Source organism: Durio zibethinus, chromosome 28, assembly GCF_047325235.1.
Source record: "Durio zibethinus cultivar Kanyao isolate XHJ-2024 chromosome 28, ASM4732523v1, whole genome shotgun sequence".
Classification (NCBI taxonomy): domain Eukaryota; kingdom Viridiplantae; phylum Streptophyta; class Magnoliopsida; order Malvales; family Malvaceae; genus Durio; species Durio zibethinus.
In genome coordinates, this window is record NC_143189.1 from 7440209 (window position 1) to 7512297 (window position 72089).

General features: G+C 29.1%; 2 protein-coding genes and 3 pseudogenes across 2 annotated transcripts in view; all 5 read right to left on the bottom strand.

Annotated features, from left to right (window-relative positions):
* Positions 1 to 9034: 9034 nt before the first annotated feature.
* On the bottom strand, positions 9035 to 17111 carry LOC111284047 (pleiotropic drug resistance protein 1-like). Its single transcript, XM_089756990.1, has 24 exons — positions 16523 to 17111; positions 15857 to 15977; positions 15675 to 15763; positions 15474 to 15558; positions 15201 to 15360; positions 14964 to 15040; positions 14603 to 14656; positions 14426 to 14516; positions 14036 to 14337; positions 13668 to 13949; positions 13263 to 13579; positions 12988 to 13148; positions 12789 to 12892; positions 12546 to 12702; positions 12335 to 12463; positions 12093 to 12253; positions 11642 to 11974; positions 10941 to 11231; positions 10763 to 10846; positions 10524 to 10657; positions 10154 to 10381; positions 9893 to 10064; positions 9529 to 9783; positions 9035 to 9417 (listed from the first exon to the last, which is right to left on the bottom strand). Exons 1-24 carry the CDS (start codon positions 16858 to 16860, stop codon positions 9151 to 9153), a joined length of 4392 nt encoding a protein of 1463 aa, XP_089613116.1. The 5' UTR covers positions 16861 to 17111; the 3' UTR covers positions 9035 to 9150.
* Positions 17112 to 27561: 10450 nt separating this feature from the next.
* Positions 27562 to 28732, bottom strand: LOC111284048 (large ribosomal subunit protein uL10-like; annotated as a pseudogene).
* A 2387-nt stretch (positions 28733 to 31119) lies between these two features.
* LOC149510705 (uncharacterized) lies at positions 31120 to 35610 on the bottom strand (annotated as a pseudogene).
* A 16868-nt stretch (positions 35611 to 52478) lies between these two features.
* On the bottom strand, positions 52479 to 53649 carry LOC111280601 (putative 2-oxoglutarate-dependent dioxygenase AOP1 pseudogene; annotated as a pseudogene).
* An 18345-nt stretch (positions 53650 to 71994) lies between these two features.
* The window catches only part of LOC111289156 (pleiotropic drug resistance protein 1-like), a 6327-nt gene continuing 6232 nt past the window's right edge, over positions 71995 to 72089 (bottom strand). The window contains exon 20 of the mRNA XM_089756752.1: positions 71995 to 72089. This exon is cut by the window's right edge and continues 288 nt beyond it. The gene's annotated coding sequence lies outside the window, so the exon portion shown is untranslated.

A 72089-nucleotide genomic window follows, 5' to 3' on the forward strand; every position in this document is an offset into this window, starting at 1 on the left:
AAAAATTTAAAGCCATATTACCTCGCACTCAATGAAATTTTAGGCCTAAATTATCTAGCGCCTAATGAAATTTAAGCCTGATTTAGTTAGCTCTTGATGAAATGATAAACCTAGCTTAGCTAGCACCTAATGAAATTTAAGCCCAATTTAATTTAAGCCAGCTTAGTTGGCACTCAATGAAAATTTAAGCTCAACTTAGCTGATATCCAATAAAATTTAAGTCTAGTGTAGTTGACACCAATAAAATTTAAACCTAGTTTAAATAGCACGTAAACTCAGAATTAGCTGTACAAAAGCCCAAATTAGTTAGCATGTAGGCCCAGATTAACAGTCACTTGATTCGACTTTTGGTTTAGTTCCAGTCACTTTATTCAACATGTGGTTTAATCCCAATCATCCTTATCCTTCAACCTACAGTTTAATTCTAGTCATCTTAAGAAAAAAATAAAAAACAAAAAAAAATAACCAAAAAATAACAACCAAAACCAAAAAAAGAAAATTACCTTAGGAAATAATATCCAAATAAAATTGTTGTTTATGTCTTTGCATTATTCATGATTCTCAAAAATATGCTAAAAAGGATAGCTTTAAATACTTAATTTTATTCGGGATATTTTAATTTTTTAAATTGAGTTTGTTTTTGTAATTGTACCTTGATCATCAATTTTTTGGGTTCATTAATAGTCCATGTTTAGATGCTCGAGAAGGAAGCCCAGTGTGGGCACCATAATGAGATCCATTACAGTGGCCTGAATAATACCCGAAACATTCCAATAAAAAGCATGATAAAAAAGTTATTCTTAAAGCCCATCAATGTCTCATTGTTGGCCGTTACATATATAAAAATAATAATAATAAAAAGTAAAATATTAAAAATAAAAAATACGTATGTAATAGATATAAAGAAATATTTAAAACATATTAAAACATATATAATAAAAAATAATATAAATAAAAATAAATATATATAATAAAAAAGTTTAACCTACTCAATTTAAAAACATACATGCATGGGACATGAAAGTACAAAAAAAAACTGATGGAAGCAAGTTTCATGTGAAAAAAACAAAAACAACAAACCAAAAAAAAAATGCATGAAAAGCCATTATGCTTGAAGAAAAATGCATAAGCACGTGCAAGGAAGATGGCAAGGAGGTATGGAGAAACGTGGATTAGGTAGTTTTGCTAATTGTTGAAGCAAAAAGGCAAGTAAAAATGAGAAAAAAGACCCATGGTTTAATGGAAAAAGAAGAGAAAAAGAACCAAAAACTAAACAACAAAAAATAGAATGCAGAAAAGAAAAGGAGTAGAAAACACAAAATATAGGAGAAAATAGGGAATGAAAGCAATGGAAAAAAAATAAAAAAAAAAAGTTGGGTGGTGAAAGGAAGTAAGAGAGTGACCAAAAACGAGTGAACCAGGAATTGAGAAGAAGCAACAAATGAAAGGCAGTTAAAGGAAGGGGCGAAAGGAAAAGTAAAATATAAAGGTGAATGGGTAAAAAAATTTGAAAAGAGAGCGGATGGTAAAGTTGCCAGAAGGTACTAGCAGTAAGTGACTTAGACGAAGAGCTAGAAACTAAAAAAAAATAGAGGCAACAGTGGGAACAAGGGAAAAATGGCAAAAAGGAAAAATTACAGGAAAATTTAAAAAAAATACAAAAAGAATAGGAGAGGAGAAGTTGTAGGACAAGATGCAAAAACCATAAAAATTTGTGATCATGCAATAGTAGCATGAGGAAGAACACGAAAAAGACCAGAATGAAAAATGGAAGACAAAAGAAAAAAGGGTAGAGTTTTTGAAAAGGAGAAGCAGCCAAAAAGAAAAACTATGGTGGGAAAATACAAAACAAAACTGTGGACACAGAGGAGGTACTTTCAGCAAAACAAAAAATGAAAGAACCAATAATAGCATCAAGAAACTTATAGTGAAAACCTTGAAAAGAGTAGCAAAAAAAAATTGTAAAATTAGAAGAAAAAGTATAAAGGCAATAGCTAAAAGGAAACCTGGAAATATTCAACAGAAAAACAACCAAAAAAAAAGGGGGGGTTGAAGCTCGTAGGAAAGGTAATCTCTTTGAACCTTTTCGAGCATGTCATGCTTAAATCTTCTGTGCTTAGCTTTGATATCTTGATCCTTTGCTCATAAAATTTAAAACCTTACTTTTTAGTTTAAGTTTCTTTAGTTGTTAGATCCTTGGGTGTTTAGCTTACTTCTCTTTGTATATATATTTTTTTGTTTTAAATTTCATTTAAACCTTTCTTTAATTGGTTTTAGTAGTTATTTAGCTCAGCAAAATTTCCCTTAAGCAAATTAGCTACTGTTTGAAACTTAATAGTTTGTAGATGTGATTACAATTAGCTACTATTTTATTCTATCTTCATGTAGGTTTTATTTTTCTTTCAACTTGTTAACTTTAATCCTTTACACTTTGAATGCCAAATTCACAACAAAAATTGTAGTGAAAAAATTCCAAGATAAATTCATAAAACTTAAAATATAATAATAATAATAATATTATTATTATTATTATTATTATTTCCACCTAAAATAATAAATAATAAGAATAATAAAATTTTAATAAAAATGGAAAATATATAAAAATTCATTATTTAAAAAATTATAAAATACGAGTTTGTTCTGAAAGTTTATCTAGATGTTAAAAATTTTTAAAGAAGTTTGTAAATTCTTAAAACCTCAAAAGCCTAAATAAAACCCTAAAACAAAGCTTTAAGTAGAACCCTAAACCCTAGATAAAACCCAAGACCCTAAAATACAATCTTGAAACTCTAAGCCTTAATTAAAACTTTAAATAAAACCTTGAAATATTCATCCATTTAAAACCCTGAAACCATCCCAAAAATCAAGGTTTTATATGAAATCCTTTTGTGAAATAATTTGTTTCTAAATACTGCCTAGATGATGAGATATTTCAAAAATTTTATTTCATTAAAAATTTTCATATAACTTTATTTTTTAAAAAATAATAAATAATAAATAATAAATTAAGATTTTAAATATAAATAGTCATATCCAAATTTTAGCTAAAGGTTAAAGAGTTTATGTGGTTTATTTATATTTCAAAATTCAATTTCTAAAGTTCGCATTTTATTGTCACTTGCGTATATCTCATTTTTAGATTAATGTTTACATTTATTATGCATATATACATGTTTATTTTAATTATTGATAATTAATATTAATTATATCATTTTTTCGTTTTTTACTACATGAAAAGTTCTCTAAAAAATTAGTTTAAAAAATAAATAAATAAATAAAATTAAAATAATATTTCAAGAAATATAATTTTTTATACTCTATCTATATATAGGAGAGTTACCAATAATTATTATTGTCATAGAATGTTATTTTATTTTAAAGAAAATATTATGATAAATCTTAGACGAAAAAGATTATCTTCAAATTCTATCTTTATATTGAAGAATTTAAAATTGTTTCTTTAATTTATCGATTTTTACAACATTTCTAAATAAATTTATTTTATTTTATTTCTTAAAAAGAAAGAGAATTATTATTAAATCTTAAAATGAAATCATTTTTATCCAAAACCAATGATAATGCATGATTAATTGATACCAATTTTATGGGTATTGTGGGGTGCTTATCTTTTTCAACGTGTAACCAACTCCTAAATCCAATCCTATTTCATAAACCAAAATTATTTTTTTAATAAACTTTAAATCTGTTTTATTATTTTATTAAAAAGATAAATTTTTTTATGACCAATCACACTTTAAAAATGATTGATGGTTACTTTTTATATCTATATGATTTTAAATTTTTACATCTAACAATTAAATTTTTGGACTGATACATTATAACAATAATCTAAACAAAGTTTTTCTCTCATTAAGGTGGCTCTCATAATCATGCTCCTCTAGGTTTTTTTAAGGGCTAAATACTCATTTAACCTCTTTATTATGTCATTTTTTATTGGTTTGATACTTTAAAAAAAATTAAAATTCACAATTCAATACCTAATTTTGCATTACTTCAAGGGTTAACTTTGTTATAACATGGTTTATTTAACTAATGATAAAATGTTAGCTGTCGCCTTGTCATCGTTATATCATTAATGGATCTGCTATTGTCACGAGCTTTACTCTTAAGCCTAGCAATCGTGCGGCCTTCAATAGGAAACTGTCGTCTAAGTATGCGTAAGTTAGCCTCTAACAAAGTTGAGTAGGTGTACACACTAAAAAAGCACTTGGTGAAAGAATACAAAATCCTTTATTGATGAAAAAATGTGGCTTTATACAATTGTGCTTAAGTAGCTTGAATGGCTTACAAGATCATTAACTCTCATGTGTGTTCCTAAAGGGAGGGGGCACCCTTATTTATACATGAACCCCCATGGCCTATGTATCACTAGAGAGCCACGTGTGTAGCTCTTATATACATTCTAGAGGGTTTCAAAGCCCCTAGCCACATATAAGGTCGATTGGGCAGTCTCTAGAAAGGGGCTAGTTCCAAGCACTCTAGGGTGCACTGGTTCTAAAAGGCTTCGGGTTTCTTTGTTGGGCGTTATAGTACTTCTGCCCTTTTTTTTTCTAGAGAGTGGCCTGGGTGAGGCTTATCTAGAGCCTTCTCATGCCCAATGCCCACACCATTCTTCTAGGGCTTTCTAGAAGCTTCTCTCGCAAGGACTTTAAGCTCATCAAGCAACTCTAGTAAGGACTTGTTCTTGTGGCCTCGTGCTTGGGCGAGGGTTTGGTCTCTTTACACTGGTGCTCAAGCCTTGGCCTTGATAATGTTCACGCGGGATGTGACACTATCTCATTAGAATGAAATAAAAATGTCTTAAAATGAAATTTTCCAAAAAATAAAAAAATTATATATGTTGAAATTTTTTATAAAATTTTCAAAATAAAAACAGAAAAAATCAAATATCAAAATAAAAAAACAAACGTTCAAATATTTAAAAAAATTTCAAAAAAAATATTAATATGATTTTTTAAAATTGGAAATTAAAACTTTTAAAAATTTGAAAAAAATAAAATTTTCAAAACTTTTTTAAAAAATTAAAATTTTATTTAAAAATAAACTAAAAATTAAAATTTTGAATTTGATTTCTAGCCCAAAGAGTTCTTGGTCATGGAGTTCGTGATATTTCTACAATCAGATTCAAGGCTGTCAGATTTCTATCAATACAAAAAACATATAAATTTGACCAAATGGAAAAGAAAGGAAACAGCATGTTAGCAGCCTTTTATTTTAGCAGGTTGCCGCAACTCCCGTAAGCACCATTGCATAAAACACTGAGGATTAGCAATGCAACTATGTTTGAAAATATCAAAGACCTGACTAACACTTTATGGCCCCCAAGGAAACACAAGTTTAAGCTCAAATTTTTAAACCCTAAAACAAAGCTTTAAGTAGAACCCTAAACCCTAGATAAAACCCAAGACCCTAAAATACAATCTTGAAACTCTGAGCCTTAGTTAAAACTCTAAATAAAACCTTGAAATCTTCATCCACTTAAAACCCTGAGACCATCCCAAAATTCAAGGTTTTATATGAAATCATTTTGTGAAATAATTTATTTTTAAATACTACCTAAATGATAAGATATTTAAGAAATTTTATTTCATTAAAAATTTTCATATAATTTTATTTTTTAAAAAATATTAAATAAAGAATAATAAATAATAAATTAAGATTTTAAATATAAATAATCGTATCCAAAATTTAGCTAAATGTTAGAGAGTTCAGGTGGCCTATTTATATTTTAAAATCCAATTTCTAAAGTTCGCATTTTATTGTCACTTGCGTATATCTCATTTTTAGATTAATGTTTACATTTATCATGCATATATGTATGTTTATTTTAATTATTGATAATTAATATTAATTATATCATTTTTTCATTTTTTACTACATGAAAAGTTCTCTAAAAAATTAGTTTAAAAAATGAATAAATAAATAAAATTAAAATAATATTTTAAGAAATATAATTTTTTATACTCTATCTAGATATAGGAGAGTTGCCAATAATTATTATTGTCATAGAATATTATTTTATTTTTAAGAAAATATTGTGATAAATCTTAGACGAAAAAGATTATCTTCAAATTCTATCTTTATGTTGGAAATTTTTAAATTATTTCTTTAATTTATAGATTTTTTCAACATTTCTAAATAAATTTTTTTATTTTATTTCTTAAAAAGAAAGAGAATTATTATTAAATCTTAAAATGAAATCATTTTTATCCAAAACCAATGATAATGCATGATTAATTGATACCAATTTTATGGGCATTGTGGGGTGCTAATCTTTCTCGACGTATAACCAACTCCCAAATCCAATCTTATTTCGTAAATTAAAATTATTTTTTTAATAAACTTTAAACTTGTTTTATTATTTTATTAAAAAGATAAATTTTTTTTATGGCCAATCACACTTTAAAAATGATTGATGGTTACTTTTTATATCTGTATGATTTTAAATTTTTACATCTAACAATCAAGTCTTCGGACTAATAAATTATAACAATAATCTAAACAAAGTTTTTCTCTCATTAAGGTGGCTCTCATAATCATGCTCCTCTAGGTTTTTTTTAATGGCTAAATACTTATTTAACCTTTTTATTATGTCATTTTTTATTGGTTTGATACTTAAAAAAAAAATTAAAAATTCACAATTCAATACCTAAATTTGCATTACTTCAAGGGTTAACTTTGTTATGACGTGGTTTATTTAACTAATGATAAAATATTAGTTGTCGCCTTGTCATTGTTATATCATTAGTGGATCTGTTATTGTCACGAGCTTTACTCTTAAGCCTAGCAATCGTGTGGCCTTCAATAGGAAAATGTCGTTTAAGTATGCGTAAGTTAGCCTCTAACAAAGTTGAGTAGGTATACACACTAAGAAGGCACTTGGCGAAAGAATACAAGATCCTTTATTGATGAAAAACTGTTGCTTTATACAATTGTGCTTGAGTAGCTTAAATGGCTTACAAGATCACTAACTCTTATATGTGTTCCTAAAGAGAGGGGGCACCCCTATTTATACATGAACCCCCATGGCCTATGTATCACTAGAGAGCCAAGTGTGTAGCTCTTATATACATTTTAGAGGGTTTCAAAGCCCTTAGCCATATATAAGGTCGATTGGGCAGTGTCTAGAAGGGGGCTAGTTCCAAGCACTCTGCGGTGCACTGGTTCTAAAAGGCTCCAGGCTTCTTTGCTAGGCGTTACAGTATTTTTGCCCTTTTTTTTTTCCAAATAGTGGCCTGGGTGAGGCTTATCTAAAGCCTTCTCATGCCCAATGCCCGCACCATTCTTCTAGGGCTTTCTAGAAGCTTTTCCCACAAGGTCTTTAAGCTCATCAGGCAACTCTAGTAAGGACTTATTCTTGTGGCTTGCTGCTTAGGCGAGAGTTTGGTCTCTTTGCACTAGTGCTCAAGCCTTGGCCTTGATAATGTTCACACGGGATGTGACACTATCACATTAGAATGAAATAAAAATATCTTAAAATGAAATTTTCCAAAAAATAAAAAAAATTATATATGTTGAAATGTTTTATAAAATTTTCAAAATAAAAACAGAAAAATCAAAGATCAAAATAAAAAAACAAACATTCAAATGTTTAAAAAATTTTCAAAAAAATATTAATATGATTTTTTAAAATTGGAAATTAAAACTTTTAAAAATCTGAAAAAAATTTGAAAAAAATAAAAATTTCAAAACTTTTTTAAAAAATTAAAATTTTATTTAAAAATAAACTAAAAATTAAAATTTTGAATTTGATTTCTAGCCCAAAGAGTTCTTGGTCATGGAGTTCGTGATATTTCTACAATCAGATTCAAGGCTGTTAGATTTCTATCAATACAAAAAATATAAAAATTTGACCAAATGGAAAAGAAAGGAAACGGCATGTTAGCAGCCTTTTATTTTAGCAGGTTGCCGCAACTCCCGCAAGCACCATTGCATGAAACACTGGGGATTAGCGATGCAACTATGTTTGAAAATATCGAAGACCTGACTAACACTTTATGGCCCCCAAGGAAACACAAGTTTCTGGTTCATCGCTTTTGTTCCTCCATAATGAAATTCCTTCTTTAGTCAACCTCCTATTTTACCTTCATTTCATCCCAACCCTAATTTGTACTTAAAAACTATTTATTTACATTTTAACATTTGATTTAATGATTTATCGTGTTTTCTTCGATTAAAAAACTATATTGGAATCCCCTTAATTTCCCCATTTACAAAAAAAAAAAAAAAAAAGCCTCCCATTTGTTTGATTTTAAATGAAATAACTATAAATCTCTTGAAAAATTATTTTTGAAAGCAAAACAGTACAAACTTTCACAGATCAAGTATCTGGATTAGATCAAACGATTAGGAGGATGATTTTGGAGAGTTTTTAATTATATATTTTTAGATTAAAATTATTTTTATTTATATAATAAAATCTTGAGTTGGGACGTGCCTTAAAAAATTCTATCAAAGATCCAAGTGATGAACAATAGACTCAGGCCTCAGGACCGATATTTTGTCGCTGGATTTTGCTACCATAGCATGTAAATAAAAACTAAAAACTAGTAATTGCTGGGCTTTGTCACAAGAACATAAATATTTTTTTATACAACGGAGATTGCATCGTGAAAGAATTATAAATATTCGATTTAAATTTTAAATTTATTGAAATGTAATTTTAAAGAGATTACATGAATAAAATGAAATTTTAAAAGAATCATATTTTTGAAAAATGCCCCAAACTATCAACATTTCACCATGCACTATATTTAATTAGTTTGGCTTTTCATTTCCCTTTCGCCAAATCATTTGATTTTGTATCCAAGAATTTATACGTGCAAAGCATTCCAATTTCAAGTGTATGTGTTCAGATTTTCAAATACAGAATTGAAGAAAAAATGGACTTTGGTACCGGAAATTGTAGATTTTTGTAAATATGAAAGAAGAGTTTTATTCATTGATTCATAGTTACTTTACATACAACAAAATCTTCAATTACAATGAAAGAATTTGTATCTTGAAATAAATGTATAAGAATTCAAATGTCATAGATTTAATATGGTAATAAAAAAACATAAAGGAACATTTTGACATTACAAAGATGGATCCTTTTAACCCTCTACATTAAGTATCAAACCAAACATTCTAGCGTCTTTGGAAATTGAACGCCTTTATGGACACTGTAAAGATTGCTCCAAAGAGTACAGCGAAACCAAGAATTACAGCTGCAACTACTCCCAGAAAATCATGTTTGAAGTCATAATAATTTCTCAAGAATTGTTCAACTGTCTCTTCGCTGTCGCCATCCAGAAGGGGGGTTTGTATGTCTCCGAATTGTGAAACAACCAATCCATAAAAGGTCCAAGCTACTGGACAAATCCAATAGTACCATCTCCACCATATAGGAATACTCTGCAATTCAACAAGTTGGAAAGCGAGAAGAATGTCAGTCCTCAGGAAGTGTATGCTAAAGATATATATCAAGAACTTGAAAAGAAAAAGTTATGTGAAAGCAGTGCTTACAGGTCGTGGGATGATGAATCCTGAAAAGGCATTCCATAATGCATAGAATGCTGAGGAAACTATGGATGCAATGTGGTAGTTTGGTGTGACAGCCACAGCCATCATGCCATAGAAGGTGAAGTAGAGTAAGGAGAAGAACATAAAGAAGAGATACCAGAAGAACTTAGCAGCAGTCCATTCAAACCCGATCATCGCATATACTATAATGCTATACACAGTAGATTGAATAAAAACGTAAGGTATCTCGATCACAACCTGCAGTTGCAAAAGTGGAAATCAACTATAATGTACTAAAATTTTGTACAACTTTCTCTACATTTTGGACTCTTCAATATGTGGAAGAAAAAAAAAAGAAAAAACTTGCCTGGGCAATGGCATATGGCATGGCAGAATACATGCCAGCAGCTTTTTCTCTATAAAAGACTGTCCTTTCAACCGCCACAACAGGCTGCACAGATGAGGCGTTTTGGAAGCCAAGGAAAAGAACAGCAGCATACATTGAACCCATTGCATTGATCAGATCTTGCCTCCTGTTCCTGTAATTTCACAATGTGACAATTAGATATATGAAGCTGATAAATACCAACATTGAAGCTTGAACCATTGTACTTGAGTTGTAGCTTACGTTTTAGAGCCAAGGTCCCAGAACAGTGTCCCAAACATCAATGCTATAACGGTTGTAAAAAGAAATCTGACGGCAGTATATGGTGGGTTGCGCCAATATGACCAGTGCTGCTTCCATAAGCAAGCTGTACACTGAGTCAAGAATGACTGAGAGTACTGAGTTGGAAAATAGAGTTCCCTTGAACCAGGAGCAGGTTTGCTTAAATCTTCAATAAGAGCTTTATTTCTCCTGAACAAATGAAACATATAAGTAGCAAATTCAAGGTATCTAAGATAGCTAGGCCATGTATAGATCTTATGATGAATTAAAGTGATTAGTTTGAATCAGTTTACACTTTTTGTTGCAATGTTGAATCTGAGTAGCCTATTACCTGTACAGTTCTGAGTTTTTGTAAATATTAGCAAAATCAACACCTAAAGCTAATTCTTGTGCTGTTGTGGTAACTTCCAACATCCAAGTTGCAGGATTGTAGCCATCCTTGATTTTGCTAACTCCTTCAATTCCCTGGAGGAAATGAACATTATAGTATTAGATATATATAGTTCATGTGAACTGAGAAATGAATAAGTTAATTAACTTTTTAATTTGTGATCATTGATTTCATCTCACCTCAAAATACTTAATAAGATGTTTAGAATGGTGTCCTAATGGCCCCACATATATCTCTTGTCCTCCACGCTTCAGAAGGAATAGCTGCAATGGCATGTCTATTTTTGTTACACAATTACATAAAGAACCAACTAAATAGCAGCAAATTTTTTTCAGGTTACTTTTAAAAAATTTTCACCTCATCAAATGCTTCAAATATGTCAATACTTGGCTGATGGATGGTACACACAACTGTTCTTCCGGTGTCCACTGTGTTCCTAACTGTTCTCATAACAATTGCAGCAGCTCTTGCATCAAGCCCTGAAGTTGGCTCATCCATGAAAATAATAGAGGGGTTTGCCACAAGCTCAACTGCAATAGTAAGCCTCTTTCGCTGCTCAGTTGATAAACCATTTACACCAGGTAAACCAACTAGTGCTTGCCTTAATGGATTCAGCTCAACAAGCTCCATGACTTCCTCGATGAACATCTGAAAATATATATTGAAATAAACCAACTTAATCCAGGCCAAAGTGATCATTAGGAAAATGTGTTATTTTGTTGGACTCTGTTGTCAGAAATTCAATCTAGATAAAATGACCTATATACTCCATGGTCAATGCAATAAAAAAGTTTATTTGAAACAAGACAAAAATTGGTAAAAAGAATCCTTTTCATTTTCAACTCAGTTATATATGTCTGTTGACTTTCTTAAATTCATCCTACTCTGTAGGCAATGCAGGGGTAAGTAAAGAGATGTTTTATCACATTCAAAACTTCTCAACTTGAATGTGGAGTTTGAGATAGAATTTTCTATTGGCTTATCTTTGTAAAAACCTCTAACAGGTGCCAAAGTAGAATAAGAGACTTGAAACAGCTTAAGGTTTCATGAATGCCAACCTTTCTGGTTTCAGCATCAACTTCTGTCGGTAGTCGAAGCCAAGCAGAATAGAGCAAGGATTCATACACAGTGACATGAGGAGAGTGAATGTCATTTTGCTCACAGTATCCGGATACTCGAGCAAATGTTTCTTGCCTCTTTGTGAAACCTGAAACTGTGATGTTCCCATCGATATAACCACCAGTTTTTCTGCCAGCAAGCACATCCATCAGAGTGGTTTTACCAGCACCACTAACACCCATTAGAGCCGTGAGAACACCTGGTCTGAAAGCACCACTAACACCCTTCAATAGCACCAATCTATCTTCAGCGACACCTTGCTCTTTCATTTCCTACAAAGTCTCAATTCAATCAAATAAACTCTCATATATCTGGACCTGATTAAACTGAAACAAGATACAATCCAACCACCGGACATAGATGGTATTTGTACATGGAAAGTTACGTTACCAGTGGCATATCAACAGAATAGATAATGTCATCAAATGTGATAGAATGTGGCTCAAATGGAAGAACCATTCCCTTTTTCTTGTTGCCTATGGCCCCAACAGTTGCCTCAGTCATAGATGAGGACTTAGAAGAGATGCTTCTTTGAATGTCATCTTGATTCTCTGCATGTCAATTAGATTTAGCATTATACAAAATGGCTTGTACACAAACACACTGACACAAATATAGATGAGCTATAATACCTGATTTAGTTACATGACTTGAGCTACTTCCATGGTTTGATAACTGAATGCTTCCACCAACTCCAACTCCTTTGGCTTGTTTGATGCTTTCAGGTTCATCAGATATTACAGCCCGAGGCTTCTCAAATGCTGCATATTTATTTGACAAATAGTAAACAATTAGCCCCCCTTCCAAAGATGCATAAGTTTAAGCAGGTAAAGCACTACTCACAGTTTAGATAGGTAAGAGCTAGAGTAAAACAAAAGTTGAACAATAAATTGAATCCAATCAATCCCCCTACTCCGATCCAATACCAGCGTGCATCTTGGAAGAAACCCCTAGACTTCAAAACTTCAATGCCCAGTGATTCTGTTGAGTTCGGAAGAACCTTCAATATGAAAGCAAATATAAAAGATCAGCTGATTGTTAGGAGATAAAAGCAGAATCATAGACATTGCAAATTCAAAATATTACTCGTCTCCACTGGTTCCCAAGGAACTCATTAACCATCATTGCATTTTGTCCATACATCATAGGTGAAATCCAGTAACCCCATATCCACCAACTCTTTATGTCCTCTGTCTCATTAAACAAGGTAAAATGGTTAGAACTGTTTAAAGTTTAATTTTCATTTAAAGTTTGATTCCTGTTCTGTGTCTAAGACTTATCATACCTCGTGACAGGACAAAGCCACCCAATGCAAAAAGTACAAGCAAAGAAAATGTCCCAAAAGTGTTAGCAACAATCATGTTTCTAGCTATAGCTGCAATGCAACGAAACAATCCTGAAGCCATCTGATTAACGAGAACGAGTAAAAGGTATTGTCTAAACAACCTGCGCCAGACAAAATTACTTGCACATCAATTTGGATCAGAGCTAATAAGCAAGCAACCATGTATATAATAATCAAGTTCGCCATGAATTTTTGTTGTCATTTCTTTTTTTCACCTTTCAACATTTGGATCAAATCCAATGACATAGTAGGTAAGAAATACCCATATGGAAACTTCTACAAATGTGATTGGGATCTTGAGTATCCAAGTTGGTAGAGCATATGCCCATGCAGGAAAAAATAGGAAGTCTCTTTGCTTGTAAAAGACGGGAAGCTTAGCAATAGTCATAGAAAGCTCAGCCATCCCATTGAACATGAGCATAGTCAAGCCAAAAAACAAGGCCCCCATATAGATTCCTCCACCTTCAACTGAATCTCGCTTCATCTCAGTCCTCAGAAAGAGTGTCATGGTAATTAATGCCATTATTGTGAGCTTGTAGCAGAAAGGAAAAGAAAAGTTAGTCACAGTCATATGAACCATAATAATTGTGGTACAAGAATTAAATATCATTAGTACGCACTTGCGTAAACTTGAAGATGTAGACGAAAGAGTTTCTCTTCATCAGCAGATATTCCCTTGAGATGCAAGCTTCCAGCAACTCCCGCTTTCCAACACCATATTTTCTAGTTGTTAAAGCAGCTGGGTGGCTCTTCGTTTTTTCAAATGGAGTTCTAAGTTCATTGCCAAGTTTCATTCCCACATGGGATGATTGGTATGCCTCAGCAAATTCATTAGCCGTGATAAACCTGTAAGGTTGATCTCTACGTACCCAATACTGCATTTGATCTTTCCTGGATGTAATCTGCAATGAACAAAGTCGAGTTAAATGTGATAGAAGAGCAACTTTATCCCAATGAAGAAAGGAACAAAACCTCTGTCAAGACTTACTTCTTGCAAGAAGTCAGCCACACCTTTTCTCTCAGGACACCTAAAGCCCATAGATTCAAAAAAGCTCAGCACGTGTTCTCGAGGACCCTGATATACTATTTGGCCATCAGAAAGGAGAATAATGTCATCAAACAAATCATATGTCTCTGGAGCTGGCTGGAGAAGAGAGATGACTGCGGTTCCATTAAGGATGTGAACAATTTGCTTGAGGGAGTTCACAATTTGGAAAGTTGTAGAGCTGTCCAGACCAGTAGATATCTCATCCATAAACAGTGCTTTTGCTGGTCCAACCAGCATTTCACCTAATTGCATTGACATAATTACATTCCACGATATAAAATTTCGTACTTTGGTAATGGACTTAATGGTTTAATTGATTTCATGAATTACCTGTTGTGACACGCTTCCTTTGTCCTCCAGAGATGCCCCTTAACATTTCATCTCCTACCATAGTGTCTGCACATACATCCAGTCCTAAAATCTACAAAATTTATGGCAACGGTATTCAATAAGTGTTTAGTGCTCCTTTAATATCTTTCAGTATACTTCAGCTTTCTCTAACATTACCTTTAGAATATAATCTGTGACTACATTTGCTTCCTGACCTTCGGTTGCTGCAGCCTGCAATTTTAAAAATCACAGTAAATCACGATGAATACAAGATTCTCTATATGGAGATTTCAGTCAAATAAAATTAATCTTAATTTGAATTCCGTTTCTGATTTTCAATCCATTTTATTTCCCATTGTTATGAACGAAAAGACAAATCCAAGTTAATGAATCGGCTTGAGTGCATGGAACATGATTTCAAGCGACATATGGAACTAATTTTACAGGACACCTGAAGCAGAATCCAAAGTGAGATGCCTTCTGCCTTGGGAATAAAAGATGTCCATATTTTACACTACAATGGCTTCTTAATTCTTACCTTCATGAAGACATCAATATCAGGATCAGGTTTAATGTTTGCTTGTTTCTCTCTTCTTGACAACTCTGCTAACATCTCTGTACTCCAAAACAACAAAATTTCATGCTTTGAAGAATAAAAAGAAAGAAAACAGGTAGATTGTTCCAAAAATATATATTATATGTTATGTTCGGAGTTTGGACCAAAAAAAGAAAGTCAAAAGAAAAAATCGAAAGTGTGGAAATCAATCAAACTTACCATAACGCGTTCCAACCCCTTGGCATTTTGCAGAAAAGGCCAAAGTTTCCCTCACAGTCATTTCTCCTATGTGAAGATCATGTTGACTGATATAGGCAGCTGTTCTCTGAGGCACAAACTCATCCATGCCATGCCCATTGTAAGTCACTGTCCCCGAACACTGCAAAAGAATTTCACTTCCAAATTAGAAAAAGGAGAAAAGACAGAACTTAATGCAAAAACAAGAAGCCTGGAACGGAAAGCATTGAAAGAAAAGCGAATTGTCTAGAGGACCTTGAGAGCAGGATCAAGCTTCCCAACTAAAGCCAATAAGAGAGTGGTCTTTCCAGAACTTGGAGGACCCAAAAGCAACGTCATCCTGTAATAAATACATGAAAAGAAAAATCAGTGATGAATTGCAGGGCCTCCCAACTTTATGTTTCAGAGGGAAAAATCCAAATCAGGTGTTGATGAGAATTGAGATCGCCATGTTACCTGCCCGGCTTAACGATGCCACTGGCGTCTTTGAGGATGGTCAGCTTTCTCTTTCTACTAGAAAGAATACCCATATAATTCAACAAGCCCTTTAATCAGAATACAAAGTGAAACGTGAGAAAGAATCCTAAAAAAGAAAATCTGTACAATTTTGAAGTAACGAGTATTTTCCAGGTTGCTACCTCAAATATACCAGTAGTGAAATTAAGAACTGTAGGCAAAGCACTGGTTCCTACGAAAGCTTCAGCTTCAATATTTAGATGTTCGAATCTAACTTCAATTGTGGGAAGATCAATGCCAACCCTGAAAAAAATCCAAAGCAAATGATTATTGTTACGGATAATAAAAGACTAGAATAGAGTTCCTACAATTTTATTTAAAGTGTCCGGACGTGCAGAGAGATTGGGTTCGTAATATTTAAAGTAGTGATGACATTAAAATTGAATACTATAATGAAGAAATTAAAATTGATAACAAAAATTTTAATTTTAATGCAAATGGAAATTGATGGTCGGAATTTTCATTTTACATCAAAATAATCTAACTGTCTAAAATTGGTTTCGCAATATTAAAAACAGTGATGACAGAAAAATAAGGTAACGTGAGATTAAAATTCATAGTGGAAATCTTTTTGAATGCTAATGGGTAAAATTTTCATTTTTACAATATAGCAATCAATTGCACCACCAGTTGCTATTTACATACATCACACAATGCAATTAACCCAAAAAGAAGTAGATTTTTGGTGTGGCGTAATTCAAACGGACCCCAAATCTTTCCCTCCAAAAATATTTCTTTCCATTTCTGTTTTCTTGGTAACCAAACATTAAAATATAACAACTTCATACCTATCTAAGCGTTTCCTGAGCTTCAACAAGAATTTCTCATTGTCTTCCTCTGCAACTTTGACCAACCTCTCAAGCAAAGTCCTCCTTTCTTGCCATCCAAGGTCATAAACATCGATTTCATTGGCACCACCTTGAGAGCTGGTCAGTATTCCTTTCCTGAGACGAGCAACAGTTGGTAGTTTCTCAAGTGCAGCCCACTTTAAAGCTTCTTCATCATCCTCTTCTCGAGATGACCTTGAAAAAACTTCCACACCATTGTTTCTCCATATCGAAGAACTACCTGCTCGTAAACTTCTCCTTAAACTACTACTCGCTTTATAAATATCACCACCCTCCATTACCAAATCAATATCAAAACTTTCACGCTCCCAGAGCTCAAATCAAAGAATCAAAAAAAAAAAAGAAGGGGGTTTCCTGTTAAAAACCTAGAAACTCAAGAATTTGATGAATTGAGGAAAAGAAGAAGTTTGGTTTTGTTTTGTTTTGTTATCAGGCTTTGTCTTTGAACCCGGACAAGAAATGTCAAGAGTTTTGAAACTGTAAGAACAGAAGACAAAACCCACTATGAGGTTATGGAAAAACCTGGTGCAAGAAAAGTAAGGTTATTTGTGCCATATATACAAAGTTTGTTTGCAACAACTCTGGCGGCCTTTTCCATGGTGGCTCGTGGGGATTGAATAATTTATGCAGACAAAATCCATTCCATGCCATCTTTTTTGAAATTGAATGGTAACTTATTTGTAAGATTCTTGTCTCCCACTCTTGCCGTGTCTTATTCCTCAGCAAAATTTGGAGTCAACTTTTTCAATTTGTTTTTTTTTTTTTCTTTTTCACGTGCTAATTAGACTAATCCAATTCAAACTATTTCTAACCCCCTTTTCTCTTCTGTTTTGGTTAATGGCCGGAAAACTTTGTAAAAAAAAAAGTAATGAGTGGAAAATTAATAGTAAAAGTTGATATGTTTTTCTTGTGTTTAGAAGAATCCAAAATCATATATTTTTGCTCTTTAATTTATATATTTTGATTTTGTATTTAATAATTTTTTATATATGAAAGTAAATTGATTATGGTTATAATTTTTTTGTATTTGTAATTTCATTAAAAAAAATTAATGGCAAAAATTTATAAACTTTGTTTTAATAGGGCAAATCATAAAAAACCAACATGATATCTATTATTGATAATAAAACGGATATAGACAGATAAAGTATTCTTTCTCCTAGTTCAAGATTTTTTGTAATGTCTCCTTTTTTTTTTTCTTTTTTTTTTTATAAATTTATATTCATGACCATTACTATGAAGACAAATATTAAGAATTTTTGTTACCCATAATTATTTTAAAAAAATAAGTAAAATTTACGAACAACAAATATATATTAAAATAAGTTTAAACAATAACAATTTTAAAATATATCAAAACTTAAAAAAAAAAAAAAACAATGTTTAAAATTCTAATAAAAATTTATTTATTAAATAAATATAAATACATATAAAATATGAGCACAAAACAAATGATATATTATATTTTCGTCCTCATACAAGAAGCTTATTTTAAAATTAAACTCATTCTTATTTTTATTTTTTAAATTTAATATTTATATTCATTCTTGTTGAGATTAAAAAAAAAAAAAAAAACTGAATATTTTCCATGAAATTTGTATAAAATTACATCTCTATTATTAGACAATATATTTTTATCGGGAGATCTTTTTGTTATGTCTAGATGTTTAGGTTACATAGTTGCTGACCTATGACATACATTAATTTAAAAAAAATTATACTAACTTCTAGGTAATTTTAAGGAATCGGATTAAAAGCATCAGAGAATTTTATGGTGAAAAAGGATCAAATCTATGCACGTTTTGGTGGAAAATAGAAGAAAATTCTTGACTTTTTGGACAACTTGAAAACGTAGAAGAAAAAAAAAAAGGATAAAAAATTCTTTTAGAAGTAACTTTTCAAACCGATAGAAAATTACTTTAGATCAGACATGCCGTTATCTAGGTTTTTTTTTTTTTTTTTCTTCTATGATTTTTCGCTGTATCTTGCTTTTTAGTAAGTACATCACATCACAAAGTTGTAAGGTTGAATGTTCAAATGTGACAATTGTTTTTTTTTTTTTTCTCAGTTTCTTGGTTATTAATTATATATCACATAACATAATTCATCTTAAAATTAGTTTAAATCCAAATCTTAATATAAGTAGAGAGAGATTTATGGAACGACATAGAATTTCAATTATCTCATAAAAACATCTTTAAAATATGACGTTTAATAAATTTATGATTTAAATTTTAATTTATATTTTTTATTCTTATGCTGCAATTTTTTTTATATCAAAAAATCTTTAGAGGTTAAAATAATCCAAAATTTGTTATATTTTGAATGAGTTCTAGTCGATTTGATCATCTAGAAACAACATCCGAGTTTGAAATAGAACTAAACTGATAAAGTTGAAAATAAAATTCTTTTCCAAAATTTGACAATGAATTGATATTTAACTTATCATAAAAGTCAACCCCACATGTAATAATAACGTGAAAAATTAGCAGACTAGAAAACTGAATATTAAGCAAGAAATATTTTTCAAATCTTATAAAAGTAAATGTAACACCTTTAAGATTAGGCGATAAATGTGACATCTTTCGATCAACATAAGCGTCTACTTGAATACAAATCATATGATTAGGATTTATTTAAGTATAATAAAACGTAAAAGGCACAATCATGAGTGAGAAGAAATCATTATGCAACCAATTCTGGATTTATTAAATATAGTATATATATATATATAATTAAAATTAACTGTATAATTGACTATAATCCTCTTTATTTTCTCAATATTATTATGACAAATGCAATTAATTCTTAGTTAAATAAAAAGAAAAAAATGAGTATGGTCAAGTAATTAAGATTAACTGTTTGTTTCATAGGCATTTTAAGATTCCGACTTCAGAATTGGAATTTGAATCCTAAGTTACATTTTAGAATTTTTGGTATACATATTTCTTTATAAGAAAAGTCATAGCATGAGATAAAAAGAAAAAAATTATAGGTATTAGTGTAAACTTGTTGAAGTTACCTCTTAAACATGGCGGGGGCTCATGAGGTTCATGTTCTGATGTGGAGTCCAATCTCATTTATTGTTAACCAATCAAAGGTGTTTTACCGCAAAAGTTCTATTTTTAATGATATGCGAGGGTTGTTTTTAAAGTGGCGTGAAAAAAAATAGGGGCGATGAATAGAGCAAAAAGAAACCTGAAAAAGAAAAAGAGAAAATAGAAAAAAAGAGATGAGAAAGCTACTACTTTATCAAAAGGTTGAATGGATATTGATTCATAGTTTGATTGAATTAAAATTTTGTCAATACATTAACAATTCAGTATTTTACATTTTAAACGATAAAAATCAAAGTTGAAGTTTTCTAAAAATAAATTTAGAGTGTATTTGTTGAGTCACTTATTTAATAAAATTTCTCTAATTATTTTTCTAATTGTTGTTTAGCTCTAGTTTTAACTAGAAAAAAATTTTATATGCCTAATATTTGATAGTAAAGATTTTTTTTGTGATTCTTGATTTTTCCTTTTACACTAGAGAATTTTTCACAAAAATTTTAGTGTGCTTTATCTTTGTTGCGTTTTTTATTATTAATTGTTGTCTATTCGCTGTGAGTTTTATTACAATATATTGTTTTTGTGTTATTATATTTGTCACTTTAGACCCAATGATTGGTGTTAGAGTTATGGTTATTTTAAAACATCAATATAGTAGCAACCCTATATATAAGTAAATTTTATTTGCAATTACAGAGGGTGACATAAGTTTCATAATAAAATTAACAGTATCAAATTATTTAATTGGAATCTAATGATGGAATATCATTTATATTGCAAATAAATTGCATGAGCCAGTATTAAATGATTTGACTAAAGCAACAGATATGAAAGATGAAAACTGTAAGAAACTAGGTAGAAATATACTAGCCATAATTAGAAAATGAGTTAATATCAGTGTATTCTATAATGTAGTACAGAAGACAAATACTTATATTGTTTGAAAAAAATTAACAGCATTGTATAAGAGGAAGACAGGCATGAATAAATTTATGTTTGTTAAAAAGTTTACATCTTTACAATATAATAATGGATGATTAATTACAGAACACTTGCGTGATTATCAAGATATATTCAATTGGATGAATACTATAGTGCTTAAAATAGATGATGAAATGAAGGCATTTTTTCTTTTTTGGTTCATTGTAAAATAGCTAGAATATTCTAGTTGTGACTATTCTTGATTCAGCTTCTAACTATTAGATGACAGTGGAGATGGTAAAGAATAATATGCTTAATGAAGAAATAAAGGAAAAAAGAGTTAGACTCTAAGAATTAAGCTTTTGTCACAGAAAAGAATTGAGGCAAAAACATCGATAAATGTCATAATTCAAAAGGTCGTAGCAAGTTTAGACATAGATCCAAGTTCAAAGATAAGTAAAGTGCTACCACTATGGTAAACTCAATAACATAAAACAAATTGCAAAATCTTAAAGCAAGAGCAAAAAGATAAGAAAGGAAAAAGTTCAAATGATGATATATATTGTAGCAGTGAATTCAAATAGTGATTCAATTACTTTGATTTGTATACATGTGACTATAATCATGTTGGTCATTTAGACATTGAGTGGATAGTTAACATAAAAACGGCATATCATTGTGTTTCCAAGAAAGAGTTGTTTACAACTTACAAAATATGAGACTTTGGTTTTACCAATATGAAAAATAAGAGTATGTCATAAATTATTGGGGTTGGTGATATTATTTTACAACCTAATAAGGTCACATGTTGACTTTAAAGGATATCAGACACATTCCAAATATGAGAATGAATTTGCTTGAAATTAATGTCCTTCATAAGGAATGATATGAAAGTCAATTACAAAATGGACAGTAAAAGCTTTTCAAAATATCTATATGATAGTTGTAAGAGAAAAACAATGTTGCACAAATGTAATTGAATGACAATAAGATAAATACCGTTAAAGATTATGTTTCAGCAAATTTACAGCACAAAAGGCTGGCACATATATATGATAAGGGATTACAGATTTTGATGAGGTAGTCTTTTATTTCCTTGACCAAAGATATGTCTTTTCCTTTATGTGAACAATGTTTATATGGCATGTATCGTAGAATTTCTTTTTGTAAGCGTTCTCAAAGGGAAAAAAACATATTAAAATTGATTCATTTGGATGTATGTAGTACCATTGAAGTTGAGTCATTGGATGATAGTAAGTATTTTGTTACTTTTATTGATGATGTTTCACGTAAAACTTAAAATGTATATATTAAAAAATAAAAGTTAGATACTATAACATTTTCAAAAATTTTATGCTAGGATGGAAAGAATGACAAGGTTGCCCTTAAAGTGTATTCAGACTAATAATTATGGGGAATACATATCCAAAGACTTTAAAGAATATTATTTATAATGGGATCAAGTATAAGATGACAAAACCTGAAACATCATAGCATAATGGTGTAGCTGAAATGATGAACCGCATCATTATGAAAAAAGTCAGATGAATGCTGAGTATGATAAAATTACCAAAGCCATTCTGAGGTAAAGCAATTAACACATCTTATTATTTAATTAATAGATGACTATCAATTCCTTTAGGCTTTGACATTCTAGAAAGAGTATGGATGCGAAAAGATGCATCATACTCTCACTTAAAAGTTTTTGGGTGTAAAGTGTCGAAATAACAAAGGTCAAAGCTTGACAGTAAAATCATACAGCGCGTGTTTGTCAAACATACTGACAAAAAATTTGGCTATAGATTATGGGATCCTATAAAGAAAAAGATAGTAAAAAGTAGAGATGTATTCTTCTATGAAAAAGAAACCATAGCAAACTTTGAAAAGAGTGAGAAAACTACATGAGTTACGGTTAAGTGTGATGATACAACATTAATAGGGGTTTCACCTAAAGAGCCATAGATGGTGAAAATGAACAAGAGATATAACTTGAGGATACAAATGAGCCAATCACAGTTTATGATGAGCTAGATACAATGGGTTTTGAGTAAGGGTTATTTCCTTCAAAGAGTGTTGAATAGGGTAAGCAATCCTTTTCGTCAGAGAATGTTGAATAGGGGAACTACCTTTGGCATCAAGTAGTGTAAAGTCTCAACTTAGAAGATCTAGTAAAAAGCATCGACCATTCATTAAGTATCCAAGTTTAGATTTTATTTTAGTTACTAGTGAGGAAGAGCTAGAAAACTTCCAAGATGTGTAAACTACTTCAGATAAATAGCATTGGTTAAAAGTAATAAAAGAAAAAATTGAGTTATTGCAAAAAAAACATATATGATCTTGTTAATCATCTGAATGAGACTACTAGTGATGGCTCTCCTTTTAATGGGGCTAAAGGGGAGATTGTTATGATGTGGAATCAAACCACATTCATTGTTTACCAATTAAAGGCCACGGGACTTTGTTTCTTTTTAACCTAAGAGCCCTATTTTTAATTAGATGTGAAGGCTACTTTTAAAGTGACATGAAAAAAGAGCAACATTGAATAGCAAAAAAAAGAAACCAAAAAAAGAAAAAGAGAAAAATGAAAAGGAGAATGGAGAGTGCTAGTTTATCAAGAGATTGAATGAAGGTTGATCTATGATCTGATTGATCTAAAATTTTATCAACACGTTCATGACTCAGCATTTTACATTCTAAATAGTGAAGATTGAAGTTTAAGCTCTCTATAAACAAATCTATAGTATATTTATTGAGTAATTTATTTAGCGTGATTTCTCCAATTATCTAATTAATTATTGTTTAGCTCTAATTTTAACTAGAGAATAACTTTGCATGCACATTATTTGATAGTTAAAATTTTTTAATAGTCTGTGATTTTTTTTTCTACATTGAGAGTTTTTCATGTAATTTTTGACATGCTTTTATCTTTCTTGCATTATTAATTATTGATTATTATTTGTTTGTTGTGAGCATATTGTGATATATTATTTTTGCATTATTACATTTATCGCTTTAGGTCCAATAGTTTCATGGGGGCTAAAGCTATTAAGACAAAACAAATTATGAAGCTATATGTATTTTTAATAAAATTAAAAAAATTTTATCAATTCAGCTTTTGTGTTTTTGAAACTATAATTGATTGCAGAGAGAAAGTTTTTAGTAATCAATATTTGGAATATTTGTTTGTATAATTGAATAAAAAATTTGTTGAATGGTAACTTAATTATGTATTTTAAAAAAATGTGATCAAAAGTATTACTAACTAAGTTATTGTACAACGTTTTCAAAATATAAAATCATATTAATAACAATAATAAAATTTTTAACAATTATAATTGGATACGGAAGTTTTATTTTTTAGTATTATTATGTTATTATTGTTGTTTTTTTTATAATTTAATATATTTAAACTAAGTTCCCACTAAATAAAAATTCTAGCTCCACTAATACTCTTAAAAAAATTGCATGAATCAATTAAATTGAATTTAAAAAAATATTACTTTTCATTATGTATAAATATCCAAAAGTCATCAGTAAATTTAAAATTATTGTTATTATTTGTAAAATATATATTGCATTTCACTTCTCATAATTAATTTTTAACTCCGAATACAAAGGTTTCATATTTATAAAGTCCGCATAGAGCTGCCAGCCATATCCCCTTAATTCTAGCTTGTTAGATAGAAAAGTGAATTGGGCACTTAATCATATAAGCAAAATGGTTTTTAGCGACAGAAATATGGTTGCAAAACATTATTTTATTGTTGCTAAATATTTTACAATGACTTTCTGTTATATCAATGATGGTGATAAAAGGTTAACGTAACAAATTATATGTTGACAGAGAGTCTTATTTATCTTTCTAATGAATATGTTTTAATATAATAGTAAAAAAATAATTATGGAACTATTATTTTAAGTTATAATTCTCTCTTATTTTTATGCAAAATTTGATTAAAAGACTATATTGACACTATTTTAAAAGGTTTGAAACTATTATGAAATAATTTAAATATTAAGAATCAAACTGAAACTTAAATAAAAGGTTTAGAACTATAAATGCAATTTACCCTTACTTATGTTGATAAAAAGTTAACACAATAAATTCTATTATCGTTTTGAAAAAAAATATATTGCAACAACTTTTAGATTGTTGTTATATGAATTATGCTTTTACAATGATTAGGTATCATTGTCTAAATTTTATTTTAATTACCATATATTTTGATTGTAAAAATTTTTTGTAACAATATTATTTGGTTGCTTAATAACACTATGCAACTTTATTTGGTTGCAAATCATTATTGACACCAAGTTTTTGTCGTTGTAATGTTTTATATTTAACAGCAACTATAGTAGTAGCAAATATGTTTACACAACAAATTTTTTTGTTGCAAAATATTTTCTTGTTTATTTATTTTAAACAACAAATATTTTTAAAAAAATTTAATTAAGAAATAAGTTTAATAATCGTGGCAAATATTATAAAATTTTGCAATAATTTTTTTGCCATAACAAATATGATAAAATATTGGTAACAAATTTTATCTCATAAAATATTAAAAAGAATTAATTAAGTAATAACATTGAAAATTTTTTCTTACAAAAATTTTATTTATTTTAGATAACCATTATTATTGTTGCAAAAAATTCATAGTTTCACTATTTTGTATTTGCGATAATAAATACAATAAAAAAATTAATTAGCCAACCATTGTGAAAATTTGTTACAAATATAATAAGATTTCATAATGAAATTTTTGTCGATGTATAAAATATTTTAAAAAATTAATTAAGAAATAATTTTAAAAAATCATAGTAAATATTATAAAATTTCGCATTGCTTGTTTGCCATAACAAATATGATAATATATTTATAATGATTTTTTGTTGCATAGAAATTAGAAAATTTAATTAAGTAATGATATTGAAAATTCATTTCAAATTTAACAAGATTTGGCAATGTGAAATTCGTTAAGTGATAATTTTTTAGGTGAAATTTGCAGAGTTATTTATTAAAAATATTTAATAAAAATGTTAATAAAAAATTCAAATCGATTGATTGATAGAATTGAATGAGAATATCAATAATATATATAAAAAAATATTGAAAATGTTCTTTACAATTTAAATTTGATTAATATTTGTTCAAATGTAAAAATTTCGTTAAAATTTTTAGTAAAAAAATATCAAAAATATATAAATTTTTTTTAAAATTTTTTTAAAATTTATACATTTGATTTATGTAATAAAATTTTTTAATCTATTAATTTATTTTTTATTTTAATTTTTTTAATCATTTAATAAAATATTTCACAAATATCACCTAAAAAATTTCATCTAAATATTTTTCGATAGTTCTTACCTATCCTACATTTATATATATTTTTTCTTTTTCAAGATTGTAGTTGAAAACCTGAAAAATAAAGATCCCAAACTCTCTGTTCGTCTAGAAATGAAAGATCAACACCATGTGATGATTGATACATAGCTTCTCCAATCCATGACCACTTTTAAGTGAAGAAAAAAACAATAGGCCACAAGATTTTCTATATAGAAATTTGGTCAAATGTCACACAAGAAAAACATTGAATTGCAATTTTAGGTTTGAGTTCTCAGTCTAAAGTCTGCTTCCTAAATTTCATGCTTCCTCGATTCTCCCTACCACTGCCAAGAACACACTGTTACGCCTGTTTTTCGCAGCCCGAATTGTCAATATTCAATACTTTACTTAAAGTTTCGATTCCATTTTTAAATTAACTAATTTTCTTTATTTTTTAATAAAATTATATGTTTTATTTTATGAATTACATGTATCAGTAAAAATTACAGTCGTTAAAACAAGCTTTTTTAACATAAATTAAGTAAAAAATAAAAACAAATTAATCAAATTAATAATATTTAATTGAACAACATCCATATTTAATGAAACTTGAACATGACACTTCAAGATTCAAAAGCCTCCTTTTGTAAATGAGAGACATACTTAAAGAGGGGAAAAAAGAGAATTTGAAGGAAAATTTGAAGCTCACAAAATTAGTTAGCTCGAAGTAAAAGTAGAAAAGAGCAGAAATTGAATTACATTCACTGCATTGGAGAAACCAAGCATGTTATTGATAACAATTGCATTCACCGGCAGACAACTATGATAATGACATAATAGGTCTCATAATAATAGTTGTCAATATGTATAGATATGTAGATTCATCATTAGACATAAAATTTGAGAGTTGTTATCAATTTTTTTTGTTGAGATATTATTACTCACTTGATAAAATTTATCGTATTTAAAAAAGAGTTTTAAGATTGATTTAAATATCTTTAAATAGTAAATTTTGATTCACAAAATCATATTTTAAGTTTGAAAATACGATTACGTATGAAAAAAATTATAGCACCTTCATAATACCCATTCAAATAATGATACTAGTTTGATTTTAACTTAACCAAGCATTAAAACATTTTGATAATTAGCCAAATAATTTAATTATCAGAACTTGATCTTAAAATTACTCTAATAGCTTGATAGTAATTCAAGATAATTTTTTTACCTCAAAATTATTAATGAAGATTAGTATTCTACTCTGAAAAGATTTCGTCATCAAATTCATTTAAATTTTATTTTAAAAAATCAATAAAATCTTTCAATAATTTAATAAAACTTATTTTGATATAGATCTTTTAATAGTTAAATGATATTTTATTGTAAAATTATATATGAAATTTATTTTAAGAAAATCTATTAAACCATTCAATAATTTGATAAGATTTAATTCAAGATTTAAATTCTTTAATAATTTAGTATGATTAAAAAATAATTTTTATATAAAAATTAGGTTATAAAATTCTCTAATAATTTAGTAAAATTCATAAAAAAATTTTAAACTCATAAAGATTCTCTAATAATTTGATAGAACTCATAAATTTATTTTAAAAAAAAATTTATTATTATCATCTTATATATTTTAAAACATCTCTGATCCAAATAAATAATAAATAAAAAGGTAAGATAAAAAGTCATACTAATTGTTGGGTCAAGTCAAAGTTGAAGTCGAAAAAATTGAACATGAAATGGGTCCAAGTTAACTCTTAATCCAAGTCTGGAATAAGGCCTTGATGATTTGGATTCACAAATGAGCCCAAGATTATTCTTGGTGGCACACGAGCTGGAGTAATTGGGCTGACCACCGGGCTGGGTGCCTGATGCAAGCTACTGCATACGGCCGAAGTGGGTCAAATACACCTGGACTAAAGACTGAGCCATTGTCATGAACACACAGGGCAAAAAGACCATAGAGAAGGGCCTAATTCCCAGCTCGGCAAGAAGTGCAGCCTCGGATGACACAACCTTATCACCCTTCTTGATAAGCTCCACAGGAGTGATAATTTGAACAATACCCTTTGGAAGTTAAAAATTTAAATAAATTGTTCAAGTTTTTAAATTAAAATAAAAATATATCATATTTAATAAGTTAAGATAATTTTATATTTAAAATAATCTCAATGATATTTGAACATAAAATTTTTTCGTCAAAAAGATAAATCTTAACCATTAAACCGATTGCCTGTTCATAATTTCAACAATACCCTTGTTAATCTAGGTTGGAATATTAAGCACCTGGAAGAAAGAGGTCTGTGAAGGATCAAACCCGGTGTTGCCGGGTGGAACAACCAGATCAATGGGCACAATCAGATCAGCACGTGCAGGAGCTGCAACCTTGTACTTGGCAACTTCCTCACTCTTTTCCTTCAAGTCCTTTGTAAAGATTAAACCCACATTTCCCTGAAGCAAAGGGTTAAGATTAAGGAAGCCTGGTTCCCGGTCTTCTCAGCATGCATCCTAATCGACCTTTTCATCATAGTATTTTTACCCATGAGAACAACTGAGGCACCTCGGAGACCTTTGCGAATATTCTGGAGCTGGTTCGAACCCACGTTGTTGGCTGCGGCGATTAAGATCCGGGTATACTTGTCTCAGAGCTGGCACAGTTTCGCGTCGAACATGATTTTCTTGTCTGCCTTGGAGGGTTTCACTGCCATTTCGCGAAAGAGTTAGTATTAAAGATAAAAAGTTGTACAGAGGGCAAAATCGAGGGCCAAGACGATGCCTGATGCTTAGCCAAGGCGGACAGCCAGACGACGCCGTCTCTTTAACCTCTGCTTCTATTTGCGAGTGGTTGAGAGCGAAAAAAAAACCTAGAGGGCTTTGGCTGCTTTTTTTTGTTTTTTTTTGTTAATTGCTTCTGAATTCTTTTATCTACGTTGGCTGTTGGAAGCTCTATGTGAGTTCGGTTCGAAGTATGGGTTTTCTGGGTTTTGGTTTCCTTGCTATTCTATATTGTTTGTGAACTTGGTTCTGGGTTGATGTGTGGGAAATTTCAGGTTTAAACGAAGTGAGGCAGGTGATGGTGGTTTCGGGACTAGATTGTGGGCATTTGGGATTTTCTATGAATTCTTGTTTCTAGGAATTGAATTTTTGCTGGATTGACTCGGGTGCGAACTGGGGACTGATTTTGGATTTGGGTTTGTGCAATTTCTAGCTTCTGGAATTGTATTTGATGAATGTTTCTTGGCTCTATTTGGATTCTGTGTACGTATTAAACTGCTATTTCTGGAAATTGGCTCAAATTTTGGATTTTTTTTGTTCTGCCTGGATTGCCTTCTTGCTTGTTGTTGCTTCTTTGCTTGATGCCTTATTTGTGACTTTCTGTTTTTGCTTTATTTTTAGCCAATTGTGTTAGCTCTCGGTTCTTGCAGCCGATCGGTGTCTGATTAAGGCTCACGGTTTGCTGGGATTCCTGTTTGACACTTCTGGGTTACTGACTAATTCTGGAACTGGCTTCCTTGACCGAGAATTCCTTGACTTTGCTCCAGACCGCTTGGTGTTCTGGAAATTGATTGGAAGCTGTTGATTGCTCTGTGTTGTGGCGATTGCTTCGTGGTTGATGTTGGGTTAACGGGAGAGGAGACAAAAGAGGTTTGATGGTGTTCTGTTTTGACGATGATGGTGATTGGGTGCCAGATGTGGGGGTTTAGTGTATGCCAGTAATTTGGCTGATGGATGGCCTCCCCTATTTTTTTTTGTGTGCTCGTAAGGGATTTAATCCCTTTGAATACGGGAAATCAATCAACCAATCTGAACGTGATTTGACTTAATTTATATGATTTTAATGTTAATTAATTTTGAAATTAAATTTTAAAATTTTTTAAAGACATTTAACTCGTAAAATTTTAAATTTAAAAAAATATATATGATCTTTTTAGAAAGTGTGATATTTGCAGGTTTTTTTTTAAGTATAATTCATTCATTTGATTAAAAATTTTTTTTATATATTAATATTTAAATAATTATCACAATCTTTTTAATATATATGATGATAATTTTTTATTAATTTTTATTAATAATAAATATTCAAATGAAAAATAATGTTTTTAACAATAAAAAATAAATAAATAGTTTATTTGATTATTTTTTTAAAAGAAATTATTTAAGTTATTTTTATCTAAAAATATTTTAAATAAATATCATTTAAAAAATATGAGAGAATTATTTAAAGTGTTTTGGTTCAAAAATATTTTAAATAGTTTTTAATGTTTTTTAAAAGAGATTATTTTTAAAAATATCTTAAATAATTTTTTTTAAATATAAGGAGATTATTTGAAGTGTTTTTTATTTAAAAAATCTTAAATAATTTTTTTAAAAATATATCAGGAGATTATTTAAGATATTTTTGATTTAAAAATATCTTAATAAAAAATGTTTTAAATAATCCTTTAAAAATTTTAAAGGACATTATTTAAAGCATTTTTTATAAATGTTTTTTATAAAAAAAATATTTTAAATAATACATTTTAATTTTTTTGATCGTATTATTTAAAGTATTTTTTATTAAAAACATTTTAAATAATTTTTTTATTACTTATAAAATTTAAAAAATAAAACATAAAAAATTTAGAATAGCTTAATCGGTTAGAGCATATGATTATTAATCATAAAAATGTAAAGTTCAACCTTTTTCTTTTAGCGCTTTAAAATTGTGGTAAGAGGATTGTTTATGACGTTTTTGACTAAAAGTGTTTTAAATAATCTCTTTCATTACTTATAAGATTTAAAAGATAAAATATATAAAAAAATTAGAGTAATTTAGTTTGTTAGAGTGTATGGTTATTAATCTTAAGTTTATAAGTTTGATTTTTTTTAGGATTACTTATAAGATTTTTTTTGGATTATTTAAGATGTTTTTTGTTAGAAAATGCCTTAAATAATATTGATCAATTTTTTTAGGAGATTATTTAAGATATTTATATAGGGTATTATTTAATGTGTTTTTAGCCAGAAAACACCTTAAATAATAATAAAAAAATAAACAGAATTATTTAAGGCATTTTTATCAGAAAATGACTTAAATGATCTTTTAAAAAAATTAAACAAAATTATTTAAGGCATTTTTTATGTGAAAACGTCATTAATTGTAATATAAAAAAAAATTTTAGTAGTAAAAATCTACAATTGATTTGCAGTTGCTTTCAAACATGTTTTTTAAAATAGTAACGACTATTTTATAATTTTTTATTTAGGTCAAGTTTAAAAATAACATAATTTTTTTCCCATAATTCTATAATATCACAGGAAGAGGTGGATTTTTTATTCCAAAACTTTGATACTATTGAAAATTTATTACTTTTCCTCAACATGAGATTTTCTTAAATTACATATTGAAATCAAATACCAAACAATAAGATTCTAAGAAAAAATGCATGGATTGTTTTGAACCAAATGCCCCTTTAAAATCATCTTCACCAAATTTTATTGAAACTTTCCCTTTTCTGTTTTTTATTTAGTAAAATTAAAGGGTAAAATTAAACCAAAAATTAAGGTAGGAATAAATTTTTTTCAATTGGGTCCGAAACTTCCCAATCCAGTTCAATTTGCGGTTGAAGTTCGTTTTCAATTTCAAAAAACTTTTCGGATAAAATTTAATTTTAAAAAAAATTTTCGAAATAAAATGAAGTTTCAATAATAGCATGTGTTGGAAAAGTACAAATGCAGAGGCAGAAATACTATCCTTTTATGCTAGCAAGTAACATAAGAAGACTCGAAAGTTCTATGTAAAACATGATCTAATGATTTTATTTTCTTTCGGCAACACACCCTTAGAAGAGTAGCAGAGCAGCCTTTAGCCATGGAAAATTTAACCAGCAAGAATGGTGCTTTTAGACTAAGATAAAACCAGCATGAAGTTCAGATAATTGTTTTTAATTGTTTTCTATTGATGGGAAACTGTCAAAGCATGCAGGACAAGATAAAGCTTTTAATTGCAGTTTTAGAAGCCAAAATGTTCTACTTGGAAAACAAACATGAAAATATCACCTACTTTCCCATATGTTTTACAACAACTCTTCTGTCAGTAATACTGAGGAGGCATTAAATTATTCTTCATCATCGTGCTCTAGCTTATGTGAGGTGTTCCCATTAACATCAGAAGCAAGCTTAGCTTCAAATGACTTGGAAGGCAACCTCTCATAAACTCTTGATCCTGCAGAAAGAAGCCTACACTGTCTGAAGGCAAGAATCTGGCTAAGTTGCTCATAATTCCACCTTTGCTGACAATAGACGGCAGCTGCAAGGAAAACTGCAGTGATGAGAATGGCAACATCCCCAAAATTAGAGTAGAAGCCCAAAGTTGGATTCACAAACTCATACTAATCTGCGAAGTAAGGGTTGGAAACTGGAGCTCTTATATAGTCATAGAGACGAGGGAGAAGTCTGACAACCGTAATCCCAAAAATATAGTTTCCTAAGAGATTTACAATCGATTTGCCAGATAAAATTACCAATGATTTGAGGGAGCAAGAAGAAATCCTGAACAAGGCCAATATTCTAGTTCAATTTCCCATTCCCGTAGCAATTGGGAGTGACCCCTTGAATCTATAAACCTATCTGTTCGAAGTGGTATCTGACTAGTTTTCACAGAATGAATGATCAGAACAACTATGTATCCAATGACATGCATGGTAAGGGTTGCAATAAGTACCCGCTTGTCACTTGGGACACGATGTGATTCAGGTTGGGTTCATGAAAGTAATCTGATCTGAGATTTCCACACCTTCTGAAAAAGCCTAAGAGTGAGAAGAAACATCATTAGAACAAGAAGCTTTACCATGTAATCAATTAAATTCAACCACTGACTTTTCTCAAGATCATAAGATCGCATTTCATAAGAATCAGAAGCCTCTCACTTGAAGAGAGCTTCGGCACCAGTAATAAGAGGAAGACCATACCCAATGGCTTGGACACCCAGCATGACAAGGGAAATAAAAGGAGATGAATCAGCATTCTGCTTGAGGTAAAACAGTTGACTTGAAATGCAAGCAATTGCTAATGAAAGAGTCAAAATACAGCGGATTCCATCAACACCCGGCGAGAGAGAATCTCTTCCCTCTGCTTTCTGTACATAATTGGAAGAGTTTGAAGCTTATTCATTCCAAAATATAGTGGGTCATCTTCATTTCTCTGGCCGGCTATTGAAATTCTCAGAGTTGGATTGACCAGCCACAGAGCTGTAGTGGGAGGGTACGAGTATGACACTATGACTTCTGTCAAGCAATCCAACCCGGATTCAAGATCCATGGTCTGAACTAAGATCTTCCACGAGGCCGGGACATCCCTGCAGCCAACAAGATCCATCCGTCCAAAATGTGGATCATAAAGACCCTCTGGAAAAAGAACAGAAAAATTGCTATCATCTTTTCTGATAGTTGTTAGTTGAGCTGATACATTCAAAAGGAGCTGTTTTTCAGTGTGCTTAGCTTTAATGTGATAAGGTGTGTCTTCTTCTCTGGTGGTTGGATTTCTTGAGTGCCAATAGCGCCCAAGCAATGGACCAAGTGTAAAAATATCCATCTGAATATCTACTCTTGGGGGATGAGAATTTGGAAACTGATCAGGAACTGCAGAGATTTGAAGGGTCAGATCTTCTGCAAGGATAGAAAGGTTGGATAGAAAGTCATCTGTGTCTTCCAGTTTAGGAAACTGCAGCAAGGATTTCTTGACTAGAGTTCCAAAACTGAACGGGTCATTTTTTTCTAGGATTACACCAGCTGATTGGAGTTTGAGTAACTATAATAGGGATGTGGTGCTCTGAAGTAATTCCACAACTTTGAGGGCCTCACTAACCTTTCAAATGATAAAGGGAAGTACACCTTATTACTTTCATCAATACTTGAAATGCTCCCACCAATTATGCTTCGTTGCTTTATGGAGAATGAGAGAGGAATATACAAAAAGATACGAGAGTTACAGCTACTCCCTTCTACATCTACTATGCCAAGACAACCAACCATGCAAAGCTGCCCACTAGAAGAATTCCATATTCCTTCAGTAGCTAGAGTCATGTTGCTAAGCCCGGAGCTCCGTCTCATTCTATACTGATCCTCTGATGCAGGAGCAGCCTGAAAAACTGCAGCAACTCTGGCCATACTAGCATTTTGATGCCCATTAGTTGGTTTGCACCTCACATCCTGCATGTAACGTATTGAAGCTTCCATTTGTGGTTTTAATCTCTTTATCTTTCACAAAAGGACCCAACTTACTACAGTAGTCATCCGTGCCATTGCATTTCCAGTTTGGCACAACGGTGGAAGTTCCACTATTAGTAACTTGCTCAAGAATTGCACAGAAGCTATTGCCTTTGTGACATTGATGCCAGCATTCATCAAGTTTTCTCAATATGGATAAGGATTACATGCCTTGGATACAATCTTCTCAGAGCCAAACTCATATTTTGTTGACCTGAGCATCTGGGCCAAAATGTTAACTTGATCAAAGTACTTCTCATTTGATTTTGGATTTAAACTTTTCAACTCCCCTCGTATCACCCTATTAGTCAATGAATGTGTCAATGGGTAATGAAGAACAAGAAATATCCGATCATCTTGCAAAAGAGGTGCTTGGTTGTAATTTAGATCAGAGCCTTTCAACCAATCCCGTGGATTCTTTGAGTCAGACGCCCTAGATGGCAACATTGCATTCCCCAACAAACACATCACTCTTTCCCCACCATTCTGTTTGGTTTCAGTGTAAATCCCTTCAAATGAAATTGCAAGCTGTGTATGACTAGACCATATCTGAAATCGAGGACTTCCCTCATACGGCCTCTCTGCAAATGAAGTATCTAGTGTTAACCCCAACATCGAAATGCTACTGACACTTACAGACTTGTTAGTCCGATAGTCGAGATCAACATCCGTGATCCAGAAAGAAGCTATAATCGAAGGAGCCTGTGATAAATTCTTAGGCATATTTCTATCATCAAACGGCATAATGGGAGCATCACCTACATCCTGCCGCCAATCCCCACACCCAAAATTCAGCTCTTCTTTTATATCAGCTATCCTATTATCTTCAGCTTTAAATTTAGAAGCAGATTATAAACTGGTTTACAATGTTTCTTTACCTCATCAATTCTTTCATACTTGAAATCCACTTCCACAGAATATCCTTTTTTGAACTCAAACTCCACTTCTGAGACATAATTTGTTAACCCTATGATAAACATCTCATACATTATACAAACAACAGCTAGACAAACACTCCTCATGCTTCCAAATTTTCAATATTCAATCACTTTTTTCAATATTTCTTAGCTACCCACTTCCTAGAAGATACCACTAAAAATCAACACCCAATTTCTCATAACACAAAACAAAAATTACAAAGACTGCAGCTTTGCTACATTGCCATATAAAGACTGCAGCACGACCATTAGAATCAGATTCAAGCTTATTGCTTGGTGGGTGCTTTTCCAAATTCAATGACTCAATTGAGTACAAGAAAGACAAACCTGAAATTTTTGGTTGTGCCGGTTTAAGTTCTTGCAAAGTTTCTGGGAACTTCAGTCAGTGAAAGTTTGGATCATGGAGAATGCTTAAAGTGAAAGACTTCGTAAGTGTTGTAGCGTTAACAGGTCAATGTCCGTTTGTTTGTCCCTCCATTTTTTTTTTTAAATTTTAATTTTAATTTTTTACTTTCTATTAATTTTAACCAAAGTTATGCTGGCGTGTGTACTTAATAATTAACTGAATAGATATTTCAAAAACAATATATTGTCTATAGATAGAGAAAAAAAAATCAATAACTAGTATGATCAAGAATTACATTTATTTAAATAATCAGTCAATAATTTAAAATATAATTAGATAAATTTAATAAAAATTAAATTAAATTCACATATAGTAAAATTATAATTTGCGATTTCAAAATTTTAGAAGCTCCTCTTTGCTATTAAATCAAAGCTTCATTGATTAAAAATAAATTTATTTGAGTGATTAATAATTAAAAAAATTCTTCCTATAAAAAAATTTTCTTTATAAGAATTTTTTTGATCATCTATCAAATTTTTATTGTCCCAATTCTTTCTAGATATTGATTTGAAATTTTAGATTTTAAATTTTCAGAAAACTAGACTTCAATTTTTCAATTAATTATTATTTTGTAAAAAGTGGTTAAATTTTTATTTTCTAAAAGTTGCTTGAGAAATTGGACAAAATATGTGTTGAACCTTATAAATATCCTTCTAATATATTATTTTGAATTTAGTATCCTTTTACTAACTTAATTAATGATTTAATATCATAAAAAATTTAAGGATTATACGACAAACAATTTGTCCAAAACCTGTCATTTATGCAAATAAAATTAAAAATAAAAATTTGCTTTATAGATGATTATAGAGCAACAAATAAGAAAGCTACATATCGTTTAACACTATTTTTATTTTCTTTTTTTTTTAATTTTTATTAAAAAAAATAACGACAAAAACATGTTTGGTATTTGATAATGTTTTCTGTTTTCAAAAAATAAAAACAAAAATAAATTTTCAAAATTTTTAAAAGCAGGAATTTTTATGTTTCTTCTACCAATTTAGAAAATTAGGAAGAATTACACATAAAAACTCTCACTTCCAAATAAATTTTGAGAAATTCATGAATAGATAATTGGAGAAAGAATGACATATAAGGATAAATTGTAAAACAACTTAAATTTTGAGAAAAGTCCATATTTAACACAATATATAAGAATTTGCATTGCTATAATCAACTTACAAATAAATTTACTTTTTTTAAAATTAAAAGTTATAAACAAAATTTTAAAAGGTTGTATCTAATCTTCATTTGAAAGATAGGCATGGTTCATTGAAAAGGATGTACCAAACCTTCATTTGAAAAATGGTGTTAAATCTACTATGATGAGTGATATGCAAAAGATAAAATTTTTTTTTGTAACATTTATATTCATTATTAATATATTTAAAATAAATTATTATTGATTTATTTTTTGTTTTTTGGATTTTTAAATTACATCATTTAATTCATTCTATTGAAACTTTGTTACTAAAAATTGAATATAGATATTGTGCTAGACATTACTTATTAATTGGAAGAAACGTAATAATAGAGACAGTGACTTAGAAACGCAATTCTAGATGTGTTCCAAAGCCAGAACAGAGGTTGACATTAGGAAAAGAGTCAAGGAGCTTGGAGAATTTAAAAGGACAGCTCTTATTGATTTGTTGAAAGTAAATCCCAAGTATAAGTCTAAAGCTTTCTTAATACCAGATCATTGTGTGATGTAATTGACAATAGCATAGTAGAGGCATTTAATGCTGCCATCATACAAGCATTATTTCTATGCTTGAAAAAATTAGGCATTATGTCATTCAAAGGATTGCACATAACAAGGCTAGATGTTCTAAATGGACAAAGGAAAGTTGTCCTAAAATATGTGAGAAAATATAAGAGAATAAAGAAAAAAAATGCTTTTGGTCATGTAAAATGGAATGTATAGACACTTAATTTTATCTGGGTAAAATTTGGTCAATTGTGAAGCTTTTAAAATTCAACCTAGTACAAATCCAATATTTCTTCTATTTTGATAAGTTTTAAAAATCAAAATTTGGACCAATTTGACTCAAATGCCCAAGTTCAAATATGGTCAAAAAAGTCAAACTTGATAAAAAAATAGTTCAAATGGATGAAAATCGGGTCAACTTTCACAATTCGCAACCAAATTGGGATCAATAAGGTTTTCAATTGAAATGTGTGATTTTTAAGATATTAAAAAGTTTGATCGCACTTTGAAAAGTGTAAAATTACCTAAATGCCTATATAGATATTTTTGTAATTTGACATTTTCGAAATTAGATTTTGGTGAAAACTTTTAGATCATACTTGAATATTTTTTAATAATTTTTTATTTATTAAAAACTCAGATTACTTTTCAAGGTCAGAATTTTTTGAAAAACTCTAGATCCTGATTTGATATTATTTGATGATTTTGGAAATTTTAAAACTGTGATTGTACTTTAGAGGATGTGAAATTACCAAACTACTTCTTAAAGGTAATTTTGTAATTTGACTTTCTTGAGATCGATTTTTTGCAGAACATTTCAAAAATGTTTTTATAATATTTAATAATTTTTGATGCATTGAAAACCTTGGCAGTACCTCGAGAGGTCTGAAATTGCCAAAATACCCCTTGAGGGTAATTTCATAAGTTAAAAAGGTAATTTCGTAATTTGACCTTTTCAATGTTGGATTTTCATGAAAATTTTTGGATCTTAATTCTATATTATTTTATGATTTGTGGTGCTTTAAAATTGCAATGAACAAGGAAATAATGTTTCTAAGAAAAAGACCCAAAAACCAAAAACTTTATAATAAGTGGTAAAATGGTCTTTTCATTTGATCCTAATGACATTAAAAATCTAATCTTTGGTAGTGTTCATTCTAGATCATAAGATCACCTTGGGGAGCTTAATCTAACGATAAAAAATGGCTTATTGCAAAGAAAACAAGGGAGAAATATGGGTCATTAGATGGAATTTCAATCCAAGGGCTAAAACTCAATTGTGGAGGATATTTTTATATTCTTTTTAGGGAAGAGATAGATTGTTTTTGCAAAAAAAAGGTTGGACTGTAGTCGAAAAAAAAAAAGATAAAAAAAGAGTGAAAAAAGAAAAAATTTTTTTTTTGCTAACTTGAAGGTATAATCTCTTTAGTTTTTATCTTGCATTTTTGGCATTCTCATCACATTTTACATAATATTTTCATATTGATTTTTCCATTTTCTTTAGTTTCTTGAAAGTTTGTAGTTAATTTTTTTTTTTTACTCAAAACTTGAATCAAACTTCATTCAACTAGTTTATAGCTTGGATTGAAGTTAGAAAACCAAGCAACAAAAACTTAAGACCACCATTAACACTATCTGAAGGTTCGACTAACCTACCTTTCACCATGGCTAAACCTTTTTTTGGCTTTTCTTGTTGTTTGTCTTACTTCCAAAGGTTGTTTATGAAGTTTAAATGATGAGTTTATTTGTGTTTTATGTGAATTTTGATTATATAATGATATATATTGGTGTTTGGTTCATGTTCTAGTTGTTCATGGCTTGTTTGCACTTTTTTTTTCTAGTTTACTTCATGTTTGGTCAAATTCTTCTTATGATCTATACCATTATTTGATGATTTGGTAAGTAAGAGAAGTATGATTTAGCTTGATGAATGATTGTATGATTATGGAATGGCCATGGAGGCATTCGATCAAGTCATCCCCATGCTTGGTCGAATCCTCTTTCTTCACTTTTGGCTAAATGTTGTTTGATTTATGCATAATGACTTGTGTTTTGCTATGCTTGTCAAGTTTATTATATATTTGGTTTAATTTTCAATGAAAAAAAATGTAGTTTAGTAAGTTGTTCGGTGATGTTTTGATGTTTGTTTGGTTAACTTTTAATGAAGAACAATTGTGGCACATCCTTTCAAATTTTGAAAAATTTTTTATGTTTGATAATTTTTTAACTTGTTTTCACATACACATCTTGTTTGTAATTTAGTTTTGTAAATGCATAGGTTTATAATTAGTTTGTTCTCTTGTCATGTATTTGTCATGCATGCATATTTACATTTTTATTATTGACATTGTTATGATTTGTTTATGTCATATGTATAATTCCATGAAACCCTAAATCCTAAACCCCAAACCTTAAACTCTAAAACCTAAGCTTTAAACTCTAAAACCTAAACCCTAAGCCCTAAAAACCTAAACCTTAAAAGTTACCCCAAACCTTAAATTAACCCTTGACCCCATGTATTCATTTACATTTTCATTTGTATTTTGTTGTACATACTTAAATCATCATGCATTCATATTATATCATTCATTCATTTGTTCATTTTTATTATACTCATGCACACCATGCATATGTTTTCAAAAAATTATATTTTTAAATAAGATAACATTTCAATTAAACATAGCCATCAATATCTAGCCTAACTTTAAGATGACTCTCAATGGTTATTATTTACATGAGGTGTTATCTTGGTCTTTGTGGGGCAATTAAAAACCTTTAAATTAGAAATATTTTTGAAGCTCTACCTAAATATATGAGAGTGAAAAAAATATCTTACTATTTAAAGCATTTTCACTTCAATCCAAAAATAAAATATTTTGTTTTCAAAAGATTGATTTGCTTTCAAAAAGATAAAAGAAAATTCAAGTTTTTGGAATTAGAAAGGGAATTAATTTCTAAACACTATAATAATATCATTCTTACCAAAATTCAAAGATAGCATACAATCAATTGGTATTATCTTCAGTGGACACTGTGGGGGTGCTAATCTTTCCCTATGTATAATTGATTTCCAAACCTAAAATTTGATTTCATAAACCTCAGTTTGTTCTTTTTATAAAAACTTTAAATATTTTAAATGTTTTATAATATGCCTTGAATAATCCATTTCAAGCATTTATAAAGAGATTATTAAAGGTATTTTTGCTAGAAAACACCTTGAATAATCCCTAAGAAAATATTAAATGAGGTTATTGAAGGTATTTTTGGCCAAAAATGCCTTTAATAATCTCCTCCAATTTTTAAAAGAGATTATTTAAGGTAATTTCTACCAAAAATGCCTTCGAAAATTCCCTCCCTTTTTTTGGGATAATTAAGGTGTTTTTGTGATAAAACGACTTGAATAATCCCTTGGGGTTAGTCAAGGCATTTATGACAAAAAAGGCTTTAAATAATCCCCTTTAGGCATTTATGAGGAGATTATTGAAGGTATTTTTTCTTAGAAAATACCTTGAATAATCTCTATCAAAATATTGAATGGGATTATTGAAGGCGTTTCTAGCCAAAAATGCCTTGAATAAATCCTGGATTATTGAAGGTGTATTTGGCCAAAAATGCCTTTAATAATCCCCTCCAATTTTTTTGAAGAGATTATTTGAAGCATTTTTGATAAAAATGCCTTCAATAATCCTCTTTTTTTTTTTGGATCATTCAGGCCATTTTTTTGATAAAACACCTTGAATAATCCCCTTCAAGCATTTATGAGAAGATTATTGAAGGCGTTTTTACCCAAAAAATACCTTGAATAATCCCTAACAAAATATTGAATTACATTATTGAAGGCGTTTCTGACAAAAAATGACTTGAATAAATCCTGGATTATTGAAGGTATTTTTTGCCAAAAACACCTTTAATAATCCCTTAATTTTTTGAAACTGATTATTCGAGGCATTTTCTGCCAAAAATGCTTTTAATAATCCTTTCTCATTTTTTTTTTTGTGATCATTCAAGGCATTTTTATAATAAAACACCTTGAATAATTTCCTTTAGGCATTTATAAGGAGATTATTGAAGGCGTTTTGGCCCAAAAAACATCTTGAATAATTTTTAACAAAATATTGAATGGGATTATTGAAAGCATTTCTGACCATAAACACCTTTCATAATTCTTGAATTATTGAAATTATTTTTGGTCAAAAATGCCTTCAATAATCTCCTTCAAATTTTAGAGAGGCTTATTCGAGGCATTTTCTGCCAAAAATGCCTTAAATAATTTATGATTTTTTTATTGGGATTATTCAAGGCATTTTTATCCAGAAAATGCCTTGAATATTCCCTTACAAAAAATTGAAGGCATTTTTTTGGTAAAGCACCTTTACTAATCATTTTTAAAATTCATTCCCCTGTCTTGAACTTTGGAATCCCAAACTGTTATTATAGAGAATGATTAAAAGTTGTATTACAGTCAAACTAAACCTCAAAACCCATTTAGTTTACCTTTTGGTTTCTTTATGTCTCTTGTCACCGTCAATCTTCAACAACTGAACACCGTCATACTTTTTTTTTTATCGATATATCTTTATTTTATTTGTTTTTTGTATTATTTATATTCTTTGATATAGGTATTTTTTCGTTCTTTACTATATATATTTTTCATTGATTCCATCGTCACCTTAGTCGTTTAATTTTCCTTCATTGCATGTATAGTGTTTCTTTATAGTTTGGTTTAAATATTTTGGTTTGCTGAATGGTATTATGGAAATCGCGTGTATGTTTTTTACTCATCATTTATTTTGCATGGAACTTTTATTTAAGGTAAGAATCACAGTATGACTTGTATTCATAAAATATTATTGGTTTGAGGATGTTTTACGTATATTGGTGTAGTAACTGTAGTATGATTATTACGTATTGTGTGAAATTTAGAGAGACAGTTTGGTTTATTTCATATAATTATGATCAAAATTGCAAGTATTATGGAATCCGAACAACATACTTCTCATGCTACTAAACATGAAGATGACACACCTATAGTTGAAAAAAAAAATGCAAGGGAACAAACTAAACAAATTCAAGTGACTGACACAAAAATTCATATTGACTTCAATCAAAATGGACAGTCTATGTTTGATAGAGCTGCCAAGTTGGCTAGTCATATTGGAGCGATCATCCGTAGTAGCATTTTTATTACATACCATAATTGAAGATGTATCCCTAATGATCTAAGGGATCATATATGGAGTCGGTTGTGGTATGTTTATTCAACTATTTCATAAAATTTGTTAAATAATTATTTAATTAAAATTCAATGTTTTCATACTAATTGTGTTAAGTTTATTATGAACTATTCGACATCCCAATTGAGTGTAAAAAGCTTATGTTGCAATCGACTGGGAAAGCATTTAAAGACTTTAAAAACAAATTGAATACCTAATATATTTTACCGTTCGTTGATCATGGTGATGTCTTGGCTGTTCCACCTTCGTCATATATAAATGTTATAAGTTATTAAGATTGGACGAATTTTGTTCAAGATTGACTATCAGAATAATTCTCGGTACACATACCCATTACAAAAAATTGTTTATAAGATTTTATGGAATATATTTGATATCTTAATATGTGATTTATGTAATTTCTTTTTTTTTTTCTAGAAAATCAAAGAACAACAAAAGAACATTTGGGCCAAATAAGTATATCACCATCATACATCAAGAAACGGTTATGCAAATGTCAAGTATGAGCTTGTAAGTATTCACACACTTATTTTATACTCATAAATGAATATTTCTGAACATTCGTTTAATAGATTCTAATTCTTATATAACGTTAATTTATTAGGAATCATTTAGCTTTGGCAGTAAAGTTTGTAAATAAAATGTGTGGAAAAAAAGGACATATGCGAAAGGATGGATCATTTGTAGATGAAGCAACCAAAAAAATGGCTAAAGAGATTATATGTATAATTGTTCATTATATCACGTATGATTGGCTTTGTGCTTGTATGCATGACTCTATACTTGTATAGATTTGTTATTATGGCCCATCGTATTATTATCTTTTAGGATGATTTTGCTACTAAAATTAAATCTCATGAACTGGCAACCCACTATAACGAAGATCCCTTGTCTTTAGCATTAGGAGTGAAATAAAGACATGGTTGAGTTCGTGGGGTTGGTAGATTTGTGTTACCATCAAAGTGTTTTAGTAATCAACTCAAAACCCCTCAAATGATGAATGAACAATATGAAGCAATCATTAAACAACAATAGTAAAGACTTGATAACCAAAAGGAATGCCTGAATGATTATTAGTAACAACTCACAGCTTTAGAGGCAATGTTGGTAGCAATGTAGCCTAGCATGCCTATAGGCTAGTCGGATAGCATCACCCATCTAGGATAAGCTTCCACTGCAAGTCAGGCAAAAACCCGACCTCTGGTACTAGCCATGAAGTATGATTTTATTTATTCATTTAATTTTTATTTGTTTATTATATTTATTGATTTGGTTTTAACATTTATATTTCATTATATATTGTAGCAAGATGTTGGGACTCAGAAGATGACCTTTGTTCAAGCTTCCATTGATGTGTTATCTAATTATGCACTTGATCATTTATTTGGAGGAAACTACATTACTGTTGAGTCCGAGGATGGGTTATTTGATCATACATCAGTTTCTTACATTACGGAGCTTGAGATTAAGGCATTTTGTATCCTAGATGAAATATCAACTACTGATATTGTTATCTGTATGAGGTTAGCTTATAAATTTAAATATGCAAAGTCAATATGTATTAATCTATGTTATGGTGTGTTACTAACTAGTATTATTGATTGTTATCGTGTAGCTTCCTATATAAAGAGATCAAGGCAAAACAAATGATCTATAGATTTAGATTCATTGATCTGAATTTCATTAGTGAGCAGAGTGGCATTGTCATTTTTCGTGGTCGTCATATGGGTCAATGCTTGCAAAAATAGGTTGATTATTTTTTGATCCCATATAATGCTGCGTAAGTTATTTTCATGCAAATAATTATTTCAACCTTACAGAATCTAAAATGATGCCTAATATGAGTATATCATTCTTATTATTTTGCAGTCATCATTGATAGCTTATTGTGATCGATACCATTCCTTAATGTCATACTTATTTAATTTTGCTTAACCAACGATGAAGTCTAGCCCTGATATTCAGAATTTTATAAAAAGGTATTACATGTTATTATATTATCTTGTGTTTCTTCATAATTACTTTTATTTTTATTAAGTACTTTTTTTTGTTCAATTTAGGAGAATATCTGTAATTGATAAAAAGAAAAGATAAATCGGGTGTCACTACTGGTCAATGTAGATTATTCTTTTATGCGGAGTTTGTTTAGATAAATGTTTCTTAAACCCATTAAATTTATTTTTCAGGTACCTCATTAACCAAGATATACTGAATGTGAATATTATGTCCTTTGTTTTATGAAGGAGATGGTTTTATATCATTTTATGACTACACCATTTAAGGTTAGTATTAATTTCATACAATCGTAATATCTTTAAAAAAAAAGCTAAATTATGTTCTCATTTACTTACATTTACTTTTGATTTTTTTTATAGTGAGAGAGTAAAGGAAGCTTCACAAGAAAAGAACTTGAAGAAGTTCATAAATAGTGGGCTAAATATGTATTATCATTCGCTGCACCTTAAGGTTGGAAATTGTTGGTTGGGTGTAAATAGTTGCATTTCATTTTATATGGGATGTTTTTAACATGCAATGTTGAATGGATAATTTAAGTTTTTAGATTGGTGTGTTGGTTTAATATTATTGGTATATATTTGTTTTATATCAATTGGCAGCTTATATGAATACACATATATTGAGTATGATTATTTGAAAAAGGTATATTTATATGGCAACATTATCAATTATAAATTCAGATGTGTGATCAATTTATTGAAATACTACAATATTCATAATATAAATTACAAAATGTAATTCGTAGTAACATATATATAAAGCAAATGTTTTCAGGGCATAAACCTACATCTAACTTGCATTCATTTCCAAACATGCTTTTCAAAATGGTAATGGCTATTTCCCTATTTTTTAGTCAAGTCAAATGGCTTAAATTGAAGGCTTTTCTAGCCAAAAATGACTTGAATAATCCCCTTAAATTTTTATGAGTGGATTATTGAAGATGTTTTTGGCCAAAAATGCCTTCAATAATCCCCTCCCATTTTTTTTGGATTATTGATAGTGTTTTTTTTTTTTTTGAGAAAATGCCTTGAATAATCCCATAGAAAAAATTGAATGGGGTTAGTCAAGGCGTTTATGACCAAAAATACCTTGAATAATCCCTTTTAATTTTTATAATGGGATTATTGAAGGCATTTTTAGCCAAAAAAATATCTTGAATAATCCCTTACAAAATATTAAATAGGGTTATTGAAGGTGTTTTTGACTAAAAACGTCTTTAATAATCAATGAATTATTCATTTAAAGGAGATTATTCAAGGTGTTTTCTATCAAAAATGCCTTCAATAATTCTTACTTTTTTTTTGGGAATATTCAAGGCATTTTTGCCTAAAAAACACATTGAATATTCCCTTACAAAAAATTAAAGACTTTTTTTTTGTCAAACGCCTTGTGATTATTTTTAAAATTCATTCCCTTTTCTTAAATTTTGGAGTCCCAAATTGCTAATACAGTAAATAATAAATATTATTTTATAAAAAAACTTTTACAAATAATATAGAAAAATATTTATATGAATATAAATACCACTATATATGTAGATTATTTATAATTTGACTTTCGATCTAGAATGATTTTAAAATTTTATGAAACCATATTAAAACTGAAATATTAATTGAAACCAAATTAATATAATATTTAAATTTAAAAAATTTTTAGTCTAATTTTTAATTATAAATTTATTAATTAATATAACACTTACAAATTTTATTTAAAACTTATTATCATTTAAAATTAATTAAGTTACAAATTTTATTTATTAATAATTATAGCTTTTGAAAATTTTTATTAGAGGAAAATATTATGAATTAATATTTTTTAAAATTAGGAATAAATATTTTTTTAGCTTATACTGACGGTTATTATAACCATCAGTATATAACATATTTATACTAATAGATATTTATATGCTGTCAAAAAAAGTTTACCTATAACGACGAATTTACAAATTGTTGATATAGGCACTTTGTCTATACTGACAGTAACAAAAATTCGTTAGTATAAATACTTTTTAGTTACATAATTTGACCTTTAGTATAGATAAATGTCAGTATCTAGTATACTTATATTGACGAATAGTTATATACTATCAGAAAAAGTTTATTTATACCGACGGTCATATAAAGTGATGGTAAAGGTATAGTATATTATGACGATATTAAAAATCCATTAGTAAAAATCTCTTATACTAATGCAATTTGATAGTCAGTATAATCAAGTTTCAGTATATGAAAAATTTTTTGTAGTGACTCCATTTGTTTCATGAAAAATGACTTTCAAAAAATAATTTTTGCATTTTCAAGTGTTTGTTTGGTAAAAAACTAGCTGGTCAACAAAAAATAACTTATTAGTCAATGGAAAATGAGACCATTTTTTTGAAAATTATCTTACGAATTTGAAAAAAAAAGATATTTTTCAAAAAATAAATGTTTATGAGTATAACTATTTATTAATACTTTTATGCATAATTTACTTATAAATAATATTATATTAATAAATAAATACTATTAATATAATATATTAATAAAAATATTAATAAATAATATTATAATATATTCATAAATAATATTGTATTTGAAGAAATTCATGAGAATTTTATTTACGAATTCTTAATAAACTTTTTAGAGTACAAAAGTATATATATAGCTAAAATATCAAATTTGGCAAATCCCATGATATCTTAAAGATAACAACAAATTACCTAAAATCCTTTAACAATAAATGAAAACTATCAAGTAGAAATTTAATTAATGAAACAAATCCATTTTATTTATGAAACAACCAAAATACCAAACGAACGACACCTAATCAAATCTGGTTAGGAATCGGTTTTCTATACTCTCCCTCAAGTTGGGTGGTAGATATCAATTATACCCAACTTAGACTTTAAATTCTCGAAATTGCCATTATAAAGAGCTTTGGTGAGGATGTCAACTGTCTGATGTTCTGTTGAAGTGTAGATCAATTTGACTACACCTTTTTCAATCTTCTCTTTGATGAAGTGGCTATCAATCTCTACATGTTTTGTTCAATCATGATGAATAGGGTTATTGGCAATGTTAATAGCTACTTTATTATCACAAAATAATTTCATTAAATTCTCAACTAACTTTTTTAATTCTTATGGCATTCTATTAAGCCAAATTTCTTCACAAATTTCATGAGACATAGCCCTAAATTCAGCTTTAGCACTAATTCGAGTTACCACTACTTGTTTCTTGCTCCTTTAGGAGACCAAGTTACCCACACATATGTATAATACCTTGTAGTTGATGTTTGGTCTGTCACAAAACTAGCCCAATCTACATATGAGAAAATCTTCACATCTCTATTTAGTATTTTTTTTAAGTGCAACCCTTTGCCTGGATTTCTTTTTCAAGTATTGAAGGATCCAATATATTGCCTCCATGTGTGTCTTTATAGGATTGTTCATAAATCTACTCACCATACTTACAAAAAAGCCAATGTTAGGTCTATTATGCACTAAATAAATTAATTTTCCCACAAGTCTCTGGTATCTATTTTGGTCTATAAGAGGATTTCCATTTTTGATTCCTATCTTGACATTTTGGTCCATTGGAGTATCCATTGTTTACACCCGAGCATCCCTATCTCTTTAAAAAGATCAAATACATATTTTTGTTGTGAAACAAAAATACCATTTCTTGATCAAGCTACGTTCATACCCAGAAATTATCAAAGCTATCTCAAGTCCTTTATTTCAAGCTCTTTAGTTAAAAGAGTCTTCAATCCAATTATTTCCTCTTCATAATCTCCTGTGAGGACAATATCGTTAACATAAATAATCATAATAGCAATCTTGCTATTTGGTGAATGTTTGACAAACATAGTGTGGTCAGATTGGCATTGTGAAAACTCATTTTTTTAACAGCCTTAGTCAAATGATCAAACCAGACGTAAGGAGATTGTTTGAGGCCATATAAGGATTTTTGAAGCTTACACACCTTGTCAATGTTGTCCTGATTGTCAAACCCTGGAGAAATCATCAGGTAAACCTTTTCCACTAGATCACTATTCAAAAATGTATTTTGATATCAAGTTGGTGAAGAAGCTAATCTAGGTTTTCAGCAAGCGATAGCAACACATGGATAAAATTTAGTTTTGTTACAATAGCAAACATCTTTTCATAATCAATCTTGTAAGACTAAGAGAGCCTCTTAGCCATAAGACAAGCTTTGAATCTGTTCACACTTCCATCTGTATTGTGTTTGATAGTAAAAATCCACTTACATCCCACTGGACTTTTTTTTTTATAAAGATCAATAATTTTTTATGTGCCATTCTTTTCTAGTGCTTGCATTTCTTCCAATACCATAGCCTTTCACTTTGGTTGTTCAAGCATTTCATGAATGGTATCCGGTATATGAACATTAGTTAATGATGTAACCAATACTCGATAAGTAAAAAACAACCCTTTATAAGAAACAAAGTTACTAATAGGGTGCTAAGTACATGATTTTACACATTTTCTTATAGCAATGGACTGATCAAGATCATTATGAAAATCATTAGAGATAGGTTTAGTAATTGTGTTACCTGTATGAATTTCAAAAGTCCCTAGATTTAGTTCAGAATCTTGGTTCTGTGTTAGAAATGTACAAGTCCCTATCTTTTTTTATGATTTCAGTCTCTTAAGTATACAATCATTTCCTTAGCTTTTGTCTCTTACATGGTTTCAGGAGATTTTGAAGACTCAGGATGACTAATTGACTCAGAAAAAGAATAATAATTATTTTAAATAGGAATTTGAATTGACAGATAAGTGGATGAAGGATTAGATGATGATTCAATCTTCCAAAGTTAATATTCCCTAAAACTCTACCCCTGAATATTGGCTTTATGATAGAATAACTGATTCTCAAAAAATGTGACATCCATAAAAGTGTAAAACTCTATGGTAGTTGGTGATTAACATCTGTAGCCTTTAGTTTGGTGAATAGTCAAGAAATATACACCTGAATGATCTGGTGTCTAGTTTATTGCATTGTTGTTGGTGTAGATAAACAAAGGTAGTACATCCAAACATTTTGACTGGTATGGAAGAAATGAGTTAGATATAAGGGTAGGTTTTGAGAAGTGTTTGACAATGGGTTTGAAATTTTAGCACTCGAGAAAGCATCCTATTGATAAGAAAGGCCGTTGTTAGGATTGCCTCTCCTTAGAAATGTTTTGGGACATGAAAGGCTAGCATAATAGATCTTACAGCTTTTATTAAATGTTTATTTTTTTGCTCAACAGCTTTATTTTGTTGAGGAGTTTCAGTACATGAGCTCTAATGAATAATTTCTCGATCTAACAAGTAAGATCCAAGAACTGAGTGATAGTATTCTCACCCATTATCTATTTCAAGCACCTGAATTTTTTATTAAAATTAAGTTTGCACCATCTTATTGAAATTTTGAAATATTGAACTAATCTTTAACTTTTCTTTCATGAAGAACAACCATATGAGGAATAGCCATGTAACTCTTGTGTGATCATCAATGAAGGTAACAAACCATTTAAAGCCTGTAATATTATTAACCCTCGATGATCCCCAAACATCATTATAGATCATAGAGAAAGGATGAGTTGATTAGTATGGTTGACTTGGATAAGAATTGTGAGTGTGTTTGAAAAATTGACAAATTTCACATTGATAAAACTCAAAATCTTTATTGAATAAATCAGGGAATAATTTTTTAAGGTACAAGAAATTTAGATGTCCTAAATGATAGTGCCGTAACATAATTGTATTTTTCTTATTCTTACTAGAAGATGAAACCGAACAAGTACACTTCAATGATTGTCTCTTAGACTCTTCATCTCTAAAGACATAGGTTTAACACACATCATAGCATTGCCAATCTTTTTCCTTGAATCCAAGCCCTAAAATTCACACATGTTAAAAAGAAATTTAATAACATAATTAAGATCTTGTAATTTTACTGATAGAGAGAAGGTTGCAATTTAAATTAGAGATATGAAGAACAAAGTCAAGTGTTATGTCTTTGAAATAATGATTAAACTTGTCCTAGCTACCTAGGAAAGTGACCCATCTGTTATTCAAACGGTCAGGTTTTTAGAACATAAGTTATATTTATGGAACACCGATGCATCACCAGTCATGTGGTCTAATGCGCTTGAATCAACAATTCAAGATCTTAATTTTTCACTTAGCACAAGTATAGCATTGAGAGAGTTATCTTTTTGTGCAATAAATACTATGCTTACAACTAACTTAGTGTTCTTAAGAGATTATTGAACAATTTTTTGAAAGAGTTCCAATTGCTTTTTATTGAACAGGCTTGATTTTGAAGGTGTTGGAGTTGTCTTAGTGGTAGCAGAATTTTCATAACTCTCTTAATTTCTAGTAAAATATGGTTTGTAGTCAGTAAGTTTCCTATGGATTTGCGAACAATTTTTCCTTGTGTGTCTTGCTTTTTAATAGTGGTCACACCTAAGGTCTGCTACCTTTCTTTTATCGATTTTTACCATATTGGTAGGATTTTGGTCCTTATATAGTAGAGGCTGAATTTTTTGTCTCTTATGGATTGTATGATGTCCTTAACATCACTTTCCTTTTACTCTCTTCTCGAAGGACCTCAAAGAAAACTTCTCAGATGCTGGGTAATGGCTTGATGCTAAGAATTCTCCCACGAACATCATCAAGGCTCTTGTTTAGATCAAGTAAAAACTTATAAACTCGATCCTTCTCTACTATTTTACTATATTATTGGCTATCATCAGGGCACTTCCATGCTATTTCTTTAAAGATATCTAATTGCTGCTAATAATAAGTTATAGAATTAAAATATTTCATGATAGAGGAGTCTCCTTGTCATAAGTCATGCGGAGTGCTTTTGATCTCGAATATTGTAGACATATTGTCTACGTTGGAGTAGGTTTCTTTCATAGCATCCTAAATTTTCTTGGTAGTTTTGTAGTAAATGAAATTTTCACCAATCTCGTTGGTCATAGAATTGATCAACCATCTACCATGCAATTTTCCAACCTTCAGGTTCAATACTTCGGGTGATTCTTGCTGGGTGAAATAGCCATTTCCATTAAATAATCTTTCTTACCTTTTCCATAGACAAACAACATCATTGATTGAGACCACTGGATGAAGTTTTGTTCATTGAATTTATGATCAATGATAGGCAAAATAGAGGGCTCGAACACACTTGTGCTACTGGCCATGGCATAGTTAGAAAGATAAAAAGAAAAATATATATATAGGCTTTGATAGTTCATGCTGAATGCTCTGATACCATGAAAAAATTCATAAGAATTTTATTTATGAATTCTTAAGAAACTTTCTAGAGTACAAGAATATATATATATATATATAGCTAAAGCATCAAATCTGACAAATCCCATAATATCCAAAAAATAATAACAAATCACTTAAAAATCCTCTAACAACAAATGAAAACTACCAAGTACGAATTTGATCAATGAATCAAATCTCTTTTATTTAATAAACAACCAAAATACTAAATGAATGACACTTAATCAAATCTGGTTAGGAATCAATTTTTTACAATATTAACAAATAATATAATATTAATAAATAATATTATAATATATTAATAAATAATATATTATTAATAAATAATATACTATTAATATAATATATTAATAAATATTATTAATAAATAATATTATACTATATTAATAAATAATATAAAGAATAATAAATAGTTTTATTTTAAGTATTTTTATATTAACATAATATTTTAATATTAAATATTATTAAAATATAATTGTTTTTTAATATTAATAATTTTTATAATAAATAATTTCAATACATTTTAATAATAAATAATTTTTAATATTTTAATAGTTATATTAATATTATTTGAAAAATATAGATTTTCTAGAAAACAATTAAGCAAAAAAGAAATATTTTTTATTAACTAATCCAAACAACAACAAAAAATTTTCAATTCAAAAAATATAAATATTTTTCAAAAATTATTTTCAAAAAATTATTTATTGCGAAACAAATGGAGCTTTAGTTTAAACAACTTTCAATCCCAGTAGAAGGCTTAATATAACACAATAGTTTAACTAGAGATTGAAGTGTGTTAAAAAGTTAAACTATACGCGCATTATACTAAAAACAGTAATTTTCTCCTCCATTTGTGCTTTCTAAAAACGATATGTTCATATTAAAGTGACTAACGCTGAAAGACTCTCCAATCATGACTATGGAAGTGTCCGATGAAGGTTTTACACTAATCCAGTCGCCGTCTTGGGTGTGAATCTCCAATCCATTAACCTCATTTTGATACAATAGGGTAACCATGTTCTGGTCAGAGTGAGCACGTGACCCAAGAGTTGCCTCGCTGGTTTGGGGGCCTTCATATTTCATGACCCAAAGAATATAATTGGCGGAATCCATGTGCTCATCCATGTATTTCTCCACACCAAAACTCTCCAAAATCATGATTCTAATTGTCTTCTCTAATCCTGACGCTAGCTCTGAGAAAGATAGCAGACTTTTGCTGCCAAAGGCAAAGCTGTTAATTATATATACTATATTCATAAAAACTAAGTATTTTAAATGGAATGAGTGCATACTTTTGCTGTCAAAAGAAAGGGTGAAAATTAGCAAGTTTTCCCAATAGTCAGTTGATATAGTATTTTATTTTTAATTTTAGTGATTAAAATTTAATTTTTGACAATTTTAAATATAAAAATAAAAAATTTCAGTGATTAAAATTCAATTTCTAGTAATCTAAAACAAGAAAATTGGGAAGTTGTCTTCCAAAAATAACATTTTGTTAAAAGAATTTTAATCAGGAAGTAAAATGAAAGAGTTATTCTTCTGGACCTGAATCGTGTGTTTCCTTCAGGCCACAAGATGCTAGTCAGGCGTTGTTCAAAGTTTTCAGCAATGTTTGCATCATCAATGATCATGCTTTCATACAGTGGTATCGTAGACCCATAATAGCCAATAAACAGATTCTTGAAAACAATGCGCTTTTTAGTTTGTAAAGGCAGGTCAAATAGCTCTTCCAGGTCTCCAAATACTGCCTTCCGAACGTCCAGGACTTTGTCGAACAAAGCCTCGAAACACCTGTGCTCCTGGAGTGCTCTCCGGACTTGGGCTTTCACCAAATTCCACTCAGGGATGCCTGGCTTCAGGTCTTTTTTTTTTTTTTTTGAGAAATCTATCACCGGAAAGCCTAACTGCAGTTTCCGAGCTCATCTCTGTTTTCTTCCTAATGTAAACAATAACGGAACAGTTCGATCTTTGGGGTGTTTCATTAATGTGACAATTTCAATTCATATCTTAAATTTATGAGAATTTGTTGTATTATGTTTATAAAGACTTGAATTTACACTTGGATGACGCTTTTTTTATTTTATAAACAAATCTATGAGATCTATTAAGAATCAAACTGACATTGCGATTTTTATTAAAAAATTACATTGAAAGCAACTGCAGGTGGCTACTTGCTTCTATGATTGAAAACAAGTCCGCCATAATTGTTATTTTTAATTGGAATTTTGTATAATGTTTGATGATGTTTTTGCTATTAAATGAGATCTTTTAATCGGAATTTTATTAAATATATGACAATTACATTTAAGCACGGTTCATTGATATTGTCAAACGAATTTCAAATCAAAATGAATAAAAGCTTGCAATGCGAAATATGCTCCAAGCAATAATGTCACTTATCGGTAAGCTTATAGTTAATTAACAGTCATGTTGTCTTTTGGAATTTTAATATTCAAAATTTAATATCTGACTACCTTAGTTACAACAAAACAAAATTTCTGAGTTAAAAGGAAATGGTTCTGGAGAGAAAAAAGCCAAAAAAAAAAAAAAAAACATTTGATTAAACGTAAAAAGATGATCAAATAACAACTTATCCAATTTTCTTATAATCATATCAATAATGCAGGAAAATCAAATTTTAAAATAATGGTAATTTTTTTCCCTATATACAATAAAAATATTTAATAATATATTTAATAACACAAGCAACAATAATGTAGAAGGATATAAACCCGTATTAATATTATTTTTTTTTCCTTTCCCTCATAAAGCATTCATGTGGATTGATTTTTTTTTTCTTTGGCTAAAAATGAAAAGAAAAATGGCTTGATCTTTGAAGATCATATAGGAAGGTCCAATGACCAGGACTTTGACAAAGCAGAATTTCGTAACATTTTCATTAAAAAAAAAGAATAAAGAAAGAATTCCATTTCTTTAAATTTATTCTTCGCAATTAAAAACAGATCATATGAGGTCACAACTCACAATCAAATAATTTTATTCATATTAATAAATAAATTTATTAGATTAACAATAATAACAACAACAACAACAATACTAACAATAATAATAATAAACATGTATATCGAATCAGAGACCATATAAAAGTCATTTCCTTTTTATTTTTGTTATTATTTCCTGCCAATTTGTTTAGTTGTTAGATGTTGACAATTTTATAGTTTATTAATGCGAATGGGCCTTAATGAAGGAAGAAAAATTGAATAAATTCCTGAAAAAAGAAATAAGTAAACAAAATTTTTCTCGTATTGAGTTAGCTCTGAGGACTATGCCCATTGAGAGCAACAGGATGTGAAACAAAGAAAAAAATTGGAATTCATATTCCTCTTATACACATTGAGGTAGTTGTAAATACTTAATTTTGTCCAAGATATATATTTTTTAAATTAGATTTGCTTTTATAATTAGGTTTCTATCATCAATTTTTCAGATTCATTAACGATTCATTTTTAGATGATCAAGGATGAAGCCCAATATTGATCCCATAATGAGGTCCGTTACATTGGCTCAAATAATGCTCGAATTGGCCATATAAAAAGTTTGATAAAAGAGTTATTCTTAAAACCTATCAATGGCTTATTGTTGGTCATTAAATATAAAAAAAAATAAAAAGTAAAATATTAAAAATAAAGAATATGTATATAATAGATATAAAGAAATATTAAAAATATATAATAAAAATAATATAAAAATAATATAAATAAAAATGATAATAAATAAATATATATAATAAAAAAGCTTGGCCTACTGGGTTTATAAACATGCATGCATGGGACATGAAAGTATATAAAAAAAAAAGTTGATGGAAGTAAGCTTCACATGAAAAAGCAAAAACAACAAAGTAGAAGAAAAAAAAAAACTGCATTAAAAGCCGTTATGCATGAAGAAGAATGCATGAAGACGTACAAGGTAGATGGCAAGAAAGTATGGTGCAGCGTGGGATGAGCAATTTTGCTAACTACCAAAGAAAAAAAAAACTAGAAATGAGAAAAAAGAAGGCACAGTTCAATGAAAAAAGGGAAAAAAAACCAAAAACAAAAAAAAAAGAAAGAAAGAAAGAAGAGAGACAAAAAAAATGTGCCAATAAGTGAAAAAAAATCCAAACTAGAAAAAAAATAGAATGTAAAAAAGAAAAGGAACAAAAAATGCAAAAAACAGAAGAAAATAGAGAATGAAAGCAACAAAAAAAGCTGGGTGGCGAAATGAAGCAGAATAACGACCAAAAATGGGTGAACTAGGAAAGGGGAAAAAGCAAAACACGAAGGGCAGTCGAAGGAAAAGGTAAAAGGAAAAGGAAAATAAAATAGAGACTAGGTAAAAAAAATTTTTAAAAAGAGGGGATGATGAAGCTACCAAAGCTACTAGCAGTAGGCGACATAGACGAAGAGCTGAAACTAGAAAAAAATAGAGGTAGCAGTGGAAACAAGGGAGATATAGTAAAAAAATTACAAAAAAAAATGAAAAAAAATGCAAAAGAATAGCCAAAGAGAAGTTAGAGGACAAGACACAAAAACAAGAAAAACTGCTAATCATATAACAGTAGCATAGAGAAAAATGTGAAGAAGACCAGAACAAAAAACATAAAACAAAAAAAAAAGGCAAAGCTCTCAGGGAGAAGGAGAACTAGCTAAACAAAAGAGGACAAAATTGCAACAAAAAAAGATAGAAAAAACCGGGGATGCAGAAGAGGTTCTTTAAGCAAAACAAAAAGTAAAAAAGCCAATAATAATAGTAAAAAACCTGTAGCGAAAAACTTGAAAATAGTAGCAAAAAAATTAGAAGAAAGAGCAAAAAGTCAGTAATTGAAAGGAAAACTAGAAATATTCAACAAAAAAAACCAAAAAAAAAAGTAAGAGTTGAAGTTCGCAGGAAAGGTAATCTCTTTAGACCTTTTCGAGCATGTCATGCATAATTCTTTCATGCTTAGCTTTGATATCTTGATCCTTTGCTCATAAATTTTAAAACCCTACTTTTTAGTTTTAGTTTCTCTAGTTGTTAGATCCTTGGCTGTTTAGCTCACTTTTCTTTGTATTTTTTTTTTTGTTTTACATTTCATTTAAACATTTCTTTAATTGGTTGTAGTAGTTATTTAGTTTAGCAAAATTTCCTTTAGGCAAATTAGATATTGTTTAAAACTTGATAGTTTGTAGATATGATCTATTAGATGTGATTACAATTAGCTACTATTTTATTCAATCTTCTTGTGGTTTTTATTTTTCTTTCATCTTGTTAACTTCAATCCCTTACAATTTGAAAGCCAAATTCACTACAAAATTAGAGTGAAAAAATTTTAAGATAAATTCAAGCAACTCAAAATATAATAATAATAATAATAATAATAATAATAATAATAATAATAATAATAACAATAATAATAATAATAATAATAATAATAATAATAATAATTTCACCTAAAAGTTAGAGAATTATTAAATAATAAAATAATAAAGAATAATAAATTTTAATAAAAATGAAAAATATATAAAATATATAAAAATTCATTATTTAGAAAATTACAAAATACAAGCTTATTCCGAAAGTTTGCCTAAATATTAAAAATTTTTAGAAAGGTTCATAAATTTTTAAAACCTAGAAACCTTGAAAAAGAAAGCCTAAATAAAACTCTAAAACAAAACCCTAGGTAGAACTCTAAACCCAAAGTAAAACTCAAGACCCTAAAATACAACCTTGAAACTCTAAGCCCTAGTTAAAACCCTAAATAAAACCTTGAAATCTTCATTCACTTAAAACCTTGAGACCATCCCAAAATTCAAGGTTTTATATGAAATGCTTTTGTAAAATAATTTATTTCCAAATACCACATAAATGATGGGGTATTTAAGAAATTTTATTTCATTAAGAATTTTCATATAATTTTATTTTTTAAAAAATAATTAAATAAAGAATAATAAATAATAAAATGAGATTTTAAATATAAACAATCACATCCAAACTCTGCCTAGCGGTTAAAAAGTCTGGGTAGTCTTTTTATATTTCAAAATTCAATTCCTAAAGTTCGCATTTTATTATTGCTTGTGTATTTCTCATTTTTAGATTAATGTTTACATTCATTATGCATATATATGTTTATTCTAATTATTGATAATTAATATTAATTATATTGTTTTTTCATTTTTTTACTTCATGAAAAGTTCTCTAAAAAATTAGTTTAAAAAATGAATAAATAAATAAAAGTAAAATAATATTACGAGAAATATAATTTTTGGTACTTTACTTAGATGTTGGAGCATCATCAATAATTATCATTGTCAAATAATATTATTTTTATTTTTAAGAAAATGTTATGATAGATCTTAGATAGAAAGGATTATCTTTGAATTCTAGCTTTATGTTGGAAAATTTTAAGATATTGTTTAATTTATAGATTTTCATAGCATTTCTAAATAAAGATTTTTTTATTGATTTTATTTCTTAAAAAGAAAGGGATTTATTATTAAATCTTAAAACAAAGCCTTTTTTTATCCAAAACCAATGATAGTGCATGATTAATTGGTAACAATTTTATAGGTACTATAGGGGTGCTAATGTTTCCCTCTATGTAACTAACTTTTGAATGCAATTTTGTTTTGTAGACAAAAATTATCTTTTTAATAAATTTTAAACTCATTTTATTGTTTTATTAAAAAGATAAAGTTTTTAGGTAACCAATCACACCCTAAAAAATATTAGTGGTGACTCTTCGTGTTTAAATGATTTTAAATTTTTACGTCTAGCAATTGAGTCTTCCGATTAATATGTTATGATAGCTTGACATCTCTATTAGAGATATTTTAAGAGTCAAGTAAAAATTTTTAATCATGCACATAAAAATTATCTTTTTAATAAATTTTAAAGACATTTTATTATTTTATTAAAAAGATAAAGTACCAAAAATTATATTGCTCATAATATTATTTTACTTTTATTGGTGGCGACTCTCCATGTTTGAACGATTTTGAATTTTTATGTCTAGCAATCGAGTCTCTAAATTAATAGGTTATGACAGTTTGGCGACTCTATTGGAATATTTTAAGAGCCAGGCTAAAAATTTTTAATCATGCCACTATTGAAAGTTTTGGATTTAATTGGTTTTATTTAATATTTAATTTAATTCCATTTATTTTAAGTTTTTCAAAAGCAATAAATAAATAAATAAAATAAATCGCATGTTAGTTATTATCTTGTTTTGATTTTGTATTTGTGATTTATTTATGTTAATTTGATTAATATATCACTTTGCACACTTTTTGTATATTCATTTACATACATGAGTTTTAGTCCCGGATTCTGTCCTTATTAAGAGGAAGCAAAGTAACTACACTCTCATGAGATGATAACATCCGTATTTACTAGCGAAACATTTTCACTCAGATCGAGCCATTTCCATTTGTAGCTTGTAATAAGTGAGGATTGGTGTGCCTTATTAGTCTACAATGGACAATGAAGTAAGGTTGATTTAGGAACCTTTTGATGAATAAATCCTAACTAGCATCAGCCATAGAAAACCTGCCTAGGTTAGAACCATGACTGCTTTTTTAAAAAATAACCAAAAGTTAGGATGCTGTTATATTCTATTATTTTCTTGTATTATATGGTTGCTATGTTATTTCTACTATTTGTTTGTTTTGAATTATTGATTCATTTTATTTTTATATTCTTTAATTCTGTTGCATATATTATATAAGTATCATATTTTAGAAAAGGGCATTTGTTTTAAGTCAGTCATCAGCAAAAATACATAAAAAGAAGTTATCATGGAGCCATCAGTGGTGTTAACCTTTTGTAAAAATTATTTTAAAGCTAAAAGCCAAGCTAATTTCTTTCATAGAAATTACCCAAATTAGGATATGTGGGGCACTTTGATATAGTTTATGTTTAAGGGTAATAATAGTGCAAATAAAGTTAGGGAAAAAAAAGTAAAAAAGGGTAAAAAAGGTAAAAAAAAAATATTTACGAATGGAGTTTGTCATCCTTTTGGAATTTAATCATTTCATTCTACATTCATCAATAAGGTGATTTGTATATTTTAAGTTGTCCTATTTTTGTAGATATATTTGCATCATTATTATATTCAAGTATTTAGAGTAATATTTTGTATAGCATGCAAATTAGGAGTTGTGTCATTCATTCAATAAGAATAATAGCATAAACATATTGGGTTTAACCCCTTGAAATAAAACACTTGTTTTATTTGGTATAAGAAGCTAAAAATATGGGAGATCAATTGGACGCCCGAATTTGTGCATTAGAACGCAATTAAGAGGAGATTGGTCATAACATTTGAGGATGCCAAAATAGCTCGTTGAGTTGACAAAAATGGTTGACAAGCTTAAGGAGTTTATTTTGGGCCTTTTCAATGGTCCTTACCAGTTTCAACTCAAGTAAGTCCGATAAACTCTTGAAGTTGTGATCAAATGATTCTTACTAGGCCCAATACATTCTCGAGCATGCTAAAGTATTAAGTGGTTTGAACAATAATATAGGTTTGGACAAGATCATAAAAGGGATAAGTGATCTGACCATGTAAGTGTTTGAGTTCAAATTTTGATTTCTAAGATAGAGTTACCAAGTTCCATACAACCTTCACCAATCATTTCAAACCTGAACCTACATTCAAATCCTTCTTATGTCTGTTTTTAACCTCTTTTTCAAGCAGCTAAGATCAAGAACCAAAACTTTATACAATCTCTGATAAGTCCACATCCAAACCAAAATCTTCAGCCTTTCATTTCCTAACTAGCTATTCAGTCAATTGCTCAACTCTAAACTTTTGCACCATCACCAAATTCTCAAACTCATAGTCAATTTGTTGCCCAATAATTACCTAAGAAAAAAAATAGTTAGATACCATCCCCATTTCATATGAAAAACTCTTTCCCTATCTATTTAAGAGACACTTTATAGTCCTTGTGCCTTCAATGCCTTTACTCCGTATCCAAAATATTTTGACCCAAATGCAAGATGCGAATACCATGGTGGGATTATGAGGTAGTCCATTGAGAATTGTAAGTTCAAACACAAGGTGCAATCACTCATAGATGTAAAATAATTTGATCCAACGACAATAGGGGGTTAAAGATTTAAAATCAATAAGAAAAATATGTCATGATAATGAACATAGATAGGATTTTTTTCATTAAAAAGGGTTTACGAATGATAGGTTGTTTGGAAAATAAAATGTTTTGTCAATTTTTTCAATGTGGAAGATTTTTTTTATGTTAATATGATGTCTTTTTTATCTTGAATATGTGAATTATGGTTTGTCTTTAACTCATCCCCTTTTTCAATTTCCACATTTTTCAATAAAGAGTTTTGTCATTCATGTTTCATTCATTCATTCATCCATTTATTCATCCATTTATGTATCCACTCAATAGAATGCTATTCACGTGTGCTTTAAAATGGAATTTCTTGAAGAATAATCCCTGTAGTTTCTGCAAATGATTAAAAGAATATTTATTTTATAAGAGAGGTAAAAAATATTATTGAAGGACTTTTTACTCAAGGAAATGACCAACCCAAATGACCTAGCTTAAGACCCTTAAGGGAGAAGCTATGGAATCTAGATAAACAAAGAAAGTATAGTCACTTGAAAGAAAGAATTCAAGTTGTTGAAGATAAGGATAAATATGGTGATACAAAGGAATCCCAGCTAATTCTAGATGTGGTTATTCCACTAAATTCAAGGTCCCAATATTTAATAAGTATAATGAAATTAGATGTCTTGAAACACATTTGACTTAATACTGTCACAAAATGATTAGGTATGCAAGTGATAAAAAGTTACTTATTCATGTCTTTCAAGAAAGTTTAACTGTGGCAATAGTTCATTAGTATCACAATTTGGAAAGCTGCTAAATTCATACTTAAAGGGATTTATCCTGGGTATACTTGAAGTGGTATCAGAATATATTAGAGTTAGCTCCAGATCAATTAACCTTTTAAAATATGAGAGAAACCCAATAAGAGCTATAAAGAGTATGTTGTTAGATGGAAAGATGTTGCATTGCAAGTCCAACCACCTTTAACTAATAAAGAGTTGAATTCTCTATTTATGGATACCCTTCATTCTCCTTATTATGATAAGTTGATGGGTAATACATCCTTAGAATTTGTTGATTCGCTATTTGTTGTAGGCATAATCAAGAATGAGATAAAAAGAGAAAGAATTATGAATGCCAAATTAGAAACTCATTATGAAAGGCAAGAGAATATTACAGAGGAATATGCCTAAAAAATAATTGTTGAAAGATAAAATAAGAGAAACCTCACTATGATATGAAAAGATTTGGTGAATGATTATTTCTATTCGTCACCATATTATTCTCAACCGACACCTCAGGTTGGTAATTTTCCTTAATCATTTCATTCCTATATTCCAATTCCTTTGCCACAAACATTCACAAAACAAAAGATCAACCTAAACCATTCAAAAAGTCGTAAAAGAAAGAGAGTCAAGATGTATCATTCATTCCCAATATTTTATGCTGAGCTCTTTATCTTATAAAAAATCATAGAATTTCAGTTATCCTTACAAAACCTAAAAGGTCTCCTTACCCGAGTGGTATAATCCCAATGTTAAATGTGAATTCCATGATGGGATTGAAGGGCATTCCATAGAAATTGTACTACCTTCAAAGATATAGTTTAGGCTTTGATTGACGCAGATCTCATGAAGTTTAAAGAACTAGTTAGTAGTTTTAATGATTGATAGTGATGGAGTTGCAAAAAAATGATGTTAAAGTTGAAGCGCCAATTGGGGAACTTTTGTTTTTATAACTTTAAATGTCATCTTAAAGCACTATCGAGAATGTGAATTTTTCGGTAAGTCTGAATGTTTGCATTGAATGAATGGACACTATGCATCATAATGTTTCACAGATTTATATTATCATTTGAGGTTTGTTCATTTCTTTTAAGTTTTGGATTTATAGGTTTACTTTGAAAGAAAAATAGTAAAAAGGGGAAATTATTATATTTGAATAAAACCTCACATAGTTAAATCCTAAGATTATAGAAAGAGAAGTGCCTTTAAAAATGGGAAAATGGAAAAAGTGAAAAAAAAAGAAAAAAGGGAAAAAAAAGGAAAGTTTTGAGTCTCGAATGAGTTGACGATCACTATTAGAAATTTCTCAAATACCTAAACTCCTTAAATTATCCAGTTGAGTCCATTTCATCAATTGTGACCCTATAAAAGCCATGAATTTGAATTCATGAATCTTGTTCTGACCTGATAATGTATGATATCAAAAGGTGATATTCTTTTCCAAGGCAATGAACAATGAAATAACTAATTGAAAAAGAAAAATTGGGATTCTTAGAAGATTAGGCATACACAAAATTTTTTTTTTAAGAATTCATATGTGGTAATGTGATATTTCAATGTTACGTTGTAGCTTCAAAAATTTTCAAAATCAAAGCCATTCCAAGTCTTTTAAAATGACCTTAGACTTACCAACTTATCAACTTTTTATCCTAAAATTGATCTAGTCCAGTCTCTTAAGAGCACATTGATCAGAAAAAAAAGTCCTCATTGCCTCTTAAGATAACTTAAGTCATGATCAACCCATTTGTTTTATTTTTGTGGAATGACATAGACCATTTGATTTTTTTCTTATTCATTTCACATGACTTTTTTTCTCAGGCATCTTCCATTAAATGCATTAGTGGCAAATTGAATTTAGGTATAAGTTTATAGGAGGCATGTTACAAAAAAAAAAAGAGAAAAAAAAAGAGAAAAAGAAAAATGGTTATGATATCATGCACTTAAGGAATTCAAATAAATCCAAATAGAGTCCTGACAAATCTAAAATTTTTGGAGAAAAAACAAGGAAAAAGCTAAAAGTATAAAATGCAAAAAGCCAAAAGAAAAGTCAAGAAAACCAATAATTTCAAAAAAAAAAAAAAAACTTTTGAAGTGAAAAAACCTTTCTTCATATTTATTTTTCCAATAAGATTTTCTTTTCAATTTAAGTGACTATACTTGAAATGACAAATGGTTGTATTTCATCATCCCTTCATTAATGTAGAAATTTATCATTTGCTACACCATTGATCCTGATATAATTCTTTCAAAATAAATCCTAACTAAATATCACCCTTCACACTAAAGAAAAAAAAATGCATGTAGGTGTTAAAAAAATGGTGATGTTCCAATGAAATCCTGTATGTTAGGGTAAAAGCCTAATATAAAAATTCTTAAAAGTTTTTGAATCCACTCAATGAAAAAATACAAAAGAAAAATGTGAGAAAAAAGAGGAAAAATGAAAGAAAAATAAAGTAAAAGAAGAAAGAAAGTAAAATAGAAATGAAATGAATGGGTGAAAAACACAAGAAAATGAAAAGACATATACTTTAGAATGAATCATTCAAATGAAATAATGTTCCTTGGTTTTAATTACCCTTAAATACTTGCTTTGAGCCTATTTACCCTTTTCTTTCGAAAACCTGAATGTTAGCTTACATTACATCCTGTGAAAAATTCACATTGGATCAAGTATGGACGCTTAAAAATTAAAAAGCTTTTCGTAGAAAAATGGCTTTGAAATCAATGAACCTTTTGGTCTCTATTTATTACTTAATTTTCTTTTTGGACCATTAATCCTTTTTTATTAGCTTTGATTTTTTAAGTGCATGATGTGATAATCAATAAAAAATTAAAAAAAGGAAAACATAAAAAAATAAATGTGGCTCTAAGGTGAAAACTCTAAAAAAGCCAGTCTAGGCAAATCTTTAATGCCACTCCTAATGCTAAATGTTGTAGATATTGAACAGAGATAAGCCAAGCTTTTTTTAAAGATCTGAAAATATTAAAGCTTGATATATATCAAAATATTACATTTAAAGGCCAAAGAAAATGTTGAACATGTTTGGTATTCAAGGGATTCATGTTTGTAGAAGAACTTATATTCCATTTATGAGCTTACATGAAAAAGTATAAGCCTTTTTTATTCTCTTCATATGGAGAAACCCTTTTGAATGAACAAAAACCTCATGCATTAAACTATTCAATCCATTTGAAAAGAAAATTTTCACCTCCTTTATTTCTAGTAGGGATTGCCAATTCTCTAAAAAAAAATTTAGGTCCAATTTTTCTAGCATTAGTAAAATTTTAAGCTCAGTTTAGCTAGCATATAAGTTTTAAGCCCAATTTAACTAGCACGTAAGCCCATATTAATTGGCACCAATAAAGTTTTAAGCCAGTTTCGTTAGCATCAATCAAAATTTAAGCCTAGTTTAGTTGGTATGTAAGCCAAGATTAGCTAGCACCAATGAAGTTGTAAGGCCAGTTTAGCTAGCATCAATCGAAATTTAAGCCCAATCTAGCTGACATATAAGCTCAATGTTAGTTGGCATTGAGAAATCATTAAATTACATAATTAGTTGATACATAAGCCCAGTTTAAATTACATATAAGCCCAATTTAGCTGACATGTAGGCTAGATTAGTTGAAAAAGTGTACACCCCTTTATTCCCTTTAAGTGGTGAAATCTTTTTGAATCAACAAAAATCTCTGGCTACAGACTTATCCAATCATTAAGAAAGAAAATTTTTATCTTTTTCATTTCTAATAGAGATTGTCAGTTCCCCTAAAGAAATGAAATTTTAAGCTCAGATTACTTGGTACTCAATGAAAGTTTAAGCTTAGATTATCTGGCACCCAATAAAATTTAAGCCCAGTTTAGCTAGCACTCGATGAAAAAATTTAAACCTAGATTACCTAGCACTCAATAAAATTTTAAGTTTAAATTATCTGGCACCAAATGAAATTTAAAATTGGATTATCTGGCTCCCAATGAAATTTAAGCATAGTTTAGCTAGTATTCGATCAAAAATTTAAAACCATATTACCTCGCACTCAACAAAATTTTAGGCCTAAATTATCTAGCACCCAATGAAATTTAAGCTCGATTTAGTTAGCCCTTGATGAAATGATATGCCTAGCTTAGCTAGCACCCAATAAAATTTAAACCCAGCTTAGTTGACATTCAGTGAAAATTAAACCCAGTGTAACTAGCACTCAATGAAGATTTAAGCTCAACTTAGCTAACATCTAATAAAATTTAAGTCCAGTGTAGCTGGCACCAATAAAAATTTAAACCTAGTTTAAATAGCACATAAACTCAGAATTAGCTAGTACAAAAGCCCAAATTAGCTGGCATGTAGGCCCAGATTAACAGTCACTTGATTCAACTTTTGGTTTAGTTCTAGTCACTTTATTCAACATGTGGTTTAATCCCAATCATCCTTATCCTTCAACCTATAGCTTAATTCTAGTCATCTTAAGAAAAAAATAAAAAAACAAAAAAATAACAACCAAAACCAAAAAAAAAAAAAAAATTACCTTAGGAAATAATATCCAGACAAAATTGTTGTTTATGTCTTTGCATTATTCATGATTCTCAGAAATATGCAAAAAAGGATAGCTTTGAATACTTAATTTTATTTGGGATATTTTAATTTTTTAAAATGAGTTTGTTTTTGTAATTGTGCCTTGATCATCAATTTTTTGGGTTCATTAATAGTCCATGTTTAGATGCTCGAGGATGAAGCCCAATGTGAGCCCCATAGTGAAGTCCACTACAGTGGCTTAAATAATATCCGGAATAGTCTAGTAAAAAGCATTTTAAAAAAAGTTATTCTTAAAGCCCATCAATGTCCCATTGTTGGCCATTACATATATAAAAAATAATAATAATAAAAAGTAAAATATTAAAAATAAAAAATACGTATATAATAGATATAAAGAAATATTTAAAACATATTAAAAACATAAATAATAAAAAATAATATAAATAAAAATGAAAATAAATATATATAATAAAAAAGCTTAGCCTACTCAATTTAAAAACATACATACATGGGACATGAAAGTACAAAAAAGAAGTTGATGGAAGCAAGTTTCATGTGAAAAAAATAAAAACAACAAACCAAAAAAAAAAATGCATGAAAAGCCATTATGCTTAAAGAAAAATGCATAAGGACATTCAAGGAAGATGGCAATGAGGTATAGAGAAATGTGGGTTAGGCAGTTTTGCTAACTGCTAAAGCAAAAAGGCAAGTAGAAATGAGAAAAAAGATTTACGGTTCAATGAAAAAAGAAGAGAAAAAGAACCAAAAACTAAACAAAAAAAAACATAATGCAGAAAAGAAAAGGAGTAGAAAACACAAAATACAGGAGAAAATAGGGAATGAAAGCAATGAAAAAAAAAAACCAAAAAAGAAGCTGGGTGGTAAAAGGAAGTAAGAGAGTGACCAAAAACGAGTGAACTAGGAATTGAGAAGAAGCAAAAAATGAAAGGCAACCAAAGGAAGGGGCAAAAGGAAAAGTAAAATAAAAGGGTGATTGGGTAAAAAATTTTGAAAAAGATAGGGGATGGTAAAGCTACCAGAAGCTACTAGTAATAGGTGACTTAGACGAAGAGCTAGAAACTAAAAAAAGATAGAGGCAACAATGGGAACAAGAGAAAAATGGCAAAAAGGAAAAACTGCAAGAAAATTTAAAAAAAAAATACAAAAAGAATGGCAGAAGAGAAGTTGTAGGACAAGACGCAAAAATCATAAAAACTGGTGATCATACAATAGTAGCATGAGGAAGAACATGAAAAAGACCAGAACGAAAAATGAAGGACAAAAGAAAAAAAGGTAGAGTTTTTAAAAAGGAGAAATGGCCAAAAAAAAAAAAAGGGAAACTATGATGGGAAAATACAAAACAAAATTGAAGACACAGAGGAGGTACTTTCAGCAAAACAAAAAATAAAAGAATCGATAATAGCATTAGGAAACTTGTAGCGAAAAACTTGAAAAGAGTAGCAAAAAAAAACTGTAAAATTATAAGAAAAAGTATAAAGGCAATAGCTGAAAGGAAACCTGAAAATATTCAACAAAAAAACAAAAAAAAAAAAGGGGCTTGAAGCTCACAGAAAAAGTAATCTCTTTAGACCTTTTCGAGCATGTCATGCTTAAATCTTTCGTGCTTAGCTTTGATATCTTGATCATTTGCTCATAAAATTTAAAACCCTACTTTTTAGTTTTAGTTTCTCTAGTTGTTAAATCCTTGGCTGTTTAGCTTACTTCTTTTTGTATTTTTTTTTTGTTTTAAATTTCATTTAAACCTTTCTTTAATTGGTTTTAGTAGTTATTTAGCTTAGCAAAATTTCCCTTAAGCAAATTAGCTACTGTTTGAAACTTGATAGTTTGTAGATGTGATTACAATTAGCTACTATTTTATTCGATCTTCAGGCAGTTTTTATTTTTCTTTCAACTTGTTAACTTTAATCCTTTACACTTTGAATGCCAAATTCACAACAAAAATTGTAGTGAAAAAATTCTAAGATAAATTCATGCAACTCAAAATATAATAATAATAATAATAATATTATTATTATTAATTCCACCTAAAATAATAAATAATAAATAATAAGAATAATAAAATTTTAATAAAAATGGAAAATATATAAAAATTCATTATTTAGAAAATTATAAAATACGAGTTTGCTCTGAAAATTTATCTAGATGTTGAAAATTTTTAAAGAGGTTTGTAAATTCTTAAAACCTCAAAACCCTAAAAAAAAAGTCTAAATAAAACCCTAAAACAAAGCTTTAGGTAAAACCCTAAACCCTAGATAAAACCCAAGACCCTAAAATACAATCTTGAAACTCTGAGCCTTAATTAAAACTCTAAATAAAAACCTTGAAATCTTCATCCACTTAAAACCCTGAGACCATCCCAAAATTCAAGGTTTTATATGAAATCATTTTGTGAAATAATTTATTTTTAAATACTACCTAAATGATAAGATATTTAAGAAATTTTATTTTATTAAAAATTTTCATATAATTTTATTTTTTAAAAAATATTAGATAAAGAATAATAAATAATAAATTAAGATTTTAAATATAAATAGTTGTATCCAAATTTTAGCTAAATGTTAGAGAGTTCAAGTGGCCTATTTATATTTCAAAATCCAATTTCTAAAGTTCGCATTTTATTGTCACTTGCGTATATCTCATTTTTAGATTAATGTTTACATTTATTATGCATATATGTATGTTTATTTTAATTATTGATAATTAATATTAATTATATCATTTTTTCATTTTTTACTACATGAAAAGTTCTCTAAAAAATTAGTTTAAAAAATGAATAAATAAATAAAATTAAAATAATATTTCAAGAAATATAATTTTTTATACTCTATCTAGATATAGGATAGTTGCCAATAATTATTATTGTCATAGAATATTATTTTATTTTTAAGAAAATATTGTGATAATTCTTAGACGAAAAAGATTTTCTTCAAATTCTATCTTTATGTTGGAAAATTTTAAATTATTTCTTTAATTTATAGATTTTTTCAACATTTCTAAATAATTTTTTTTATTTTATTTCTTAAAAAGAAAGAGAATTATTATTAAATCTTAAAATGAAATCATTTTTATCCAAAACCAATGATAATGCATGATTAATTGATACCAATTTTATGGGCATTGTGGGGTGCTAATTTTTCTCGACATGTAACCAACTCCCAAATCCAATCTTATTTCGTAAACTAAAATTATTTTTTTAATAAACTTTAAACTTGTTTTATTATTTTATTAAAAAGATAAATTTTTTCTATGGCCAATCACACTTTAAAAATGATTGATGGTTACTTTTTATATCTGTATGATTTTAAATTTTTACATCTAACAATCAAGTCTTCGGACTAAAACATTATAACAATAATCTAAACAAAGTTTTTCTCTCATTAAGGTGGCTCTCATAATCATGCTCCTCTAAGTTTTTTTAATGGCTAAATACTTATTTAACCTTTTTATTATGTCATTTTTTATTGGTTTGATACTTAAAAAAAAAATTAAAAATAAACAATTCAATACCTAAATTTGCATTACTTCAAGGGTTAACTTTGTTATGACGTGGTTTATTTAACTAATGATAAAATGTTAGTTGTTGCCTTGTCATCGTTATATCATTAGTGGATCTGTTATTGTCTCGAGCTTTACTCTTAAGCGTAGCAATCATGCGGCCTTCAATAGGAAACTGTCGTTTAAGTATGCGTAAGTTAGCCTCTAACAAAGTTGAATAGGTATACACACTAAGAAGGCACTTGGTGAAAGAATACAAGATCCTTTATTGATGAAAAAATTTTGCTTTATACAATTGTGGTTGAGTAGCTTGAATGGCTTACAAAATCACTAACTCTTATATGTGTTCCTAAAGGAAGGGGGCACCCCTATTTATACATGAACCCCTATGGCCTATGTATCACTAGAGAGCCACGTGTGTAGCTCTTATATACATTCTAGAGGGTTTCAAAGCCCCTAGCCATATATAAGGTCGATTGGGCAATCTCTAGCAGGGGGCTAGTTCTAAGCACTCTGCAGTGCACTAGTTCTAAAAGGCTCCAGGCTTCTTTGCTAGGCATTACAGTATTTTTGCCTTTTTTTTTTTTCCAAATAGTGGCCTGGGTGAGGCTTATCTAGAGCCTTCTCATGCCCAATGCCAGCACCATTCTTCTAGGGCTTTCTAGAAGCTTTTCCCACAAGGTCTTTAAGCTCATCAGGCAACTTTAGTAAAGGCTTATTCTTGTGGCCTGGTGCTTAGGCGAGGGTTTGGTCTCTTTGCACTGGTGCTCAAGCCTTGGCCTTGATAATGTTCACGCGGGATGTAACACTATCACATTAGAATGAAATAAAAATGTCTTAAAATGAAAATTTTCAAAAAATAAAAAAAATTATATATGTTGAAATGTTTATAAAATTTTCAAAATAAAAACAGAAAAAATCAAAGATCAAAATAAAAAAACAAACATTCAAATATTTAAAAAATTTTCAAAAAAATATTAATATGATTTTTTAAAATTGGAAATTAAAACTTTTAAAAATCTGAAAAAAATTTGAAAAAAATAAAAATTTCAAAACTTTTTTAAAAAATTAAAATTTTATTTAAAAATAAACTAAAAATTAAAATTTTGAATTTGATTTCTAGCCCAAAGAGCTCTTGGTCATGGAGTTCGTGATATTTCTACAATCAGATTCAAGGCTGTCAGATTTCTATCAATACAAAAAATATAAAAATTTGACCAAATGGAAAAGAAAGGAAACGGCATGTTAGCAGCCTTTTATTTTAGCAGGTTGCCGCAACTCCCGCAAGCACCATTGCATGAAACACTGGGGATTAGCGATGCAACTATGTTTGAAAATATCGAAGACCTGACTAACACTTTATGGCCCCCAAGGAAACACAAGTTTCTGGTTCATCGCTTTTGTTCCTCCATAATGAAATTCCTTCTTTAGTCAACCTCCTATTTTACCTTCATTTCATCCCAACCCTAATTTATACTTAAAAACTATTTATTTACATTTTAACATTTGATTTAATGATTTATCGTGTTTTCTTCGATTAAAAAACTATATTGGAATCCCCTTAATTTCCCCATTTACAAAAAAAAAAAAAAAAAAAGCCTCCCATTTGTTTGATTTTAAATGAAATAACTATAAATCTCTTGAAAAATTATTTTTGAAAGCAAAACAGTACAAACTTTCACAGATCAAGTATCTGGATTAGATCAAACGATTAGGAGGATGATTTTGGAGAGTTTTTAATTATATATTTTTAGATTAAAATTATTATTATTTATATAATAAAATCTTGAGTTGGGACGTGCCTTAAAAAATTCTATCAAAGATCCAAGTGATGAACAATAGACTCAGGCCTCAGGACCGATATTTTGTCGCTGGATTTTGCTACCATAGCATGTAAATAAAAACTAAAAACTAGTAATTGCTGGGCTTTGTCACAAGAACATAAATATTTTTTTATACAATGGAGATTGCATCGTAAAAGAATTATAAATATTCGATTTAAATTTTAAATTTATTGAAATGTAATTTTAAAGAGATTACATGAATAAAATGAAATTTTAAAAGAATCATATTTTTGAAAAATGCCCCAAACTATCAACATTTCACCATGCACTATATTTAATTAGTTTGGCTTTTCATTTCCCTTTCGCCAAATCATTTGATTTTGTATCCAAGAATTTATACGTGCAAAGCATTCCAATTTCAAGTGTATGTGTTCAGATTTTCAAATACAGAATTGAAGAAAAAATGGACTTTGGTACCGGAAATTGTAGATTTTTGTAAATATGAAAGAAGAGTTTTATTCATTGATTCATAGTTACTTTACATACAACAAAATCTTCAATTACAATGAAAGAATTTGTATCTTGAAATAAATGTATAAGAATTCAAATGTCATAGATTTAATATGGTAATAAAAAAACATAAAGGAACATTTTGACATTACAAAGATGGATCCTTTTAACCCTCTACA

What these genes read in the sequence shown, in the direction of transcription:
- LOC111284047 (XM_089756990.1), bottom strand. Translation starts at nt 16,860, where the DNA reads ATGGAGGGTGGTGATATTTATAAAGCGAGTAGTAGTTTAAGGAGAAGT. An exon ending in TCACAGATTATATTCTAAAG is followed by an intron (nt 14,517 to 14,602) that starts GTAATGTTAGAG and finishes TAAATTTTGTAG; the next exon opens with ATTTTAGGACTGGATGTATG. An exon ending in ACATCTTCAAGTTTACGCAA is followed by an intron (nt 13,580 to 13,667) that starts GTGCGTACTAAT and finishes TTCTGCTACAAG; the next exon opens with CTCACAATAATGGCATTAAT.